Genomic DNA, 72,089 nt, shown 5'->3' with positions numbered 1-72,089 from the left:
TGATGCCATTCGCCAGGGCTGTCGTCTCTGTGATTGTGATAACCTAGGTCCCTGTCTGCCCACGACGTGCCCAGAACTTCTGTCTACCCACGACGTGCCCAGACCCCCCTGTCTACCCAGGACGTGCCCAGAGCCCACGCCGTGGCTGGGGTCCCCACCTTCCCAGAGTGTCTCGACGACTCAGGCCGCGGCTGTCCATCATTCCCTCCCTTCAACATGTATAATGAACAGTGTGAAAATGAATAATTCGAATTGCGGGTCGGCGGGTCCTTGGAGCCAGGTGTGTGTGTGGCTCTTGTGTGCTGCTACACCTCTGGCTCCCCGCCGCCCGCTTCACCAGCCACCTGACTCTTGTGTGCTGCTACACCTCTGGCTCCCCGCCGCCCGCTTCACCAGCCACCTGACTCTTGTGTGCTGCTACACCTCTGGCTCCCCGCCGCCCGCTTCACCAGCCACCTGACTCTTGTGTGCTGCTACACCTCTGGCTCCCCGCCGCCCGCTTCACCAGCCACCTGACTCTTGTGTGCTGCCACTCTCAAGGCTCCAGAACAAAGGAATCACTTTGCTGTTCCTTTAAACCAATTGAATATTCATTTATTTTCTTCCTTTCTTCCTCCAATTCTCTTACATTTCCACTTCTATCGTGATTTTCTCCCACTGCTCTTCTTTTAACTCTCTCCATCTCTCATTATTTTTTTACTCTTTCACTCTCACACTCTCTTTCCGTCGGTCTGTTTTTCTGTCTGTCTGTCTGTCTGTCTGTCTGTCTGTCTGTCTGTCTGTCTGTCTGTCTGTCTCTCTCTCTCTCTCTCTCTCTCTCTCTCTCTCTCTCTCTCTCTCCCTCTCTCTCTCTCTCTCTCTCTCTCTCTCTCTCTCTCTCTCTCTCTCTCTCTCTCTCTCTCTGTCTCTCTGTCTCTCTGTCTCTCTGTCTCTGTCTCTCTCTCTCTCTCTCTCTCTCTCTCTCTCTCTCTCTCTCTCTCTCTCTCTCTCTCTCTCTCTCTCTCTCTCTCTCTCTCTCTCTCTCTTTACATTCTCCTCCCTTCGCTATCTTTTTCACTTTCCCTCCGTTTTCCGTTCTGATCATTCTTTTGTGTTTCTTCCCTCACACAATCACCCTTCATCTCTTTTTCAATCTGATCATCCTTCCCTCCTCCCTTCATCCTTGCCTCCTCCCTTCATCCTTGCCTCCTTCCTTCATCCTTACCCCCCCCTCCCAGTCTTCATCCTTCCTCCTCCTTCTGTAGTTCTCACACTCATCTGAGTCAAGTCGTGTTATTTTCCAAGTTATCTCTGGCCATGTTCAACTAGCCCACATTACCATGGGAGAACTATGCAAGGTTGTCCCTGGTGTTCCCTAGGAATGTTCCTAACCAGCTGTAGTTGTTCATACATTCTCGTAGTAATACAACCACAAGATATCACAACATTTTTGTTATTCGATTTCCGTCTTCGTATGTTGTACTATGTATTCTTATTATTATTATTATCATTATTATTCAGAATGAAATCAAATTAATGTGATGTTAAGGTTAAAACCCTGAGTGGACTTCAGTTGTAAGCCTCAGGAATCCTAGAGGGTTCAGTGGAATCCCAGGTTGCATTACTTTTGAGCATGTCGTGGCGTGGTGGTCTAGGGTGCTAGCTTAGTGAACCCGCTCACCTGGATTCGAACCAAGTGAGCGGGTTCGAATCCTCATTGTGGCTCTTACTGATTTCCTCATTATTATTATTATTATTATTACTTTTATTAATAGAGTTGGTAATTTCAACATCACTAAGTGTATATCTTATATATTTTCTACCTACGTCTTCATACTTGTTTGGCACTGGATACCACATACTCCAGTCCTGGTTATGTGGTATCCAGTCCTCATTATGTGGTATCCAGTCCTCATTATGTGGTATCCAGTCCTCATTATGTGGTATCCAGTCCTCATTATGTGGTATCTAGTCCTCATTATGTGGTATCCAATCCTCATTATGTGGTATCCAGTCAGTCAGCTGTCCTTCGTCAGCTATAATAATCAAATAATTATTTCGTCGAAATAATCCTCTCTCTCTTATATTTGTGTGTGTTAAATTAGAGGGCGAATTGCTACGTTCTCAGTTCACAACCGGGGGATCCCGGGTTCGATCCTCGGACGAGATAGATATTGTTGGAGACGTTTCCTTTCGCGTAATTGCTCGGTTCACCGAGCAGTACATAAGTACCTGGGAGTTAGGCAATAGATGTGGGATTGCATTCTGGGATAGGTCATTAGTTCTCCCCTTGGCTGGACCTCCCTACATGCCTAAAGTATATATATATTCACAGGCTTCCTGTCCCCGACAATGGGAATTAACCCGTCGGGCTTTTGCTACGTCACCGATAACTTTGAAAGTCTTCGTGAGGGATTAGTTTACAAGCACCAAGCAACCTCCTCTGTTTACAAGCACCCAGCAACCTCCTCTGTTTACAAGCACCTAGCAACCTCCTCTGTTTACAAGCCCCCAGCAACCTCCTCTGTTTACAAGCACCAAGCAAGCTCGTCTGTTTACAAGCACCCAGCAACCTCCTCTGTTTACCAGCTCAAGTTATTACAACTATATCGATAACTGCCTCCGATAAATATCATTGTGTCAATCTGACAGTAACTGTGTTATCATTTGCTCTGTTATCTATTTATTGATGGGGTTGTGAGGTGTCAAAGGTAACTACACTCAGTGCTAAAAGGACAGCACTTGGAGGCTTCCCCCAGCCTCCCAGCTGGGAAAACTCGAGAGCACCTGCTGGCTCACCGTAAGGAAGGCTCCATGACCTAGTTGCTAACACAGGTTCGATTCCTAACCGGAGAGGATTGTCTGGCCATCAATCCTTAACTGTTACGCCTCTGTTCACCCAGCAGTAATTGGGTAACACGGTTGTTAACCGCTTGGCGGGTCGTGTTCCAGGGAAGACTAGTGGGTAAGGCTTACCATGAGTGATGGAGAGAGTAAAGCTTCCAGCCTGCTAACAAAAACAAAACAAAAACATATAGGCATGATTGGCTGTGATTATTCTCGCTCGTGATTGCGGCAGCAGAAGTCTCTGTTGCCAGACATAGAAAATATTACGCCTGGCTTCTTACTACGTCCTCGCATCCCTAATTGCCTTGTTATTTGTCTTGGCGATCGTCATTATTATTTTTTGGGTGGGTGGGGGAGGGGGGGGGAGGAGGTTGCAAACTAATCTCGTAATTATGTTGCCTATTAAAGTAATTGGCATCATTTATGCTGCTCGCTGGACTGCTAAGAAGGTCCTTAGGTGGTGTTATCAGTCATGGTCAACCAGCATGTGTATGTGCGGAGACGTGGACTAAAAGTGTTGGTGAATCAGAGTGTAGGTCCCAGGGGACCCCGTGCGAGGCAGCGTCCTGGGGGGCCACGTGCGAGGCAGCGTCATGGGGGAAACACTTGCGAGGCAGCGTCCTGGGGGAGGCCCCGTGCGAGGCAGCGTCCTGGGGAAGGCCCCATGCGAGGCAGCGTCCTGGGGAAGGCCTCATGTGAGGCAGCGTCCTGGGGGAGGCCCCATGTGAGGCAGCGTCCTGGGGGAGGCCCCATGTGAGGCTGCGTCCTGGGGGAGGCCCCATGCGAGGCAGCGTCCCGGGAGAAGCCCCGTGCGAGGCAGCGTCCTGGGGGAGGCCCCATGTGAGGCAGCGTCCTGGGGGAGGCCCCATGCGAGGCAGCGTCCTGGGGGAGGCCCCGTGCGAGGCAGCGTCCTGGGGGAGGCCCCATGTGAGGCAGCGTCCTGGGGAAGGCCCCATGCGAGGCAGCGTCCTGGGGGAGGCCCCATGTGAGGCAGCGTCCTGGGGGAGGCCCCATGCGAGGCAGCGTCCTGGGGGAGGCCCCATGCGAGGCAGCGTCCAGGAGGAGGCCCCATGCGAGGCAGCGTCCTGGGGGAGGCCCCGTGCGAGGCAGCGTCCCGGGAGAGGCCCCGTGCGAGGCAGCGTCCCGGCGGGGCCCGTGTATGGCCCCTAACGTCTACACAATGCTATCTACTAATAAACATGCTGGTAAACTCGATACATAAGTGCCAAGATAACACATTAGTGTTACCACTCCGGATAAAGTGTTACTTACAACTAGCAAATGATTTTTCAAAATCAATACTCTGCAGATAATAGGAAAAAAAAGTTTAGTTACGAGGCATTTCGCATAACTGGAATATATATAAGAAGTCTTCCCAAAAAAAAGAGATATTGAATGCGAACGAGGTTGCAATATATGCATGAGATTCGCTAAACATTTTCTCTTGCAATGTTCCGTCCAACGATTAACATAACTTGGATTGTTACTTGCCTGATTGGGAGGGTAGTTTAATCAGGCTAAGTACCTTGTTTGTGCGTAATGTTCACTTTGCTATACCGAGCCAATTTTTAGATGTTTGAAGTGTTATTGTTGTACCTCGATAAGCAATACTATTAGGGTTTTATAGTGTGCAATATTGCTCTATTTTATTGGGGAGTTGAATAGATTTTTGTACCTAAATTGGTAGCGCAATGCTCCCTATAGACTGTAATGTTATGTAATCTGCAGCGCTATAAATATCAGGCATGATTTATGCAAAATGAGTAATACAATTTGTCGGGGGAGGGTGGGTTGTATGGGGTGGGAGTGGGGTGTGTGGGTGTGGGTGTGTGTGTGTGTGTGTATGAGTGGAAGGATTGATGTATATGTGTGGGAGGAATGTGGAAGTATGTGTGTGTGGGAGGATGGAAGTATATATATGTGTGGGGGGTGGGGTGGGAGTGAGGTGTGTGTGTGAGTGTATGTGTGGGAGGATGGATGTATGTGTGTGTTTGTGTGTGTGTGTGTGTGTGTGTGGGAGAGGGGTGTGTGGGCGGAGGAGTGTGTGTATGTTGGGGGGGGGGGGAATGTGTATATAAAAGTGTGTGCATTGGGGAGTGTGAGGGGAGAGAGAGGAGGGGAGTGTGAGGTGAGAGAGAGGAGGGGAGTGTGAGGGCGTAGAGAGTATGAGGATACCTGCATGTATTTACTATTTGTGCCTGCCGCATCGAGCTGTTAGCTCTTGGACCCCGCCTCCATTACCGTCGGTGGTCTAATATACTGATTTCCAACCTGTTTTCCTATATCTACTACATATATTTCTAAAACACACACAGCAGACTCGCAGACGTGAATCTGCACACACACACACACACACACACACACACACACACACACACACACACACACACACACACACACATACCCCTCGCCCCCCCTCCCTCCCATGGCTCCATCTCATAAAAAGCTTCCGAAGACAAAATCTAAATGAGAAAACTTTATATTTCCTGACAGAGTCGTTAAAAAAAGTTGATAAAGCCGGGTAATGCGAGAGAGGAAAAAAACAACAGCACCAAACTCGGGAACAACTCACGCCAAGAACAACCATAAAGGACCAACAGAGACCAGTAAACAAAAAAGATTGAAGCACTAGGCCATAAATAGGCCATGGTTTAAAAGTGGCAATCATGCTTCCAGTTACAGGTGCACTGGAACCTGGAAACCCCATCATTTATCTCTGTGGAACCTGGTAACCCCCCTTTGTGTATCTCTGTGGAACCTGGTAACCCCCCCTTGTGTATCTCTGTGGAACCTGGTAACCCCCCCTTGTGTATCTCTGTGGAACCTGGTAACCCCCCCTTGTGTATCTCTGTGGAACCTGGTAACCCCCCTTGTGTATCTCTGTGGATCCTGGAAACCCCCCCTTGTGTATCTCTGTGGATCCTGGAAACCCCCCCTTGTGTATCTCTGTGGAACCTGGTAACCCCCCTTGTGTATCTCTGTGGAACCTGGTAACCCCCCCTTGTGTATCTCTGTGGAACCTGGTAACCCCCCCTTGTGTATCTCTGTGGAACCTGGTAACCCCCCCCTTGTGTATCTCTGTGGAACCTGGAAACCCCCCTCTTGGGTATCTCTGTGAAACCTGGTAACCCCCCTTGTGTATCTCTGTGGAACCTGGTAACCCCCCCCCTTGTGTATCTCAGTGGAACCTGGTAACCCCCCCTTGTGTATCTCTGTGGAACCTGGTAACCCCCCCCCCCCCCTTGTGTATCTCTGTGGAACCTGGTAACCCCCCTTGTGTATCTCTGTGGAACCTGGTAACCCCCCTTGTGTATCTCTGTGGAACCTGGTAACCCCCCTTGTGTATCTCTGTGGATCCTGGAAACCCCCCTTGTGTATCTCTGTGGAACCTGGTAACCCCCCCTTGTGTATCTCTGTAGAACCTGGTAACCCCCCCTTGTGTATCTCTGTGGAACCTGGTAACCCCCCCTTGTGTATCTCTGTGGAACCTGGTAACCCCCCCTTGTGTATCTCTGTGGAACCTGGTAACCCCCCTTGTGTATCTCTGTGGAACCTGGTAACCCCCCCTTGTGTATCTCTGTGGAACCTGGTAACCCCCCCCCCCCCCCTTGTGTATCTCTGTGGATCCTGGTAACCCCCCTCTTGGGTATCTCTGTGGAACCTGGTAACCCCCCTTGTGTATCTCTGTGGAACCTGGAAACCCCCCCCCTTGTGTATCTCTGTGGAACCTGGTAACCCCCCCTTGTGTATCTCTGTGGAACCTGGTAACCCCCCCTTGTGTATCTCTGTGGAACCTGGTAACCCCCCTTGTGTATCTCTGTGGAACCTGGAAACCCCATCATTTATCTCTGTGGAACCTGGTAACCCCCCCATGTGTATCTCTGTGGAACCTGGTAACCCCCCCTTGTGTATCTCTGTGGAACCTGGTAACCCCCCCTTGTGTATCTCTGTGGATCCTGGAAACCCCCCTTGTGTATCTCTGTGGAACCTGGAAACCCCCCTTGTGTATCTCTGTGGATCCTGGAAACCCCCCTTGTGTATCTCTGTGGATCCTGGAAACCCCCCCTTGTGTATCTCTGTGGATCCTGGAACCCCCCCCCCCCCCTTCATTTATCTCTGTGGAACCTAGAAAATCCTGTTCAGCTCTGTGGAGCCTGAGAATGACCCGACTCTGCTCCAGCGATTTTCTCGTTGAACATGTTCATGCACTTAGCTCCGGGTCAGGGGCCAGATTCACGAAAGCACTTACGAACCTGTACATCTTTTATCAATCTTTACCGGCTTTGTTTCCAATTATTTAACAGTTAATGAGCTCCGACGCACCAGAAGGCTGTTTATAACAATAACAACAGTTGAATAGGAATTTTTCATGTTTGTAAACTGTTTAATAAATGTAACCAAAGCCGTTAAAGATTGAGGAAAGATGTACACGTTCGTAAGTGCTTGCGTAAGTGCTTTCGTGAATCTGGCCCCAGGGCTCCTGGAATTCAATATTTATCAAGAAATGCACAGCACCAGTAGCACGAGCTCTCAGTGCTACTGAGCGCTATATAATATTATATAGCTCTCAGTGCTACTGAGCGCTATATAATATTATATAGCTCTCAGTGCTACTGAGCGCTATATAATATTATATATTATACATATACTAAAAACTACTGACCGGTCGCATTAACATAACACATAATTCAAGTTTATGGGGGAGTGATCAGGAATTCAATCTCCAGTGTTGTTGAGGACAATGAACTTAACAAACCAGGTCAACGTGGATTTATGAGCCAGAAGATAACGTCCTTCGCCATTACTCAACCACTATGACAAAATCACGGATGTATTAGAACAAAATACAAAAATGTAGATGTTGTAAACGTGGGTTTTATGAAATTTTACTTATGAAATTTATGATTTTACTTACGAAATGCAAAAGGCATTTCATAAGTGTGACACTGGAGTGATAGCTCACGAAATGTTATCAGTAGGGAGAATAGATAAAATAGGACGATGGATTTGAAATTTTCCGTGAAATAAAATAAAGTGACATAGTGAAATGTTCTTTACCTCAGGACATAGTCCTTGCACTACTGCTTTTTCTCATTCTCATATCAGATACAGACGAAAATACAAGTCTTTGTATTTTGTATTGATAGTACTTTGTACTATCTTTTTGCAGATGATACAGACATCTGTATGAAAACTACTTTAGTAGAGGACACTGAAAACCTACAAGCCGACATCAATAAAGTGCAACGGAAAATAACATGATGTTTGATAGTGATAACTTCCAGGTTCTTAGGTGTGGTGGAAATTGAGAACTTAAGTGCAATATAGGAGTACAAGACACAGTCAGACCGAGTCATAGAAGGAATATATGTAAAAGATCAGGAAGTTATGATGCCTGACGATCTGACATTTAGTGAACATAACGAGGTAAATATAGCATCAGCCAGAAAAATTATAAGATGAATTACGAGAACCTTCAAATCCAGTACACATCCAGTATGAGTACTGCTCGATACTAATTTCCCCTTCAGAGCAGGAGAGATTTCTAGTATAAGGAACGTATAGACACGATAAAGCACCTAAATTATTGAAACCGTCTCTATGTTCTCAATTTTCTTTCTGGAAAGGAGACGAGAGAGATATCACATAATATAAAAAAAATACTGGAAGGCCAGGTCCCAAATTTGCACTGTAAAATATGAAACTGATGCAAACGATGCGGTAGGAAATGCAGAACAAAACCAGAAAACACTCCGTTCTCCAAGCATAATCAGAGAGTAATGTAGGACTATTACAGGTCGACTGCTAATTTATACCCTTCCAGCAAGCATAAGAAATATTACCGGAACAAAAGGTGAACATCTTCAAGAAGCAACTAGAAAAGTTCCAGCAAGATGTGCCGAGCCAGCAGGGCTCTGGGACCCTCCGGGCTACTCCCAGCAACAGCCCGGAGTTGGCCTGATGCCGGAGTAGCTGACAAAGTCAGGTCGGGATAACTATTGAGTCCGGGCTTGGTTAGTAAACGAACTATCGGAACCCTCTCCAAGTACTGTATGTGGCGAGGTACTGGCACACGGGAACATGTGCCGGGGGGACCGGGTATATACAGCAGTATGTGCCGGGGGGACCGGGTATATACAGCAGTATACAAGTATACCACATCCTACAGGTGTATATGAAGCTCACAAGGCAAAGGCCACGAGTCCGTCTGTCATCTGGAGCTCAGGAAACACAACTGAAATAACAGCACCGTTTGTAGGTCTTCCTGTGTCAGGCATGACAACACTGTCGGCGTCTGTGTTGCCGGGGAGTGTGACGGCGTCTGTGTTGCCGGGGGGTGTGGTGGCGTCCGTGTTGCCGGGGGGTGTGGCGGCGTCCGTGTTGCCGGGGTGTGTGGCAGCGTCCGTGTTGCCGGGGTGTGTGGCGGCGTCCGTGTTGCCGGGGTGTGTGGCGGCGTCCGTGTTGCCGTGGGGTGTGGCGGCGTCCGTGTTGCCGGGGGGTGTGGTGGCGTCCGTGTTGCCGGGGGGTGTGGCGGCGTCCGTGTTGCCGGGGTGTGTGACGGCGTCTGTGTTGCCGGGGGGTGTGGCGGCGTCCGTGTTGCCGGGGGGTGTGGCGGCGTCCGTGTTGCCGGGGGGTGTAGCGTCGTCCGTGTTGCCGGGGTGTGTGGCGGCGTCCGTGTTGCCGGGGGGTGTGGCGGCGTCCGTGTTGCCGGGGTGTGTGGCGGCGTCCGTGTTGCCGGGGGGTGTGGCGGCGTCCGTGTTGCCGGGGTGTGTGGCGGCGTCCGTGTTGCCGGGGTGTGTGACGGCGTCCGTGTTGCCGGGGGGTGTGGCGGCGTCCGTGTTGCCGGGGTGTGTGGCGGCGTCCGTGTTGCCGGGGTGTGTGGCGGCGTCCGTGTTGCCGGGGGGTGTGGCGGCGTCTGTGTTGCCGGGGGGTGTGGCGGCGTCCGTGTTGCCGGGGGATGTGGCGGCGTCCGTGTTGCCGGGGGTGTGGCGGCGTCCGTGTTGCCGGGGGGTGTGGCGGCGTCCGTGTTTCCGGGGTGTGTGGCGGCGTCCGTGTTGCCGGGGTGTGTGGCGGCGTCCGTGTTGCCGGGGGATGTGGCGGCGTCCGTGTTGCCGGGGTGTGTGGCGGCGTCCGTGTTGCCGGGGGATGTGGCGGCGTCCGTGTTGCCGGGGGGGATGTGGCGGCGTCCGTGTTGCCGGGGGTGTGGCGGCGTCCGTGTTGCCGGGGTGTGTGGCGGCGTCCGTGTTGCCGGGGGGGATGTGGCGGCGTCCGTGTTGCCGGGGGTGTGGCGGCGTCCGTGTTGCCGGGGTGTGTGGCGGCGTCCGTGTTGCCGGGGGGTGTGGCCTGGCGTTATCCACGTTGCCGGGATAGGGCTCAGGTGAGGGTCTTTGGGGGAAGGAGAAGAGCGATATAAAAAAACAAAACAATGTACCTTGTCGCACCTTGAACATAAATACACAAGATAATATATAAAAAGATCGCAACTCAGGTTACAGACGATATTAATTGAGAGGTTTTGCCCGTGCCCTCGAGCAGCATCTTTGGTTTCTACACCTTTAACGTAGCGGAGGAAACCGGGAGGGTCCCGCTACCCGATGGTTTCATTTCAACAATGGTCTCTTCTCCTCCAGCTGCGACGCCCGCCTCTTCCGTGCCTCCTCCTCCTCCTCCTCCTCCTCCTCCTCCTGCTTCTAGTACCGTCCTCAGTGTCTTGTCTGTCATTTCTAAGCTTCGCCTTCGCCCTGTACTCGCCTAGATGTTACTTGCAGGCTCGGGTTCTAGCTTATCTTTCCGGATATTCGTTAGTTTAATTCCCTAACTTGGTTCCCATATTTCTTTTATAATATTTACATATAGAGTTGTATATAGAGTTATTTCCAACCATCGTCCCTCACGACTCCTGATTTCCTCATTGATACATCATGTTAATGTGATTTCTTAATGGGATTTGTGCATGTTAAAGATATCACTCGATGGCAAACCATTGTTGATTTCCTTGCCGCCTGAACAACAAGGCTTCCTCTCCCAGACATGATGCACCATATAATCAGCATCCTTCTCTGCTTGACACTTCCCGCAATAATCTCATCGACGAGATGTTACGCGCAGTCCTTCCATCTTCTTGAGGACATCAACAACAATAAAAGAGCTCGTGATCTGATATTTGTCAGGAGTATTGACGGAAGCAAATTGACGTGAAGGATCCCATGACTCGGAGACGGAGGTGTTGTGAAAAAGGATCATTATTCTTGAGAAATATATCCGGCTGCCGAGGCGCTCGGCACTACAGTCCCAAGGGTTAGGGAGCCGCAGAGAATGGAGCCACTGTTCTCAGATAAGATGTGCTGGAGTGCGCTCACTCAGCAATGACGGTTATACACGGGAACTTCTGTAGGTGTTAAAAATACTTACCAATCTGAATTGTAGAGGATCACATGGCTACCTCCATTGCTGAGGCCCTGGGAATTATCTGGGGGGAAAGCACCAAGCAATTACGACTGTATAGCACTAGGAAGGGGTCAGGATAAGGATTTGGGATGGGCCGGTGGGGAAGGAATGGTACCCAACCACTTGGATGGTCGGGGATTTAACGCCGACCTGCATGAATCGAGACCATCGCTCTACCGTCCAGCCCAAATGTTTGGGCATGAGGCTAGGACCTCCAATTGACGAGACGATAATATATAAATTTGAAACTGTGTATGGAGTCTACCTCCACCACGCTCTTATCAGCGTCCTCCACTTGTTCACTATTTTAATACTAAAAAAACCAGTAAGTTATTACGGGCTATTCATGTCCATGCCACCTCTTAGGTGGCTTAATCTTCATCAACTAAATCAATCAATAAGCTAGTGTCTCCGACGGGTAGGTTTGAGGGGCTCAATTTCCACCCATTGTCAAAGTAAGTCCAACGTTACACAATGAGACGCCTTTCCTGCATCGCTAATCCTCCTGAGAACAGGGAATTAACCTTTATATATATGTATATATATATATATATATATATATATATATATATATATATATATATATATATATATATATATATATATATATATATATATATATATATGTCGTACCTAGTAGCCAGAACGCACTTCTCAGCCTACTATTCAAGGCCCGATTTGCCTAATAAGCCAAGTTTTCATGAATTAATTGTTTTTCGACTACCTAACCTACCTAACCTAACTTTTTCGGCTACCTAACCTAACCTAACCTATAAAGATAGGTTAGGTGAGGTTAGGTAGGGTAGGTTAGGTTCAGTCAAATATCTACGTTAATTTTAACTCCAACAAAAAAAATTACCTCATACATAATAAAATGGGTAGCTTTATCATTTCATAAGAAAAAAATTCGAAAAAATTTATTAATGCAGGAAAACTTGGCTTATTAGAGGAAAGAATATATATATATATATATATATATATATATATATATATATATATATATATATATATATATATATATATATATATATATATATATATATATATTCTTTTCCTCTTTACTTCCTCCCAGTCTAATGTAAAGTGGGAAACGCGGTAATAATAGTTGTGTTTAATTATTTAACCCGGGGTTTCTCACAATAAACAACTTTTAAAGCTTTTTGTGAAACTAACACATGGCAACTTATGAGCAAGTAAATGAAATAAATTCCCACAAAGTTACGACTAACAGCCCTAGGCGCTCGTGCTGGCGGGGTTTGCAGGCCGAAAAATTCCTTCCCTTATTAAGTTGCGCGCGAGTGTTGCCATGTTGGAAAATTTGGCCGGCTCCTGTTTTATTGAAAGTTTGCTTGAAAATCAATATTCCAAGCCACAGTCTTAGCGACAACAATCTCTTTTGCATACATATATTTCTTGCGTCCAAGTGAAATATATTGGCATAAACATTGCCCTTTTTCATCGAATATTTTTTTTTTATATTATTTGCCTCGAGGTTCTTGGTGAGTGGAGTGAGTCGAGGTCCTTGGTGCGTGGAGTGAGTCGAGGTCCTTGGTGCGTGGAGTGAGTCGAGGTCCTTGGCGCGTGGAGTGAGTCGAGGTCCTTGGTGCGTGGAGTGAGTCGAGGTCCTTGGTGCGTGGAGTGAGTCGAGGTCCTTGGTGCGTGGAGTGAGTCGAGGTCCTTGGTGCGTGGAGTGAGTCGAGGTCCTTGGTGCGTGGAGTAAGTCGAAGTCCTTGGTGCGTGGAGTGAGTCGAGGTCCTTGGTGCGTGGAGTAAGTCGAAGTCCTTGGTGCGTGGAGTGAGTCGAGGTCCTTGGTGCGTGGAGTGAGTCGAGGTCCTTGGTGCGTGGAGTGAGTCGAGGTCCTTGGTGCTTGGAGTGAGTCGAGGTCCTTGGTGCGTGGTGTGAGTCGAGGTCCTTGGTGCGTGGTGTGAGTCGAGGTCCTTGGTGCATGGAGTGAGTCGAGGTCCTTGGTGAGTGGAGTGAGTCGAGGTCCTTGGCGCGTGGAGTAAGTCGAAGTCCTTGGTGCGTGGAGTGAGTCGAGGTCCTTGGTGCGTGGAGTGAGTCGAGGTCCTTGGTGCGTGGAGTGAGTCGAGGTCCTTGGTGCGTGGAGTGAGTCGAGGTCCTTGGTGCGTGGAGTGAGTCGAGGTCCTTGGTGCTTGGAGTGAGTCGAGGTCCTTGGTGCGTGGTGTGAGTCGAGGTCCTTGGTGCGTGGAGTGAGTCGAGGTCCTTGGTGCGTGGAGTGAGTCGAGGTCCTTGGCGCGTGGAGTGAGTCGAGGTCTTTGGCAAGTAGAGTATTCTGGTAGTTCTGGATTGATTGTAAAACTCTATGAAAACTGGTATTTAGTTCCTCATAAATGTCCTCAGTCATTAGTGTATGTATTGTCCTTTCCACTTTACGGAGTCTTAGTCTTGTGGTCATTCGCTTTCCTTTTTTTTTTTGTATATGTCTATACGAACTTTGTTGTTTCGTAGAATTGATTACAATGTAATTTTCTGTTTTTTTTCTGGTACACTGTTATGTTTATATATTGGTTCCTAGCTGTGCTGTAATTTTATGATTCTCTTATGTTCAGTATATTTGTCAATCGTTTTTGCTTATTGGTCAGTCCGACTTCTCGCCTGTTACTGTTGCTCTCTGACTCCCGTCTGTTAGGTAATTCTTATTTCGTGTTAATGTTTTTCAGCTTACTTCCGCCTGCCTCTCAAGTTTGTATAGTAATCTCCTATGAGGTATACGTTCTATACGTATATATACATTTTATGCGTTCCTATCATATCCCCTCTCTTCCTTCTTTTTTTTAGTGTCGTAAGGTACTGTGTCAAATGATTTTGGGCCGTCCAAAAATACGCAATCAGTCTCAGGCTTTTCTATCTTGTCTTATTTACGTTACCTTATCATAGAACTCCAGTTGTGTCGTCAGGGGCATGCTTTCCATTCCCTGAAGCCATGTTGATGTTTGCATACATACCTAATTCTCTCGACGTATGCACCTAGTCTTATCATTATTACTCTTTTTAAGTACCTTGCAAGGGATGCTTATCAGTTACGCGTGTCTGTAGTTAAATGCCTCTTCTCTATCTCACGCCCTTAAATGCCTCTAGATTGATTCAACATTTGCCTCCTTCCAACCGCTGGGCAATTTCCCCTTTGTGACTCCTTAAAGATCAGTGCTAGCGGTACATTGAGGGAATATACAGCTTCTTTTAACATCCTTCGTGATACGTTATCTGGTATAATTGGTTTAGTTCCGTCTAGTGATGTTAGCTGTTTCCTTACTTCCTCTGCTGTTACCTCGGTATTAACCTCTCGATAGAGGTCATCTCCTCGTCTAGCACTGGGAGCTGCTAAGGCTCAGTTGTGAACACTCCGTGGAAACTGGCATAGAGTTCTTCACAAATTTCCTTATTTCCTGTATATCCACCTCCGCTTCTCTGTAATGCTAGTCACTTGGCCATTCACTGTAATTTTCCTTATGTGGCTATGTATGAGTTGTGTATGTGTGTGTGTGTATGTATGTATCTATGTGTGTGTGTGTGTGTGTGTGTGTGTGTGTGTGTGTGTGTGTGTGTGTGTGTGTGTGTGTGTGTGTGTGTGTACTCACCTATTTGTGTCTGCAAGATCGAGCATTAACTCTTGGATCCCGCCTTTCGAACCATCGGTTGTTTACAGCAATGACTCCGGTCCTATTTCCCTATCATACCTAGTTTTAAAATTATGAATAGAATTTGCTTCCACAACCTTGTCCTTAAGCGCATTCTATTTTTCCACTACTCTCACACTAAAAGAAAACTTCCTAACATCTCTGTGACTCATCTGAGTTTCTAGCTTCCACCCATGTCCTCTCGTTCTGTTACTATTCCGTGTAAATATTTCGTCTATGTCTACTCCGTCAATCAGAGTAAATACTCGGATTAATGAATACTCCGAGTATTTTATACGTTTTTATACGTTTTCCCTCTCTCCCTTCTTTTTTCTAGTGTCGTAAGGCTTAGTTCCTTCAGGCGCTCTTCATACCTCATCCCTCGTAGCATTGGGACGAGTCTCTTTGCCAACTTCTGAACCTTATCCAGTTTCCTTATGTGTTTCTTCAGATGGGGACTTCATGGTGAGGTGTCATACTGTGTGTGTGTGTGTGTGTGTGTGTGTGTGTGTGTGTGTGTGTGTGTGTGTGTGTGTGTGTGTGTGTGTGTGTGTGTTCCCAGTGACGGACAATGCCTAGTGGACAAATAGGGTACTGTGGTATGGAGCCGAGAGCATCACAGGGCCAGGTGGACGGGAGAGGCAGAGTGTGTAAAGAGGCGACCATTAGCCGCACTACCTAACATGGTAAATAATTCTAGTGATGTTTGCAGGAGACGACTGTTGAAAATGAATGTCACGAGGTGGCGAGGTTTGCATTCATCTGAAAGAGAATAATCACGGAAATGTTTTATTTTGGCTCGAAGAGAGAAATGATAAATGGCAGATTAATTTGGGATTTAGTGAGCTGATAAAAGGAAATGGTAACCAAGAGAGAGAGAGAGAGAGAACGAAAGCGAGGAAGGTAACCCACTTATGAGAAAACATGGCATCGTCCTCACCAATGTAAGATCATGGGAGTGGTCCCCCCTGCATGGTAGTGGCTCCCCTGAATGGGAGTGGCCCCCAGCATGGAAGTGGCCCCCCCTGCATGGGAGTAGCCCCCCTGCATGGGAGGGCGGAGAGGTTGCTGCACGCAACAGGAGATATGCATAGTAAGTTTCTAGACCTGACTGCAACAGGCTGGAATGTGGCTCACGCAATGACGTCGTGTTTCTGTTGTTGCACAGCTGACCTCGGGCTAACTTATATGATTATTTCTCAAGCGTGTTGCAAATACCTGCATTGTTGGCATATATTGGGCATGCTTTAGTGTGGTTTGAGTGCGTTTGTGTGGTTTGAGTGCATGTAGTACCATGAGAGTGAGAGTAAGGCCAGGCGGTGCAGAGAGGCTGTTCACCTTTAATATAACACCAGATGTGTGTGTGTGTGCGTGTGTGTGTGCAGGTAGACCTTGGTGCGCTGGGCACGCTGGGCCCCTCAAGTCCCCATGGTAGTCCTGCACCCGTAGGCCACATGGCAGCATGTTACGACGTGGCTTCAAAGTATTACTCATTTAGAAGCATTCTTAGTGAAGCTCAGGAACGTTGGGCACCATAAATATTGACCAGGTCAAAAACTAGTGACCTCCAAAATGGATAACAATTGGTCTAGTGAACCTTATCGGAAATAGAACGATATGTAGTAAGGGGTCAAGATATAGGAAGTTAATCTAGAGCAACAGATTATCAGTCTAGATATAAATTTTCAGAAAAAGGTAAAAGAAAGCACAATGCCGATTTTTTTCATATGTAACGAAAAATATAAAAAAACTGAGTCATTGTAAATAGAGACATATTAGGTAAAGACATATCAGAGATAATAGGTAGTATTTTGTGCAAATACTTTGAATCTGTATTTACAAGTGAAACACCTATCATGCCGTCAGCTAAGTAAATGTATGCAAGTCGTGGAGAGGACAAGTTAACTACTTTAGTCATTACCAAGGAGTAAGGTTTGGGAAATAAGATAAGTTAAGTAAGGTTCGGCAGAGGTATGTTTAAGTAAGGTTCGGCAGGGGTATGTTTAAGTAAGGTTCGGCAGGGGTATGTTTAAGTAAGGTTCGGCAGGGGTATGTTTAAGTAAGGTTCGGCAGGGGTATGTTTAAGTAAGGTTTGACAGGGTTTGTTTAGGTTAAGCTAAGTATGGGGATAACTTTAAACCTTCGAACTTCAAATGGGATAAAGCTGAACGCTGCAAGATGATGAAACGTTGCAACATTCTTCAGTATAATACAGTGTCTTGTGACCTACAGTTACTCCTGTCTTCTCCTGAACACTGTTTAAGGTGGCCAGCTCTACCTGTACATTTAAGAAATTGAACCTTTATTAACGAAATCAATTTAGCAAAATCGCCAATATGCTCTCTCAGTATTGACTCGGAAATACGAAAAAAATGTTTACTAGTAAATTCAATAGAAAGTTCCAAACTTTGAAAAATTATTTTTTTTAAGATTCAGTGCCAACACGACTGACAAATGTCAAAATTTATTATATCTCCAGGTAGAGCGAAACGGAATTATGGCTACACTAAGCAGTCATACCGTTATCTTGAGGTTATCTTGAGGTTACAATCCTGAGATGGGCGTCCGACGAGTCAAGCTCCCTCACTCCCCTGGGTCGGGGAGAGTTCATTTATATATTCATTTGTCACGAAAGCAATACATATATTTAACTGTCTTAAAATATTGATCAACATAATATTTAGACGAGGGAGCCACACCCAATGTTTCTTCTGCCCCATCATCTTGCAACCTTGTTCTCCACGATGGTTCTGTTGTAAAGACTCTTAACTGAAGCCTTGAAAAAGAGTTTCACAAATACCTCGTTATCGTTTTCAGTTAGAATTCCCAATTGTCTCCTCGACTTGATTACATGGTCTCTTGCTGTTGTTTTCTTCCCCTCTTAGGGCTATAGAGCTTATTTTGGGTTGTCGTTAGGTTTCGCTACAACTTCGTATTCAAATTTTCTCGCTCGTTCCCTACTGACGGCTGGGTTAATTTCCGGTATTCTTTATTATCCTTTGTTGGGAGGTGGGTATTCACCTAGTTGTATTCACCTATTTGCGGGGGGTTGAGCTCTGCTCTTTCGGCTCGCGTCTCAACTGTCAATCAATTAATCTATTACTAACTACTAACTTTTTTTCCTCACACACACACACACACACACAGGAAGCAGACCGTAACAGCTGTCTAACTCGCAGGTACCTATTTACTGCTAGGTAACAGGGGCATCAGGGTGAAAGAAACTCTGCGCATTTGTCTCTGCCGTCACCGGGGATCAAACCCGGACCTTAGGATTACGAGTCCAGAGCGTTGTCCACTCAACTATCAAGCCTGTGTGTGCGTGCGTGTGTGTGTGTGTGTGTGTGTGTGTGTGTGTGTGTGTGTGTGTGTGTGTGTGTGTGTGTGGGTAAAGGTGACTGTGTATACGTGATGAGGATATCTAGTATATTTTCAGAATTACAGAGGATTACTCTTTGGTCTTAGGATTTAAACTAAAATATTTTAGACAAAAATGTTTTAACGTATTTTGTTAAATGGCGTCCTCGACAGCCTGCCCCCGTCAGCCTCTGTCAGCCCCCGTCAGCCTCTGTCAGCCCCCGTCAGTTAGAGTGACGGACGAACCTTTCATTCAGCATACAATAGCGCTTTTCTTAACGTAAAATTTGCTATTCCCGAGGTATATTTATTTATATCGTGGGTAGTTTCCTGTCCATAGGATTCTCTCGTGTTGTTCGTAGTCTCTCGGTCCTGTGCTGCTGCTGTGAGCTGCAATTATTGTGTTGCAGGAGATCAACAGATTCTTACCAGCCTCTGTTAAGAATCTGTTGATCGAATTCTTATTCGAATTCTTACCAGCCTCTCGTAAGAATCTGTTGATCGCCAGCCTATACACCAGCCTCTGCTATCAATTATCTTTAAGATTCATATGTAGACGAGTCAAGATGGAGGTCAGCATAAGATAATCCAGTTTGATTTAATTAGTATAATTTGGATTATTTTGAAAGGACCTTTTTTTTTTAAGACACGTGTCATTGAAAATGGCAGAAGGTTGAATCAGTGATTCTAGTAGGATTCTTCTTCTATATTTCTTACCTTCTTCTTCATTTTAAAAGATGTTGAAAATTCAACTCCAAAAGTTTATTTTTAAGTTTTATTGACATGACGCTAAGTGGTGCATGTCGTTGAAGCTCTGAGCTTCATCAGAGGGAGACGGGAAGTGAATAGAAATTAGCTGAAGCTACAGAGCTGTAAGCTACAACGCTGTAAGATGATGTATGGTGCTTCCCAGCGGGAGCTTCCAGAGGCCAGTGAGATGACAGCTGGTCACCGTCTTACTCTTGAAGATGGTAGAATATGTAAGCTGGCTGTCAATAGTGGAATGAGAGTGTTTGACATGTAGTGCTTCGCTTATGTCTAATCTTCCGTTGTATCTGTCGATTATTTCGGTGTAGTTGGACAGGATATCTCGAGACGAGTGTGTTCTCTGACAGACACCTTGTTGGTGCTTCATTTATCTCCATTAAACATGTTGTTTTGCTTCTATATTGAATCGTTGTGGCCGACACTCTTCAAGTAGGCGAGTGAAGGCATGAACGACGTGAGTCTCTTTCAAGGCGTTGTGTTTGGCATCGTGATGAGCTCTACATAAGCAAATTGGCGGTGTTACTGATTTTGTAGTCAATGGCGACCTGTATCTTCAAGTTAGTGTCACTCACATATACACACCTGACGTGTATGAAGGATGGGGAGGAGAGGGAGCCACTTGTGAGGGACACGGAGGAGAAGGAGCCACGTGTGAGGGACGCGGAGGAGAAGGAGCCACGTGTGAGGGACACGGAGGAGAGGGAGCCACTTGTGAGGGACGCGGAGGAGAAGGAGCCACGTGTGAGGGACACGGAGGAGAAAGTTTACTAGGAAATTCATGAATGGCTGGACAAATACTGTGTAAATCCAGCTCACCTTCACAAAAACTCACGAGCTTGGATTTTACCGCTTAATATCGGTCTCGCTTTACACACCCAGCTACCAGCCTCCCCTCATTCACCCATCTACCAGTGTCCCCTCATTCATCCAGCTACCAGTCTCCCCTCATTCATCTATCTACCAGTGTCCCCTCATTCATCCAGCTACCAGTCTCCCCTCATTCACCCATCTACCAGTCTCCCCTCATTCACCCAGCTACCAGCCTCCCCTCATTCACCCAGCTACCAGTCTTCCCTCATTCACCCAGCTACCAGTCTCTCCCTCATTCACCCAGCTACCAGTCTCCCCCTCATTCACCCATCTACCAGTCTCCCCTCATTCACTCAGCTACCAGTCTCCCCCTCATTCACCCATCTACCAGTCTCCCCCTCATTCACCCATCTACCAGTCTCCCCCTCTCCCTGGTGGTAGTCTCCCCCTCTCCCTGGTGGTAGTCTCCCCTCACCCTCGTGGTAGTCTTCCCCACTGAGAGCAATCGTCTAACGTGAAAGACCTGCCTGAGGGGAACTGTTAAGTCCACGCCGGCTCCCGGCTCCTGCCCTCAGAATTTGTTCCCACTTTTTCATCGCCGGTCGTAGTGAGGGGGAAGGGATAGAAGAGAGTGTGAAGGGAGAGGATGGGATGGAGGACGAAGAAAGAGGCTTGGATGGGAGGGGGGAAAGTGAGGCTGATAGGGTGGTAAGGGGAGAGAACGGATAGGACGGGGGATGAGGGGAGAGATTGGATAGGACAGAAGGTGAAGGGAAATGCCCCTAAAGCGATAAGATGATCAGGAATATATATGTCAAGAGAGAGAAAGGGTGATGATAAAATAGGAGAGTAAGGGGACGAGGACAGAGTAGTAGAGAGCAAAGGGACGACAACGGAGAAGTAGAGAGTAAGGAGAGATGATAAAGCAGGTATAAGAGAGAGAGTAAGGAGCAATGGGTGTGTCCCGGCCCTCTGGAGCAATTAGCCGCCTAAGCCAGGCCAGGTAATCACTGATGCCCGGGTAAATGGGTGGGTTTAGAGGTGGCTTGGGAGGCTTCTTGATTCAATTTGCTGACCCGAGAAAAACAGGAAAACATGTTCCCGATAAACTTCGCCCGAGTAACAGTTGTGCAAACATCTTAAAGTCACCATTCTTAGCAGCCGCTTTCTGGTTACTTGTGGAAAATGTCACGGGGAAGCATATAGCCATGTCTCTCCCTCTCTTTCTCTCTCTCTCTCTCTCTCTCTCTCTCTCTCTCTCTCTCTCTCTCTCTCTCTCTCTCTCTCTCTCTGTCTCTCTCTTTCTCTCTCTTTCTCTCTCTCTCTTTCTCTCTCTTTCTCTCTCTCTCTCTCTCTCTCTCTCTCTCTCTCTCTCTCTCTCTCTCTCTCTCTCTCTCTCTCTCTCTCTCTCTGGCTTCGGCAACATTGCTGGTTATTTCTTCTCATAGTAACAGCGGCTCATTTGCATAAGGCTCTTGCCTTGCTGCTGATACTCAGACATGATGACCACCTTATGACTGCCACACTCTCGTCATGTTCTTGTCTTGTACTGGTCTAGTTGTGCTTGCGAGGGTTGAGCTTCGGTTCTTTGGCCCCCGCATCTCAACTGTCAATCAACTGGTGTGCAGGTTCCTGAGCCTACTGGGCTCTTACATATCTACATATGGAACTGTGTATGGGAATTTGCCTCCACCACATCACTGCCTAATGCATTCAGTTTGTTAACTACCCTGTGTATGTGTATGTGTGTGTGTGTGTGTGTGTGTGTGTGTGGGTCACAGGAGAGGGTCATGGGAGACGGCCACGGCTGCTATCCTCCCCTTGGAATATATTAGTCCCTGCGCCAGGAACATGGGGAGAGAGGAGAAGCGATAAGAAGGGGAGTGGGAGAGAGTTAAAAGAAGGTCGGACGGGGAGAGACATCAGGATGAAAGGTGGTTGAAGTGGAAGGGGGAGTGAACCATTGACCAGTAACGGGGCAGATATAAAAGTAGAAGGTGAAGTGTAGGCTGGAGGGTGAGGTGTATTTTGGAGGGTGAGATGTATGCTGGAGGGTGAAGTGTATGCTGGAGGGTGAGGTGTATGCTGGAGGGTGAAGTGTATGCTGGAGGGTGAGATGTATGCTGGAGGGTGAAGTATAGGCTGGAGGGTGAGATGTATGCTGGAGGGTGAGGCTGGAAAGCTCTCACCTGGCACTCAAGTGTGAGAATTATAATCAACTGGGAGAACCTGTTTTTCTCCCAGTCATCTCGTGTGGGAGCATATCATAGTACCTTCAGATTGGTCCAGCTGGACACAACACAGTGGGACAAATACCATGACTGTATCAGTGGGTACAGCAGTTTGTGCCACGGTAGTCCTACGAACAATGTCCAGCTGAGGACATGAAGATTGTTCACTCTGTGTAACATGCTTTTATGAGTACATGGTTCTCAGGACCCCCTGACCCGATTTATGAGTGGGTTATACTCGCAAGTAAATGTATGATGACTGCGTTACTCACAAGTAAATGTATGATGACTAGGTTACTCATTAGTAAATGTATGATGACTAGGTTACTCATTAGTAAATGTATGATGACTAGGTTACTCATTAGTAAATGTATGATGACTAGGTTACTCACAAGTAAATGTATGATGACTGGGTTACTCACAAGTAAATGCATGATGACTGGGTTACTCATTAGTAAATGTATGATGACTAGGTCACTCACAAGTCAATGCATGATGACAAGGTCACTCACAAGTCAATGCATGATGACAAGGTCACTCACAAGTCAATGCATGATGACAAGGTCACTCACAAGTCAATGCATGATGACAAGGTCACTCACAAGTCAATGCATGATGACAAGGTCACTCACAAGTCAATGCATGATGACAAGGTCACTCACAAGTCAATGCATGATGACAAGGTCACTCACAAGTCAATGCATGATGACAAGGTCACTCACAAGTCAATGCATGATGACAAGGTCACTCACAAGTCAATGCATGATGACAAGGTCACTCACAAGTCAATGCATGATGACAAGGTCACTCACAAGTCAATGCATGATGACAAGGTCACTCACAAGTCAATGTATGATGCCTCGGATACTCGAGAGCTAATTTGCATGTATCGTTAGGCTAACATAAACATAATCTGGGAACAACATAGACAACTTACAACAACACAACACACCTACACAACACACCTACACACCTACACACCTACACAACACACCTACACACCTACACAACACACCTACACACCTACACAACACACCTACACACCTACACAACACACCTACACACCTACACAACACACCTACACACCTACACAACACACCTACACACCTACACAACACACCTACACACCTACACAACACACCTACACACCTACACAACACACCTACACACCTACACAACACACCTACACACCTACACAACACACCTACAAATCCCTGGATGTGAGCTACACACTGCCAACCGTGACTGTCTGCTGACAAATACACCCGAAGTGGAAGCACTTGTTCCAGCAACTTTAGACTAAACACGAGTAACGCCTCGTTTCGCAAGGTTCCTGTCCAACGATTAATTGGGAGGGATAATTACTCTTTACATTTCAGGTGCTTGTTTGATTACAATACGCCAGTATTACAATTATGATTATATATATATATATATATATATATATATATATATATATATATATATATATATATATATATATATATATATATATATATATATATATATATATATATATATATATTCATCCTAGGGCAGAACCCATGGCGACACCATCTACTTGCTTATGCACGTGCCTATCGGCTCTCAAGAAGGGTGCCTCTTTAGTGCAGACTTGGAGTAGCTTTCTCAGTATACTTTCTGGTATGTCAAGAGGAGTACAAGCCGGATCACGATAAACTCTGTCCACTATCATCCTGATTGCTAAAACATTACATGTACCCCCCTATTAGACTGTTTTACATGAACATCTTTTTAGACGGCTCATAAAACGGAGGAAAGTGCCCTGAAAGATATTATTAATAGGAACGTTATCCCTACAGACAAAAATCAGAAGATACAATTGATAATTTACTACAAAAAAAAGAAAACGGCCAACCTACTCATGAAAAACTCTCCAGACACCAAACAGAACGCCTTGAAAGAAACCAACGTCGTCTATGCCTTTACATGCCCACTTGGGGACTGACAGCCTCAAAGATCTTAGTATATATGCAAGACAACAACGTCTCTTTCTGGGTGATTAACAATGCACAAACAACATGGCTCCATCAAGGAACATATAATCTCCTCTCACAACCTGACCAACACCAGAGAAATCTTAAAAAGCAACACAGAAATCATCGATAGATACAGCGATAGCAGGAGACTCGACTCAGTGAGGCACTACACATCAAAAAGTCAACACAAGCAATCAACAGCCAATTAACACATAACTATATTCTACCCACTTCAAGACCACGAACCAACATAGAAGCAGCAAGAGAAAATATGGGCCAATAGGGCTTCTGTAGTTTCTTACATTCTTATGTTCTCATATGCAATATATACCCATTGATTCATGTTCTCTCTCCTCACCCAAAAACATATGTGTCATATCACCTCATCCAAAACGAATATAAGCATGATATTATATGTGTAAACCTGTCTTTGAAAATGTAAGAAGTCCTTCCGAAACGCTTTTAGGCGTCAGACCATAAATAAAAAATAGGAAAATGAACTTTGGAGAGTTAATTTTTCAATTATCCCCGACAGTGAAGAAAAACGTAAGAAATATTGAGGAGATTCGTGTTAGAATCATAACCTTACCCTTTCGGTCATATTCAACAACATATGTTTACAAGAAAGACTGCTACCAAAATATATATATATATATATATATATATATATATATATATTATATATATATATATATATATATATATATATATATATAATATATATATATATATATATATATATATATATATATACATATATATATAATATATATATATATATATATATATATAATATATATATATATATATATATATATATATGTATATATATATATATATATATATATATATATATATATATATATATATATATATATATATATGTATATATATATATATATATATATATATATATATATATATATATATATATATATATATACATATATATATATATCTTGAAATATTGAGGAAGAGATACAACTTTATATCAACAACATCTCTGTCAAGAATCGGTTCGTTTTGCTAATCATGGTTAAAGAAAACGGGTCGAGACCGTCAGCCAAATTTCAGTATTGTCATTTTATTTCAGAGGCGGAATGTAAAGTTTTAAGGTAGGACATTTGTGGCACGAGGCCATACAGCACGGCGGCAGCGGCTCCCTGCTGAAATATGCATGAGTGTCACTGTCCTCACAACACCAGCGTCAACGGGGCGCGTTTGTCAACGCTAATAAGTTAGGCCCAACCACAGCGCCCGTTTTCTGAGGTGGGAACTGTGCTGCCTTTGTTTTTGTTGGTGCGTCGTGCTTGTGTTTTTGTTGGTGCGTCGTGCTTCTGTTTTTGTTGGTACGTCGTGCTTGTGTTTTTGTTGGTACGTCGTGCTTGTGTTTTTGTTGGTGCGTCATTCTTGTGTTTTGTGCCCGGCGGTGAGAAGGGGGTTAAGGGCGTGCGAGGGGAGGTGATGGTTTACGATTGTGTGTGAGCGAGCTCGTACTCACCTTGTTTTGCTTCCAGAATCGAGCTTCAGCTCTTGGATCGTAACAGAACAGCAAAACGATGGTTATAGATGAGAACTCGAGACGCAAATGAGTCACAGGAACGTCGGAAACGACGTTTTGAGTGTCAGAGCTGTCGATAACTGAAACAGATTAGACGGAGAAGTCGTTAAAGTTAATTCGATTCAAAGATTTCAATGTAAAGGCGATAAAAACGTGTGAAATGGGTCATTACATTAATTCAAGAACGTTCGGAAGGCGGGACAAGGAGCCTATCGCCTAACTACTTGGACTGGAGGACAGAGTGACGGTCTCGCTTCGTGCAGGTCGGTGTTCAATTCCCGACTGTCCAAGTGGTTGGGAGCCATTTCTTTTCTCCCGTCCTATCCCAAATCCTTATCCTGACCCCTTCCAAATAATATATAGTCGTAACGGCATGGCGCTTTCTCCTGGTCATTTTCTCTCTCGACCCTGCAAGCACTTCTAAGTGAGTACATCTAGGTGAATACACACACACACACACACACACACACACACACACACACACACACACACACACACACACACACACACACACACACACACACACATACACTGCCAAGTAGGCTCACCAACTTTACACCAAATGTCAGGAGAAAATTACTCTAATGATCTTGACTAAAGCTTGTAACAAAAATATTTTTTATGAAAAGTCAAGTTTCTCCGCTGGGTTATACATGAAAAAAATAAGAAATTTACATGAATTTTTTACTGTTGAACTTTCACAATATTTCCACCAAATATTATTCTCTACGTTTACGCACTATTACAGAAGAAAATGTATATATATTCTGGTTAGCATTGTTAAAGTGTGGCCACGTCTGTGGTAGAAAATAATAATATTAATAAAATACTATTAATAGTTTCATTCAGTTGTAGTGCTGCATTCTTCTCTTTGTTGCCTGCTATTCTACTTTCACTCATTTCTAATCACGTTTTGACTTAATGCAGTGATTGAGTTACATGTACGCTGAAAGAGAGTGCATCTTCACTATACTCAAAAACAGCTCATAAGAGTTGTGAGATCAAAGAAGGTTTGGGAGATACGTGATAAAACCCGATCGAAAAATATTCATTGCAGCAGAAATGATGGAGTAGTTTGCTGAAGACAGTGAACTAAGATGGTTGATTACCGTCAAGGAGCATCATGGCAAAGTAACAACTATAAAGACTGTGTCTAGCGGCAGCTGCTGCAACATCTTAGCATTTACTGCAAATTATATCACCATCCAGGACCGGTACTGTCGCCGGTCGGGAGATATGTGGCAACAGATACGATTATAGCAGCAACAGTGACAACAGCAACTGAAGTATCGGCGACGGCAGAGGCAACAAAGTCAGCCGCAACAGTAGCAGCAACAGGAATAGTAGAAGCTGCAACAGCAGAAGCAGCAACAGCAGGAGTTGAAGCAGCAAGAGCAACAAAGTCAGCAGCAAAAGCAGCAACAGCAAGAAAGTTAGCAGCAACACAGCAGCAACAGTAGCAGCAACAGCAGGAGTAGAAGCAGCAACAGCAGCAGCAACAGTAGCAGCAACAGCAGGAGTAGAAGCAGCAACAGCAGGAGTAGAAGCAGCAACAGCAGCAGCAACAGTAGCAGCAACAGCAGGAGTAGAAGTAGCAACAGCAGCAGCAACAGTAGCAGCAACAGCAGGAGTAGAAGCAGCAACAGCAGGAGTAGAAGCAGCAACAGCAGCAGCAGCAGCAACAGCAGGAGTAGAAGCAGCAACAGCAGCAGCAACAGCAGCAGCAACAGCAACAGCAGCTGCAACATCAACAGCAGCATCAACAGCAGCAGCAACAGCAGCAGCAACAGCAGCGTTACTCTGGTGTTGGGCTGCACTAACTTGGCTAACTTTGACCACTTGGCAGCCTGCGGGACAGACCCCCCCCCCTCCCTCCCCCCACCTCACAACTTTCCTCAAACTTCTCGCCCACTAAGTAATGGTGTGGCGCTGCCTACTCTAACCTATTCACTTCTTGCGATTGCATGTGAGACAACTTTTTGCTTTTAAAATTTTAAGGGTGACAATGAATTTTCCCATTTGTGCCACAATAAAATCGTACGTGTCTTCACGCTCAAGACTCGTCTCCTCGTCTCCAGGTGCCTGCAAGCGTGTCGACGTTTCAGCGTGCATTTAAGCATGTATCAGGGCACCGCTGGGTTACCTCCTCTCCGCGTATTCTAGTTTATTATATGTAAGAACTCGTCTAGTGGAAAGTCTGACTCGACCGGCGGCCACAATACCACTATCACCCAACATTATATCTCTCAAGACTATGCTCGGAAGTCAGTGTTTACAAATGTACATCTTTACTTTTTCCCAGAAGTAAAAACACTGGCATCTACAATTTGGTGATTTTGCAATGTATTCTTGCGTCTTACACCGTTTATTATCGGCCAATAAGCCGATACGAGGCGTTGTGTTGTATTCTTATGTTCTCATGTACGTATATTTTAATTATTTTTGAGGATAAATATAATTTATAATTTGATTGCCAGAAGGCATGATTGTTAATTTATGTATTTTTGACGATTTGTTCTTGTTTTTTGAAAAGAAACATTCTCATAGCTCTGCACAACCGTCCGGTCGTTTTATAACTTTCGAATAATAACTTATAATTTTATAACGTGAATAATTCTGTATAAATCGTCATAAGGTGGTAGACGAGAGAGAACCTTAAGGTGAAGGCATATTCTTGTACCTCTGGTAATACAGACACAGCTATTACCCCTCTTCTTCATCGCTCAGCTTCTCCTCTGGATAGTATAGGGAGTAGCTTCTGGAAGTTCTAACTCCCCATCAACCTGCCCGGGACCAGGATTGACTTGCAAGAGCCACTACAACCCAGTTGATCCGGTATTTCTGACAGGAAACAGTTCATTTTTTTTCTTCTTAAAGTTCACTTTGGTTCCGGAAATATTTCTTATGGTTGCTGCGGGGATAGTGAAGAGCCTTGGACCTCTGATGTTCATATAGTGTTCACTGATTGTGCCTATGGCACTCTAATCTTCACTGGCTCTATTCTGAATTTATTTACATTTCGGCTCCCTTCCTGTGAATGTATTTTGAGAGCTTTGAGACGGTACAATAATTTAGGTGCTCTATCTCGTCTATGTATGTCGCATATATTCTTTGTATTCCCAATATTTTAGCAATCTCTCCTACTCTGGAAGGAGAAGTGCATGCTCAAGACGGGACAACACAAGTGATTTGAATAGGATAAGCATTGTGATGAGATCCATGGATTTTAAAGTTCTCATAATCTATCCTATTGTTGTTCTAGCTAATACTATATTTCCTTAGTTATCTTCACTAAACAAGGTCTTTAGACATAATTATTGCAAGATAATTTACAGGTCGTTTTCCTAGTATGAGGAGATCTGCTTTGGGTCTTATACTCTGTATTTCGTTTAAGTTAATTGTTTTCATTCCTAAGTGCTAGCAATTTATCCCTGTTAACCATAAATGTTATTTTTCCTTTGCCCAGTCGACAAAGTTATTAACATCGGCTTGTAGTTTTGCAATGTATTTTACAAAAGTAATTTTTCATGATAATTTTTTGTGTCATCTTCAAAAAATGACACGAAGCTGGGATTTGTATTTTTGTTTGTATCTGATATGGGAATGAGAAGCAGCATTGGCCCAAAGCTGTGCCTTGAGGCACAGAGTTTTTCACTGTATTTGGACTTGATTTTGGTCACATTGTTACTTTTTGCATTTTGTTGGTCAGAAAACTAAATATCCATCGCCTCTTTTTACCTGTTGGTCCTGTTGTTCTTATTTTATGGACTGTTCTCCATGATTATATTTATCAAATCCTACATCATCAGTTTGTTTTTGTTCTGATGCTTCGGTGATTGTCAAAGTGGCTGACTGAAAGGGAGGACTTTAGTGTTCTATATCCTCTCCTCTCCACCCGTCAGCCTCTCTTCACTGCAAGGCATCTCTTCATCGATCAACTTCTGCTCTAAACTATTAAAAAAAAAAGTTATAGAAATCTATATGGAGGTATATAGGGTTCTCAGAATCACTGGCGAAACTCTATGGGAAATGAAACCCATGTTTTGTTATAAAATGGTACTGTACTTGAATTTTTACGTTGTAATTCAGTTATTTCTGTGGTAAAACGTTGTTCATAATATGTTGTATTGTCATAATTATTTAATTAATACATATTAACATATTTTTGATATATGTTAATATTTCTCACCCAGCGCATAGATTCGAAGCTCTTGTGGATTTTATCATTGATATATATCACATTATTGTGATTTCTCTATATATTTTCACTCCATTTGTATTAATATAATGGACAGAATTAAAAATTGTATCAATTTCCACTATAACACCTTTGATTCCATTTCAACTCGCACTTCTAAGACAAGACTTGCAACTCCTTATTCCATCAAATCCCAACCAAACAAAAATATCAACTTAAGACATAGTGAACGTAACAGCACCCAACACGATCGAGGGTTTCCACTTAGGCAACGTTTAGAGCAATCATGATACACTATGAGTTCATCGTTAGGTCTTGCGTACACGCTGGTCTGAGCTCGATCACACCCTCTCTTCATCTAAACTACGGGCCAAGACAGAGACACATTAAAGATTACGGTTGAGCCCTTTCTTCTTTTGATATCACCTCTTAAGTCTCATTCCCAGCTCCTATCATAGCCACGCTCGCACACAGCCCGAAAACACAAACCTGTTCATATTTCATAGTCAAATTCAAGTCCCCGAAAAAAACTACTTTAGAGAGACTGTCTCCAACTGCTGTGAAGAGGGAAGCAGGACTTAAGGCGCTATCCTCGCCTCAAGAACCTATAAGTATGGTCTGGAGGCAGAAATAACCAGGTCTTTAGGGAGGGCCGCGAGCAAGAGCCCCAGGCAGGGAAGGCCTTCGGGTACAACTTCACCAGTCTGGACGATGGAAGGAGGAGGCCACTGGAGACCCAGCCGACCCTGAAGTGCGCCTCTTTATTGGTCGTAAAGATGCGCCATGTTGCGGTAACTCCTGCTGGTCTCCGAGGCTCTACCCTGGCTCGCTCTGTTAACATTCTTCCCCTTTTTTCGGTCGAGGGAGTTTCTTCCTTCTCGTCGGCTCATTCTTCCCCCTTTTCATATGTGCATTCTTGTTGTTATTTTCGCTTTTTATTTCTTGGCATATTTTCCTGTCGTGAGTTATTGTTTATTTTTCTTTGCCTGGTTCATTTTTGTCTATCTTCGCCTGATATACCTTTCTCAAGATATTTTATGATTTTTTTCGTATTTTATTTATATTACAGACACTTTGTTGTCCTCTTCTACACCCTAAGCTTCTGCTTCCACTTTCTCGCGTATATCTTCTGCATTCTAGCTCCTATACAGATACATCGTCTACCCTGATACCTTCTACAGATATATCGCCTACCCATATACCTTCTACAGATATATCGCCTACCCTTATACCTTCTACAGATATATCGCCTACCTTTATACCTTCTACAGATACACCGCCTACCCATATACCTTCTACAGATATATCGCCTACCCTTATACCTTCTACAGATATATCGCCTACCTTTATACCTTCTACAGATACACCGCCTACCCTTATACCTTCTACAGATACACCGCCTACCCTTATACCTTCTACAGATACATCGTCTACCCTTATACCTTCTACAGATACACCGCCTACCCTTATACCTTCTACAGATACATCGTCTACCCTTATACCTTCTACAGATACACCGCCTACCCTTATACCTTCTACAGATACACCGCCTACCCTTATACCTTCTACAGATACACCGCCTACCCTTATACCTTCTACAGATACACCGCCTACCCTTATACCTTCTACAGATACACCGCCTACCCTTATACCTTCTACAGATACACCGCCTACCTTTATACCTTCTACAGATACACCGCCTACCCTTATACCTTCTACAGATACACCGCCTACCCTTATACCTTCTACAGATACATCGTCTACCCTTATACCTTCTACAGATACACCGCCTACCCTTATACCTTCTACAGATACACCGCCTACCCTTATACCTTCTACAGATACACCGCCTACCCTTATACCTTCTACAGATACACCGCCTACCCTTATACCTTCTACAGATACATCGCCTACACTTATACCTTCTACAGATACACCGCCTACCCTTATACCTTCTACAGATACACCGCCTACCCTTATACCTTCTACAGATACACACTTTCTACCCTTATACCTTCTACAGATACATCGTCTACCCTTATACCTTCTACAGATACACCGCCTACCCTTATACCTTCTACAGATACACCGCCTACCCTTATACCTTCTACAGATACACCGCCTACCCTTATACCTTCTACAGATACACCGCCTACCCTTATACCTTCTACAGATACATCGTCTACCCTTATACCTTCTACAGATACACCGCCTACCCTTATACCTTCTACAGATACATCGCCTACCCTTATACCTTCTACAGATACACCGCCTACCCTTATACCTTCTACAGATACACCGCCTACCCTTATACCTTCTACAGATACATCGCCTACCCTTATACCTTCTACAGATACATCGCCTACACTTATACCTTCTACAGATACACCGCCTACCCTTATACCTTCTACAGATACACCGCCTACCCTTATACCTTCTACAGATACATCGCCTACCCTTATACCTTCTACAGATACACCGCCTACCCTTATACCTTCTACAGATACATCGCCTACCCTTATACCTTCTACAGATACATCGCCTACACTTATACCTTCTACCTCCATACCTTCAAACCTTGATCACTTATTTATGTTCTTCAATATATTTTTCTTCAGTTTTATCTTTGTTTTTTTTTGTGTTGATATAAGTAATTTATTTGCGGCGTATCTGTGCTGCCTTTTCTTTTTCTTCTACGTCTGCTCCTTGACTCTCCTCTTTGTTCTTTCTTCTTATTTCAGTTCTTACATTTTAAAAATTTTATCTCACTCTTTCTTTCCGTCTCAAGACATAACCTCCCAGTTATCTTAAGGAAAATTATTATTTTCCTATGTAGTTATGAAAAGTAATCCACATAACTATATAAACTCATAGAGAAAATTAGAACGAACGGAGGAAAATAACAATTCTAATAATAATAATAATGGGTTATGGTGACAACTCAACATGGACCTGCAAGACGATCCTCAGTGAGAGCAAGAACAGGAGCTGCTTGAGAATGTCGGGAGAAAACTGTTAGAAACTAAGTAAGTCTTTTCGACCTCTTGATTGTTCCACCAGGATAGTGAGGAGCTCACAAGCAAGGCGTGAAGTCCCTACACTATCAGCCACAGAACTCTTGGTACAGAAGTCAGAATACCAGAGACATCAATACCCCCATTACATCATAATATGAGTGGAAACTTTTGTGATCACTGCAGTTATTCTGGATACCAATTGACAGCACAGTGAAAATAGAGGGAAATGAAACAAAGGTTTATTAGAAACCTCACGAGTGATAACCAATATGTCAACCCTTCCAATTATTAAAGGGATTAGTTTACTTGATGAAAACAATCCGGAAACGTGACCGCAAATATTAAACAGCTCAAGTGAGTGTTTTTTTTTTAAAGCTAAAATATTATGTACCTAATATGTGAATACCTGAGTGAATATGTGAAAAATTGTATGTGAATATATACAATTTTAACTCATTCAATTGGCAAGTTTAAAAAAACAACATAGCAAGCTACTGAAGAATTTTACCCGTGATACAATTAGAGTCATAAATGCACATATTCAATGATTACAGTTATTATGTTTTGGATTAAAAAAAACTCGCAGGTAAACACAACTTTTACTTCGACATGTTCTCCTTTTATAATGAATTTGTAACTAAAATAAAAAAAAGTAGGATTTAACAAAAATACCTCTTCTTTTGACTCTGGGAATTCGTTTGTCTCTCACGGAAATCACTTTTTCCTCTCCCAAAATCCCTTTTTCTTCCGATTTTTTTTCCTGTTTCCTGATTCCTTTTCCCCTCTATTCCCTGAATCCTTTTTTGATTCCCGAATCGTTTTTATTCCACTTGCAGAAGCTCTTTTCCGCTCCCGATAAAATATTTGTTGACCCTGTTAAATGAAACAAAATATAATTTACATATATGTATTATATATCTTTACGTGATATTAAAGTTATAGCAAGATTTAATTGTAACATATTTCTGACTGCTGATCCTTATCAAGCATGATACAATTGTCCTCAGGATACGTCTCACTATTAACCAATTGGCAGTTATGCTTATCCATATCCCTCGTTAGTCATATCCTTTATTATACTAGAATAGTAATCCCAACGCGAAACTTGCTGTAGTCTCTGAGCGTTAATTTATTAATGTTACAACCGAAGCAAGAGATTCTTCTCTTGTTATACCAATAAGAATTTAGAATACTTGAAATGTGTCTGACTTTGTCATAACAGATATGAATACCACACTTCCCGAGCCTAATAGTTACGAGTTGTTAGGGATGTTCTAACTATGTTTGCCACTATATTCAGGGCTATCAAACGGATATCCCCTGAATACAGTCGAATTTTCCAAAATTACTTCGTTGACCTAGCGACATGTCCTTCATATGGGCACTAATAAATGCTCCTCGACATATAAATATGATCTAGTTATACCACTAAAATCATCACTTCCACAACCGTTCTCAGTACTTATATATTGTGAAATGAAAACGCTTAATATTTTCAATAATCGCCTCTTAGCCTATGGTTTTGTAGCAACATTCTGTACTTTTCCTCGATAAGTAATTTATGTATTATCTTATCTTCTCTCTCTCTCTCTCCCATTGAAGTTCACATTGTTCACTTTGTCTACCAATTACCAACTTTTCCAAACTGATCACTGAGCATGTAATTTGAACACTAAATTGTGAATGACCCAATTATGGTCCTAAAGGCAGAATAACCGAAAGATGGTTGGCTGCGTCCCTAGATTTCACAACCATTTGCTACTGTGATGACCAAATAATTTGCTTTGCTCTCTTCCCTCGACGAGCAGCTGAGCTCTCCATTATCCTGCAACTTAGGAGTTGGTCACATTATTTGTATCATGCCTGGTGACGTAGCCACATCTCCTAACGTGAAAGCAAGCTTCCTGGAGTCACCTAAATCAGGCAAAATCGCGTTTATTCTTAAAATCGCTCTTCCCTTTGTGTGTATAAGACAAGTTTACGACTGTATTCACCGGACACACCGCTGTGTAGCATAGTTTAACTTCCACATTTGCTCCTGGATAAGTATGTGTTATATATGTTCCTCTGGGTACACCTTTCATGAGAAATATTTCTCTCTTTTGGTACACTGAGATATCGTGATTGCTGGGGAAGGCGCACCAGCCTTAACATGTACACAAGTTTTGTAAGACCTTTATAATCAACAACAATACTTATGTAAAATTATCGTCAGAACCTGAAACTTAAGATTTATGGAATACAAGTCAGGAATAGAATGGCCTCTCAACATAAATAAATATTGCTTGACTTATCTCATGGGTAAAAATTATCAATTATTAGGAAAAAGCATAGAGCCAGTATGAAGATAGAGTCTACGAAGTTTAATTTCCGAGACTCTAACCTCCAGGATTCTATTATACTTACAGCGCATACACAATTATACGACTCAATAATTCTCTTGATCGCGTTCGTATTGTTAAAATGTATTTGCTACATCGTGTCCCCAGGCTCGATGCCTTTTTGTGGATAATTACTTACTCTACCGACACATTCCTTAAGGGAATCAAGGCGCATCACGTCAAATCTAGACCTCATGGAGCCCAGACCTCGCCAAGCTGGGGCGAATACATAATTCATTTTTATATGGCCGTCTGAAAAGTTCTTGCCACACTTTGGAATATAAGAGTGACTTGAAACACGCAATTCAGTTCTTGGCACGCTCGACGTTGAATATTCACGCCAACAATTAGAGCAGCACTACGTGGGTGTGAAATGAAATGATTTACACTCTTAATGGGGCTTAAAATTGAATTAATTTTCTGGTGAGTGAGCGCTCCAATCTGTATGTCCTATAGCGAATCCTAATATAAATTATATAATGCTTGTGTTTGTATTTACTATTTGGGCCTGCAGGATTGAGTTGTTAGCTCCTAGTCACCGCCTTTCTACCCGTTTAACGTACTTTCCACTTAGTTTTCTTTATCATATCTATATCTAACACACACACACACACACACACACACACACACACACACACACAAACACACACACACACACACACACACACACACACACAATAAAAGAAGCCGCCCACATCAAAACAATAACATCAGCGTCGTATGCAAGGTTGGCTAACATCAGAATGGCTTTCAAAAACCTGTATAAGGAATCCTTTAGAACCTTGTATTCCACATATGTAAGACCAATCATGGAGTATGCGGCACCAGCGTGGAGCCCGTACCTTGTCAAGCACAAGACGAAGCTGGAAAAAGTTCAAAGGTATGCTAGTCCCAGAACTAAGAGGCATGAGTTACGAGGAAAGGCTGCGTGAACTGCACCTGACGTCGCTGGAAGACAGAAGAGTTCGGGAAGACAGGATCACCACATACAAAATTCTCAGGGGAATTTACAGGGTAGACCAGGATGGATTATTTAACACGGATGGTACGCGAACAAGGGGACACAGGTGTAAACTTAATACCCAAAATGAACCACAGGAACGGTAGAAAAAACTTTTTCAGTGCCAGAGTAGTTAACAAATAGTGTATTAGTCAGTGGTGTGGTGGAGGCTGACTCCATACACAATTTCAAATGTAGATATGATACAGCCCAATAGGCTCAGGAATCTGTACACCAGTTGATTGACGGTTGAGAGGCGGGACCAAAGAGCCAGAGCTCAACCCCCCCACAGTGAAACAAGCAGGCAAACAATTAAGATATTTCACTATGAGCAAGTCAAGTGCTCAGAAAAATGGGTCAGGGATGAGCAGTAGTAATGAAATGCTCATCAAGTTCAAAGGCCTTCATCAGATTGCCAAACACAGTGCTCCTGCATGAATGACACGGCTGACTGTCAGCGTGTGTGACACGGCTGACTGTCAGCGTGTGTGACACGGCTGACTGTCAGCGTGTGTGACACGGCTGACTGTCAGCGTGTGTGACACGGCTGACTGTCAGCGTGTGTAACACGGCTGACAGTCCTCCAGAGAGCCTTGACGTCTCATCAACACAGTTCTTGGTGCAAGTATTTCTTGAATTTTTGTGTCAGTTTCTTGATCTTTTGATGAGTTTGTTCATAAGGGATAACATTCAGTATTTCAATGTTGATTATTCCGTGTTGATTATTTTCGTGTTTAGGGCTTCTATCCCCCTGCCTAGTGCTTGCTTGCGTCTTGGGCTTTATCTAATATACAAGTGTTTTTATTCAATATTTCTCTTGCTAGGGTGATGTCATGGGCTTCTCTGATGTGATTTTTAAGGGCACGTGATTCAAGATAACAGGTCAAACGCCTCGTGAGCTTGGTTGACGTCATACCAATGTTCTAAGATTAAAGGTTACATCCTTTATGGGGGCAGGTGTATATATATTCCACGTTCATCTGTTGCTAAGGTTCATCTGTTGCTAAGATGTGAGAGAACTGCAACGTTTGTGTGAGAGAACTACAATGATTGTATGGGAGAGCTACAACGTTTGTGTGGTGGAAGTTAGTGAGAGAACTTCGTGCCAGATGAGTACAAACTATACTGTAAGGTGAAGTAGGACTTCCAATGAGAAGTGGAACTTCGTGGACCTAATGAATCTTCGAGCTGTATAGAGAGCTATACATCGTCTGAGTGAAGCGTTTGGAGAGAGCTTCACTGACATTAAAGGAGGACTTCATTGTAGCTGATTGGTGGTGCTGCAGGAGTGCCTTCCATACTTTGAGGACCCAGATGATGATTGTAGTAGGGGATCTCGAGTAATGGAATAAAGGATCATAAGGACCTCGATATCTAATGGAGTGTTTTATTGCGTTTTTGGCGTGAATGGCGCAGTGCAAGGTGAGAGATTGATGCTTTTGTAGAGTAGGAAATATATGAATATTATACGGGTCATGTATTTGTGTCGCATTCCGTGTATTGGGAGTCCTGTATCCCTGCTAAGTCACACAGGATGTGAGGTAGAATTTCCTTAACCAGGTCATCTGATGCTGAGCAATTTGGGTGGCTTTGCGGACACCCAAGCCGCCGAGTCTGACAGGAAGAATGGCTTGTTTCCACTGGCATTCGTTGAGGGAAAAGTTAACAACTTTTTCTAGCATGGTCTTCATATATATACATTATATTGCCCTACAAGGCTTCCCGGAGGCTACATATCCTCTTCTTCGAGGCCACGGGTCCCTTCAAACGCAACTATCTCTGAGTATCTGGCGAATTTTTAAATTCTCTTCTCACTAAAATAACATATTGTCCAGGCAGGTGGTTGGAATTTTCTAACGATTGGCCTGGAGCAGGTCGTGCCTCACGCCCTCACTAACAGCGGACTGCCACCAGTTTGCTCAAGGAAACTGCCGCCAGGCTCTTATTCCATTAGTAAGTCAGAGGACGGACGGAACAGCAGGACAACAGCTTTTGTTGCGACAGGTGAAGGCGCTCAGCCAGGCCCACCTCTCGTTGTTATTTCTGCTTCAGAGGGTAGGTGATGTAAGGCGTCTTAATGCGACTGTTGTCGATGTCTGTAAAGGTGAGCACCTGAATCTCTCTCTCTCGATGTTCGTATAGGTGAGCAGCCACAGCTCTCCTGTTGTAGATGATGTATGTGAACAGTTAACTTTCTTCACATCATCTTTGTAGATGTAAAGAAAGTTACTTCTTCACATCAACTTTGAAGATGTAAAAAAGTAATCAGTTCACATTCACATCAACTTTGTAGATGTGAATGTGAACTTTCTTGTGGTTGTTAAGAGTGAAGGCGAGCAGCCAATTGTTGTCTCAAGACCACACTATATTGTTGTCTCAAGACCACACTATTTTAGGTGAAGGTGATTCTTCTTCCGCTGGATGTGAATGATGGTTGCCGAGCCACGACGGTAAAATACCTGCTGTTATATACCTGTCTGATACATTAGTGTGCTCCGTCTTCCATATTTACGGAAGGAGTCCTTCGCTTAGTCAGGACACGGAGAGAGGTCGTTCGTCTGATGTACCATGACGGATCAGATCACTCTGATCTCAAGGTAATCCAACTCATATTTTGTCGACCAGACCACACACTAGAAGGTGAAGGGACGACGACGTTTCGGTCCGTCCTGGACCATTCTCAAGTCGATTCGACTTGAGAATGGTTCAAAATATGAGAATGATATTCCATTCTCATATTTTGTATTCCTCCGTTCCCCTCAAATTATCACACTAAATGTCGTTCTTTCATACCAACAGTTATCAAAATACATTTTTGGGAGGAGGTTTAATAATGTCTAAAACAATATTGAGTGTTGACAGCCAGAGAATATTGGGATAAATCTGAGTTGAGGGATTTTATGTATTATGTCTCTCGGGGCTGATGGAAGGTTTAATATATGTTTAATTAAAAGGCGAGATTTGCTAAACTTGTTACATTAATTTAAAGACGATTTTAAGAAACTCGCGTTGCTGAATAAAACCTTCTTGTGATGTGCGCGCGTTTGTGTGTGTGTGTGTGTGTGTGTGTGTGTGTGTATTTAGCAGTTCCTGACACATACACTATTACATACTATAACATAGTGCCACCACCCTCTTACGTACAATGTATAGAACCACCATTCTGTGCTACAGTAATTAAAGTCATTATAAACAGCTGACTTCCGGGTATTTACAGCACAAATGAAAATATATTTCGGAGAGAGAGAGAAAATTGTTCATCTGATTCCCATTAGTGTCAACATTTGTCGGGCGATCTATCGTCTGCTTCCCATCTCACTTCTCCGCCTACACAACACTTTTCCATAGTGATTTTATAATGCCATCTCTCTCCCCCCTTCTCTTCCACTGCGTGTCATCAAGTTATCATGTTTTCTCACGATGTTGAGTGGAACTAAAACAGTCCATGTCCACTCTTCCCTCCGCCGTGTGTATGGCTTTACTCAGTAAGCATAATACCCTCAAAGAGATCAGACGGAGGTCCTACTTCTATATACATATGTATAATGCCATCGTGTATAAACGGTATTAACCGAACGTCCAATTTGTTGTGTTTAGACTTGGGTAAATAACTGTCAGGTTGGACGTCGCGTCGTACACTGTTCTGTCAGTTGAGACGTCGGCGTTCCTCTCATCCGGATATTCTCACTTGAATGTGCCTCTAAGGTTGAGACTTAGCTCCTGAGCCCCGTCTGGGACTACATTTACATGTGTACTCACCTAATTGTGCTTGCGGGGGTTGAGCTCTGGCTCTTTAGTCCCGCCTCTCAACCGTCAATCAACTGTTGAACAGATTCCTGAGTCTGAAATACACAAATATGTATTTGTGTTCGTATGTGAGAGTGGTAAACTTACGCTACTCCCCCCCCCCCCCCTGCAGTGCACCACTCTGCTCTCGGCCTCTCCCGCGTAAACACGGGAATAACACGTTGTTTATCCTTCCAGAATAGCACCATTGGCTGCGTCGTGCTGTCGGAAGTGGCCCGTGAGTGTCAATACTGGGGGGCCAGGGGGTGGCACTCCCTGATCGATCCCAGCCCTCTGTGCGCGGGCTGGGCTAAGAACCTTGATATACTTAATTAATGAAGGCATTAGACCAGCTCCTGTTGGTCGTCGTGTCTGGCGGGTGAAGTGACAGCTGCGTCAAGCAACGACGTGCTGGAGCTTCCAGCGGTCGCCGTAAGATGTGGAATATGAGGTCGCTTCAGGGTCTTTTTTGGGGGGAGTTTCTTGCGGGGGCTATTTACATATAAACAAGATGTATGCACAAAACTTTTAATTAGCGTAGGAGGTGTAGGACAAAGAATGGCTGGAAAGACTGGAATCAATAGCTGGGACGTGTGCCCTGCACCCTGTGTGTGGCGTGGAGAGTGTCCTGCATCCTGTGTGTGGCGTGGAGTGTGCCCGGCACCATGTGTGGGGCGTGGAGTGTGCCCTGCACCCTGTGTGTGGCGTGGAGAGTGTCCTGCATCCTGTGTGTGGCGTGGAGAGTGTCCTGCATCCTGTGTTTGGCGTGGAGAGTGTCCTGCATCCTGTGTGTGGCGTGGAGAGTGTCCTGCATCCTGTGTGTGGCGTGGAGAGTGTCCTGCATCCTGTGTGTGGCGTGGAGAGTGTCCTGCATCCTGTGTGTGGCGTGGAGAGTGTCCTGCATCCTGTGTGTGGCGTGGAGAGTGTCCTGCATCCTGTGTGTGGCGTGGAGAGTGTCCTGCATCATGTGTGTGGCGTGGAGTGTGCCCGGCACCCTGTGTGTGGCGTGGAGTATGCCCGGCACCCTGTGTGTGGCGTGGAGTATGCCCGGCACCCTGTGTGTGGCGTGGAGTATGCCCGACACCCTGTGAGGGGCGTGGAGTGTGCCCGGCACCCTTTGTGTGGCGTGGAGTATGCCCGGCACCCTGTGTGTGGCGTGGAGTATGCCCGGCACCCTGTGTGTGGCGTGGAGTATGCCCGGCACCCTGTGTGTGGCGTGGAGTATGCCCGGCACCCTGTGTGTGGCGTGGAGTATGCCCGGCACATTGGTATACCATGATTTATTTGCTTTGTATTCGAATAGAAAGGAAGCAGACAGGTTGCTGCCACTGCATGACGAACCAGAGACAGCAGACTGGTTGGCTGCAACAACTCGTCTAGAGACAGCCGCTGGAGGAGCAGCGGCGGAGCAGCTCTAAACACATTAACCAGCCACGTTATTTGCCGTCGCTCTTGTGTTTATCGTTTGTCAATACTCCAACCTTCATGCTAACCTCTCCTCGTTGTCTCTTACGAAGACGTGCTGGCGCTGCTCTTGGGCTTTACCTTCGCCTTTTCCTGAGCTCAGAGGCAATTCCTGCTTCAATTCTGAATCAGATTTTAGTAAATGCTTCGAAAAAAGGTTCAGTGAAAATTCTCTACAAAAATTTTGAAAAAAGGCATATGTTCCTTATATTAAAAACAAAAGGAATAATGTATTTAGATTTATGGAATCTTCCTGACAGAAAACGAATTTCTAAGAAAATAATTTCTCTGTTAAAACAGAGAAATTTGGTAGAATCTTATTGGGATAATTCAGGTGATTGTCACGGTTGTAACACTAAGTTTGTCTAGTGTTCTACTGGCGGTGTTCATCACAGCTGTTCCCCCAGACACATTACCTGCCTGGCTGCTGCTACATATATATATATATATATATATATATATATATATATATATATATATATATATATATATATATATATATATATATATATATTATTAAATATGACCGAAAAAGTAAGATTAATAATTCTAACACGAATTTTCTCAATCTTTCGTACATTACGCTTCACTGTTGGAGGTAAATAAAAAATCACTTCTCCAAAATTCATTTTTATTTCTAGTCTGACGCGACACGGGCGCGTTTCGTAAAACTTATTACATTTTCAAAGACTTCACAAATACACAACTGATTAGAACTTACGTCTCTCTGATATTATATCTACATTTGAGTGAGGTGGGAAGGATGATGTGGCATTAACACAAGACAGAACAGGGGATATTAATAGGGTATTAAAAGTATCAACACAAGACAGAACAGAAAACAATGGGTATTGAATAGAAGTGTTTGTAGAAAGCCTATTGGTCCATATTTCTTGATGCTTCTATATTGGAGCGGAGTCTTGAGGTGGGTAGAATATAGTTGTGCAATAATTGGCTGTTGATTGCTGGTGTTGACTTCTTGATGTGTAGTGCCTCGCAAACGTCAAGCCGCCTGCTATCGCTGAATCTATCGATGATTTCTGTGTTGTTTACTAGGATTTCTCTGGCGATGGTTTGGTTATGGGAAGAGATTATATGTTCCTTAATGGAGCCCTGTTGCTTATGCATCGTTAAACGCCTAGAAAGAGATGTTGTTGTCTTGCCTATATACTGGGTTTTTTGGAGCTTACAGTCCCCAAGTGGGCATTTGAAGGCATAGACGACGTTAGTCTCTTTTAAAGCGTTCTGTTTTGTGTCTGGAGAGTTTCTCATGAGTAGGCTGGCCGTTTTTCTGGTTTTATAGTAAATAGTCAGTTGTATCCTCTGATTTTTCTCTGTAGGGATAACGTTTCTATTAACAATATCTTTCAGGACCCTTTCCTCCGTTTTATGAGCTGTGGAAAAGAAGTTCCTGTAAAATAGTCTAATAGGGGGTATAGGTGTTGTGTTAGTTGTCTCTTCAGAGGTTGCATGGCTTTTCACTTTCCTTCTTATGATGTCTTCGATGAAACCATTGGAGAAGCCGTTATTGACTAGAACCTGCCTTACCCTACAGAGTTCTTCGTCGACTTGCTTCCATTCTGAGCTGTGGCTGAGAGCACGGTCGACGTATGCGTTAACAACACTCCTCTTGTACCTGTCGGGGCAGTCGCTGTTGGCATTTAGGCACATTCCTATGTTTGTTTCCTTAGTGTAGACTGCAGTGTGGAAACCTCCGCCCTTTTCCATGACTGTTACATCTAGAAAAGGCAGCTTCCCATCCTTTTCCGTCTCGTAAGTGAAACGCAGCACGGAACTCTGCTCAAATGCCTCCTTCAGCTCCTGCAGATGTCTGACATCAGGTACCTGTGTAAAAATGTCGTCAACATACCTGCAGTATATGGCCGGTTTCAAGTTCATGTCGACTAAGACTTTTTGCTCGATGGTACCCATGTAGAAGTTTGCAAACAGGACACCTAGGGGAGAACCCATGGCGACCCCATCTACTTGCTTATACATGTGCCCATCCGGGCTCAAGAAGGGTGCCTCTTTAGTACAAGCTTGGAGTAGTTTCCTCAGAATACTTTCTGGCATGTCAAGAGGAGTACAGGCTGGATCACGATACACTCTGTCGGCTATCATTCCGATTGTCTCGTCCACAGGATACTCTGTCGGCTATCGGAATGATAGCCGACAGAGTGTATCGTGATCCAGCCTGTACTCCTCTTGACATGCCAGAAAGTATTCTGAGGAAACTACTCCAAGCTTGTACTAAAGAGGCACCCTTCTTGAGCCCGGATGGGCACATGTATAAGCAAGTAGATGGGGTCGCCATGGGTTCTCCCCTAGGTGTCCTGTTTGCAAACTTCTACATGGGTACCATCGAGCAAAAAGTCTTAGTCGACATGAACTTGAAACCAGCCATATACTGCAGGTATGTTGACGACATTTTTACACAGGTACCTGATGTCAGACATCTGCAGGAGCTGAAGGAGGCATTTGAGCAGAGTTCCGTGCTGCGTTTCACTTACGAGACGGAAAAGGATGGGAAGCTGCCTTTTCTAGATGTAACAGTCATGGAAAAGGGCGGAGGTTTCCACACTGCAGTCTACACTAAGGAAACAAACATAGGAATGTGCCTAAATGCCAACAGCGACTGCCCCGACAGGTACAAGAGGAGTGTTGTTAACGCATACGTCGACCGTGCTCTCAGCCACAGCTCAGAATGGAAGCAAGTCGACGAAGAACTCTGTAGGGTAAGGCAGGTTCTAGTCAATAACGGCTTCTCCAATGGTTTCATCGAAGACATCATAAGAAGGAAAGTGAAAAGCCATGCAACCTCTGAAGAGACAACTAACACAACACCTACACCCCCTATTAGACTATTTTACAGGAACTTCTTTTCCACAGCTCATAAAACGGAGGAAAGGGTCCTGAAAGATATTGTTAATAGAAACGTTATCCCTACAGACAAAAATCAGAGGATACAACTGACTATTTACTATAAAACCAGAAAAACGGCCAGCCTACTCATGAGAAACTCTCCAGACACAAAACAGAACGCTTTAAAAGAGACTAACGTCGTCTATGCCTTCAAATGCCCACTTGGGGACTGTAAGCTCCAAAAAACCCAGTATATAGGCAAGACAACAACATCTCTTTCTAGGCGTTTAACGATGCATAAGCAACAGGGCTCCATTAAGGAACATATAATCTCTTCCCATAACCAAACCATCGCGAGAGAAATCCTAGTAAACAACACAGAAATCATCGATAGATACAGCGATAGCAGGCGGCTTGACGTTTGCGAGGCACTACACATCAAGAAGTCAACACCAGCAATCAACAGCCAATTATTGCACAACTATATTCTACCCACCTCAAGACTCCGCTCCAATATAGAAGCATCAAGAAATATGGACCAATAGGCTTTCTACAAACACTTCTATTCAATACCCATTGTTTTCTGTTCTGTCTTGTGTTGATACTTTTAATACCCTATTAATATCCCCTGTTCTGTCTTGTGTTAATGCCACATCATCCTTCCCACCTCACTCAAATGTAGATATAATATCAGAGAGACGTAAGTTCTAATCAGTTGTGTATTTGTGAAGTCTTTGAAAATGTAATAAGTTTTACGAAACGCGCCCGTGTCGCGTCAGACTAGAAATAAAAATGAATTTTGGAGAAGTGATTTTTGATTTACCTCCAACAGTGAAGCGTAATGTACGAAAGATTGAGAAAATTCGTGTTAGAATTATTAATCTTACTTTTTCGGTCATATTTAATAATATATGTCTACAGGAAAGACTGCTACCAAAATATACTAATATATATATATATATATATATATATATATATATATATATATATATATATATATATATATATATATATATACCTCCCTCACGTTATAACTGTTTTCGTTTTGTTAATAAAGCGTTAACTGTATTAACATTAACTGTAATCTAACATGGGTTACAGAACAATAACCACGATAAACGCAGCTACAAGGGTGAGCTACAATAATAAAATATAATAACAAAAGGAGCTACACGTCGTAAAATACCACCCGGCCATATCCACCCATGTTGGGCACCTATCCCACAGTAATCACTGTGCAAAGTTATGTAAAGGTAACTAACGTCTGATCAAAAACCTCGGACAGACATTCCTTTTTATATATAGATAAATGCCGTGTTGTATCTGACTTCACGGTAAAAATATATATCAAAGCATATATCACTAAGCTTGGCAGAAGACGACGGGCTCACCATAGCCCGTGCTACTTGGAGCTTTTTGTTCCAACAACATTGGCAGAGGATTGATGCAGTGTTAGACCCAGTGAAAGGACACCTCGAGCCCACAGGGAAGCTGCAAAACATCCCAGTAACAGTGTCCTGCATGATCTACAGCTACGATTATCCCTTTGGGGGGGGGAGTTTGGTCATTATCTCTGTCAACGACGCCATCTGCACTGTTGGCACTGGACGTGGCGACAGGAATATGGCAATGGTCCATTTGATATGTGGCACCATTGACAACACCCCCCACCCACTCACCCCTAAGGCCGCCAGGGACATAAATGAGCCGTGTACAGTCGGAAAATACTGGCTAGTGACGATGATTTGATATGGTGGTGATGATGACGGGATGATTGGTTATAATAATTCACGATGATGATGATGGTGATGGTGGTGATGATGATGATTTAGGATGATGGCGGTACCATGGATATAAGACTATGAAGCAATGGCTTCTCGACACACACACACGTCTATATCTTCAGACGTACTAGAAACCAAATGTGAAATTGCTTCTACTGCCTCCCACCCCAGTACCCTTCAGTACCCCCCAGTACCCTCCAGTACCCTCCAGTACCCTTCCCCTGCCCATTATCCTCCCCCAGCCCATTATCCTCCCCCAGTACCCTACACCTACCCACTCCCTTCCCCCAGTGCACTCCCTTCATGTCCTGGATCGTCTGACCCTTTGCTCCACCCTATCCTGCTCCATCCACATCAAACAGTGTGTCCCTTTTCGGTCCGTCAATGCCGTTGAGTAACTTATATGTTGTGATCATGTCCTCTAGACTCCTCAAGAGTTCTTCAAGGTACGGGTTCGAGCCCCGGTACTGCGTCGCGAGATGTCTTAAACTGGGTCGTAAGGAATAACAAGTACTGATATACTACGCATATCAACGGTATACTTTGCAAATATAAGTCTTGTTAAGTGTTAGCAAATGGTTAAGTGTTAAATGTTGTTAAGTGTTAACTGATTTTAATACTTTTTTCCCCTTAAGAAAAGTTTATATTTCTGCAGGTAAAGTATTAAGTAAAAGAGCCATTACTTTTTGAGACGCTGGAACCAATCGTAACAACTTAGCAACTTAGTAGATAATAAGTTGATCAAGTTTGGATCAACTTGATCAACTTGTATTAATATAAGAAATTATATTAAGACTCGGAAATTATATTAAGACATCATTCATTGTCTGTCATGATTTTGTATCGTTTCAAATTAATGTAAGTTATAAAGTAATTTGATTGTTTTTTTAATTAATACTTTTTGTGATGAAGTGTATGAGCGAGGTCATACTTATGATACTATAAGTATAGCCGACTTGTAAAGATTTTGGCACTGTCATTGTGTGTGTGTGTGGCACTGTCATGGTCTGAAGGGTACTCGGTGGTGGCCTGTTCTGTGTTTCTCTCCCTCCTCCTCTCCCTACCTCCCGTTCTCTATCTCTCAGTGCACAAAACGTGTTCGAACAACGTTGACACAACGACGTCGACTCCATCCACCCTATTACACTCCCCATACAATCACTATTCACCATGCAAAGTTGTGGCTAACTAATCACAATCGTCTGACCTCCAACCATAAACAGACAGACATTGATTGTTGTTTAATAGATGTAGCTGTCAGACGGTTTCAGACTAGACACAAGAATATAGTCGTGAGGATATGTGATCTTGCTGAACTGGATTGCGGGAAAACATGGTTTAAAAACCTCGTTTTAAGGCTATTTGTCCAGCAATCTAAGTTCTCGCTTTGTTAATTCATCTTCGTGTTTCCATTGTGGTCTCACGTACGTTGTGGAGTGTTCTGTATTGTTCCGTGTTTAGAGTCTGTAAAGCTGTTATTATATTTGTCCAAGTTACCGTTTGCCGCCGATATTATCAAGTTTGTGAGCTTCAGCGATGAGTCCGATGTGTCGTCCAATTTTTACTCGCATTCCGTTTTCTATTCAGGAATATATTACCCTCTCAAGTAATGCTGTTGGTGTGGTGGTGTTGGTCTGATGCTGGCTTAGGTATACTGCTCTGGGAAGTAGTGTGGAAGGTGTGTGTGTGTGTGTGTGTGTGTGTGTGTGTGTGTGTGTGTGTGTGTGTGTGTGTGTGTGTGTGTGTGTGTGTGTGCGCGTGTGTGTGTAGCACTATCTGAGCGCGTCAGAAACCGTCACACAACTCGGGGACAGGGAACCCGGTGGATTCGCGATTAAGTTTGTCAGGTATGATCAATGTTGTCTGGAGTGTTGATGCGTGTGCCACCTTACTCAGAGGCACCCCACTTGCTCACCACCACCACCACCACCAGCTCACCACCACCACCACCAGCTCACCACCACCACCCCCAGCTCACCACCACCACCACCAGCTCACCACCACCACCACCCCAACTCACCACCCCAACTCACCACCACCACCACCAGCTCACCACCACCACCACCAGCTCACCACCACCACCCCCAGCTCACCACCACCACCACCCCAACTCACCACCACCACCACCAGCTCACCACCACCACCACCCCAACTCACCACCACCACCACCAGCTCACCACCACCACCCGAACTCACCACCACCACCACCAGCTCACCACCACCACCACCACCAGCTCACCACCACCACCACCACCAGCTCACCACCACCACCCGAACTCACCACCACCACCACCAGCTCACCACCACCACCACCACCACCACCAGCTCACCACCACCACCACCAGCTCACCACCACCACCACCACCACCAACTCACCACCACCACCACCAGCTCACCACCACCACCACCACCACCAACTCACCACCACCACCACCAGCTCACCACCACCACCCCCCGCTCACCACCACCACCACCAGCTCACCACCACCACCCCCCGCTCACCACCACCACCACCAGCTCACCACCACCACCACCCTCCCCCCCCCCAGCTCACCACCACCACCTCCGTCTCCACACAAACTAACAAGACTCCCTATAATAAGCAAATGAATAGTGTCATCAGCGAGGAAGAGCGCAGGGGGGGGGGGGACACTAAACTTGTGAGGCAAGTTACAGGCATGGAGACACTGGTGAGTGGACGGAGGTAAAGGGACAGGCAGACAGACAAACAGACAGGAGGACAGACAGACAGACAGACAGACAGACAGACAGGAGGACAGACAGACAGACAGACAGACAGACAGACAGACAGACAGACAGACAGACAGACAGACAGACAGACAGACAGGACGACAGACAGGTACATATATTAGTTCTCATAAACAAGTATGGAAGGAAGAGATCTCTATATTCCCTCGCGACTTGAACACACTGTAAGATCACACTTCACTCAACCAAGCAGGAGAGAGTAAGTAGAGGAGACATGATCGCAACATATAAATACTAAGGAGAATTGACTATGTGGACAAAGACAAACTCTAACATGAGTGAAAATAGGACGAGAGGATGCAAGTGGAAACTCGAAACGCAGATTTCTTACAAATATTACAAAATCTTCGTACCCTCCATGTGTGGTCAACAAATACTGAAAGAAGAGGTTGTGGAAGCCACCTCCATTCACAACTTTAAGGCCAAATTCGACGTAAATTATAATTCTACAGGAGTTAAATTATAACCCAGAGTACAACATGGCTAGCAGGCTAGACCTGCTAGTTATAAGGTAGCAGGCTATTGGTACTAAATCCCACATCCCATGCTGATAGGTTAGTACTGTTAGGTAAGTATTTGACACGCTCCAAGGTCAGACCTCACACACGCTCCAAGGTCAGACCTCACACACGCTCCAAGGTCAAACCTCACACACGCTCCAAGGTCAAACCTCACACACGCTCCAAGGTCAGACCTCACACACGCTCCAAGGTCAGACCTCACACACGCTCCAAGGTCAGACCTCACACACGCTCCAAGGTCAGACCTCACACGCTCCAAGGTCAGCCCTCACACATGCTCCAAGGTCAGCCCTCACACGCTCCAAGGTCAAACCACACACGCTCCAAGGTCAGCCCTCTCACGCTCCAAGGTCAGTCCTCTCACACGCTCCAAGGTCAGCCCTCTCACGCTCCAAGGTCAGACCTCACACACGCTCCAAGGTCAGCCCTCTCACGCTCCAAGGTCAGACCTCACACACGCTCCAAGGTCAGCCCTCTCATGCTCCAAGGTCAAACCTTAGGCTCTGGATTTCCCACGTGCCTAAACATTTTGCGGTAATCAAGAGGCAAGAGCTTTAATTACGTTCGTCCAACGTCAAAATTATAAGAGATTACCTGACAACAGTCCGCCATGCATGGGACCTAATCCAGTCATGGACCTGACTTCGGTGGCATGCAGATTTAATTTGATGATATCGCGTCATCCAGGTCAGCAGCGCTTGTCACCCCTGGCCGAGCAGGAATGGTGGCTAACGAGTGGGGTGGTGGGGCACTGTGCCATAGTGGTGTATGGTGTCAGGACTCACTATCACACTCGTTAGTGTCTGGTCCTCATTCATACTGACACACACTCATCTCGTTACCCCCTCTCTCACAGGGTCGCACTCTCACTGCCAGTGTCGCACTCTCACTTAGTACCACTCACAGTACTTCCCTCAGTACCACACTTACAGTACCTCCCTCAGTACCACACTCACAGTACCTCCCTCAGTACCACACTCACAGTACCTCCCTCAGTACCACACTCACAGTACCTCCCTCAGTACCACACTCATAGTACCTCACGCAATAAATTCAGTATCTCACCCATTCCATTCACTTGGGCTGTAGGAAACTCGAACCCTGGACCCCACGCCTGAGAGGCCGAAGCTCAATCGACTGAGCTATGAGTAGTCTTCTTAATAAGAAAAGTTTCCAGAAGCAGCATCTGCCAAACTGGAATTTTCGACATTTCCCCTGACTACTACTACTGAGGCCCAGAGGAAATACTGACCCATGTCTACGTCAGCCTCACACACCTGGCGTCCATGGTTCGAGACCCTTACAGCCCAGGTGAACAGTGTGTTTAACGAAAGTGTGGGTGGCAATTTATATCTCACCCACTTGCAGAAAAATAAATGGCAAATTGCTCTGAATTATTGAAAATGACTATTCAAATTTATCATGACAGATAGTTCGTTTAAAAAGGAAATATCCGGTATATATATATAGCTCCTCCAGTGTCCTGTATTGTTGCCATGACCGAATATTCATGACATGCAAATTTCCAAGAAAGCTATTTGTTAGAGCATTATCTTGAAGATTCCAAATTTCACATCTTCAAGAAACTGTCCCATCTCAGAAACAGAGTGAGGAGGGAAGGAAGTTAAGAGAGGTCAGTGTGAGGGGGAAGGAGGAGAGAGAGAGAGAGGGGCTAGTGTGAGGGGCAAGGAGGAGAGAGAGAGAGAGAGAGAGAGAGAGAGAGAGAGAGAGAGAGAGAGAGAGAGAGAGAGAGAGAGAGAGAGAGGGAGTTAGTATGATGAAGAGGTTGGAAAGATGAGGACCTGCAGTGTGAGTGGTGAGGTATTACGCTATTGTTTACCTCTCCCGAGCTACGTGTGCTAGTGAGGGAAGAAGAGCAGGTGAGGGAAGATATTTAGCGTGTAGGGTGAAGGACGGATACAGGCAGGAAGTCTACGCAAGATGCTGGGGAAAGGTGAAGAGTAGGGAGGAGAGAGAGAGAGAGAGAGAGAGAGAGAGAGAGAGAGAGAGAGAGAGAGAGAGAGAGAGAGAGAGAGAGAGAGCAAATGGGAAGAGAGAATGAAAAGGATGAGAAGGTGTGTATGAGAATGTAGAGTAACGGTACAGGAGCTTCTGTCACAGCGAGAGAAGGATAGAGGAAGCCTAAGAAGGAAATAAGGATGAAGATGTAAGAACCAAAGAAAGGAAAATAATTATGCGACTGTATACCAATCTTAAGGTGTGTGGACTTGGGTACATAACGACCCACGTGGACCTGTCAGTATGGCGTGTAGGGAAGCAGCTCGTCCTCCTTACCTTTCCCAACGTCAAGAAACTGTCGTACTAAAGTACCCCTTATCCTAACCTACCAGAGAACCCACTAATATAAAACGGGACATATGTCAATTTCGCGAACCGTTCCCATTTTCTTGCACGACAGCTTTTGGTCTTAACTAAAATATACGTCAAAATGCGTCGTGGTATTAAGAGAACGGGTTGCTTAAACACGAAGGGAGACTTAACTATCGGACACCAAATCTCTCCACTTTTTCCGTCTCGAATAGTAAATTAAAATTTAACATCCTCGTGTCTAGCCCACGAGTCCTTTGATCTAAATGGCGCCGCATTTAGTTATTCCTTATTATAATACACTTGTTAAACATTCGACTTGAATCCCACGATTTATAAATGTGGGATTTTGTCTGGAACCATTGCTCGTTACTAGACACTTTTGAGAATAACTAATATCTATGTTTTCGCATTCATAGGAAGCCAGCGATGGAAAATAGTTCTGTTCCAATTTGGCAGCGATTCACAGCTATCAACGTGGAGGCCAGCCCCCTCCCCTGCGTGATAGTTCCAATGAACAACATAATTCCTATAGTCTTTGAAGTCGTTTAATTATGTGGGGAAAAATAGGCACTGCCCCGCCTCGCAGCAGGGGCGGACGGGGGCGGTAATTGATGGCTCCCCGGATAGTCGTAACTTTCTGCTATAATCCCGGCCCTGTGACTACTGACTGATGGCTTCAGTGTTGTTTATACGCCCTTACGCTGAACCTTCCTCATACACCCAATCATGTTGTACCTTCCTGATGCACGCAATCATGTTGTACTTTTCTGATGCACGCAATCATGTTGTACCTTCCTGATGCACGCAATCATGTTGTACTTTTCTGATGCACGCAATCATGTTGTACCTTCCTGATGCACGCAATCATGTTGTGCCTTCCTGATGCGCGCAATCATGTTGTGCCTTTCTGATGCACGCAATCATGTTGTATCTTCTTGTTTCACGCAATCATGTTGTACCTTCCTGATGCACGCAATCATCTTGTGCCTTCCTGATGCACGCAATCATGTTGTATCTTCCTGATGCACGCAATCATGTTGTACCTTCCTGATGCACGCAATCATGTTGTATCTTCTTGTTTCACGCAATCATGTTGTACCTTCCTGATGCACGTAATCACGTTGTAAATTCCTGATGCACGCAATCATGTTGTATCTTCTTGTTTCACGCAATCACGTTGTAAATTCCTGATGCACGCAATCATGTTGTGCCTTCTTGTTTCACGCAATCACGTTGTGCCTTTCTGATGCACGCAATCATGTTGTACCTTCCTGACGCACGCAATCACGTTGTACCTTCCTGATGCACGCAATCGTGTTGTATCTTTCTGATGCACGCAATCATGTACCTTCCTGATGCACGCAATCATGTTGTACCTTCCTGATGCACGCAATCATGTTCTTTCTTCCTGATGCACGCAATCATGTTGTACCTTCCTGACGCACGCAATCACGTTGTACCTTCCTGATGCACGCAATCGTGTTGTATCTTTCTGATGCACGCAATCATGTTGTACCTTCCTGATGCACGCAATCATGTTGTACCTTCCTGATGCACGCAATCATGTTCTTTCTTCCTGATGCATGCAATCATGTTGTACCTTTTTGATTCACGCAATCACGTTGTACCTTCCTGGCTCAAATTTGACTGGGCCCAAATCTATAACTTTTCACCCCTGTTCATCCAGCTGTGACCGTGGCCTGGTTGTAAATCGATTGATGGGTCGTGTGCCTGGGAAAATTAGTAAAATAAGGCTTACTATGAGCAGTGGGAAGGAAAAGTTTTAAGCCTGCTAACAGATGTCAAGAATCCTGTGCTCCTGAACCCGCCTGCGCAGAAAAAAATATCAAGTAATGGCAATATTTTGGATCTTGATAAACACAAATAAATTTAAAATTTACATCTTGTCGTGGATACATGTGTGATTAAAGTACATATTGAACCTGTGGCTGTGTTCAGTATATATCCCCAGGGCCTGGTGGTGTCCCCGGGGCTGTCTTCACTATGTATCTCAAGCAGTGTATGGGACCTGTTCTCTCTCCCACCCCTCCAGAGAGTCTCTCTCTCTCTCTCTCTCTCTCTCTCTCTCTCTCTCTCTCTCTCTCTCTCTCTCTCTCTCTCTCTCTCTCTCTCTCTCTCTCTCTCTCTCTCTCTCTCCCGCCCTTCCTGTGTGTGTGTGTCTATCACCCACATGATTCGCTGCTACATAAAAACCTTATATATAAAGATTTGTGGCAACCGATGTGCAGTATGAGAGGAGACGTCAGCGAGGAAATGACCCCAACAAGTTTCTTATTCTTGAGGAGCTGGAGGCGTGAGAGACGGTCTCTCTCTTTCCCTGGGAGTCTGAAGCTTATATAAGGTGTGATGAGAGGGTCCTTGTTCAATACCCTTCTTGTACCCCTGGGGGGATGCTCAAGCTTTATCCTTGCATTACCCTGTGTCACATATATTGCCGCGAGAGCCTCGGGGAACGAGAAAGCTGTCCCATCTGAGGAGATGATGGAATGGAAGGGACGGGGGATGGGGTTGGGGCGGCCTGGTGCGGGGTTACCTGTAAGACGTTCCGGACATATTCATACACGTTCTTCGTTCACGTCGTCACGGTCATGGAAAAGCCTGAGGTGTTGTGTGTAGATGTGAGGACGGTGGTGACTCAAGCAGAAGGTGACTAGGACGGTGGTGACTCAAGCAGAAGGTGACTAGGACGGTGGTGACTCAAGCAGAAGGTGACTAGGATGGTGGGTGAGAGAGTTATTTCAAACAATCTGAATATTTGTTTTGTTTAGCACACACACACACACACACACACACACACACACACACACACACACACACACACACACACACACACACACACACACACACACATACACACACACACACACACACACACACACACACACACACACACACACACTTTTAGAACTGGTGAATTGATTGCGCAATTGGATATGATTTTGCAAAATTTCTGTTCCGGGAAGTGGCGATGGAAGTCTATTGTGGTGTATTAGTGGAGCTTCGGCAGCGGAAGGTGCCCCATCACGCCAGCGGACGGCATTCAGCACCAGTGATGCCGAATAAAGGTGGAATTGAAAGGGGCTTTGAAATTGCAGAATATTCCCATTTTAATTATTCTAAATTTAATGATTAATCCATAAGTTAAGACTGCAGTTTTGTAGTTGTAGGTTACATCTACATGTCAGTTTAGTGTGTAATTGGACTCGTTTCCCTAGTGCTGAACATCACTGTGATGTAATAGGACCCCCTGTCACCAGTGCTGAACATCACTGTGGTGTAATGGGACCCCCTGTCACCAGTGCTGAACATCACTGTGGTGTAATGGGACCCCCTGTCACCAGTGCTGAACATCACTGTGGTGTAATGGGACCCCCTGTCACCAGTGCTGAACATCACTGTGGTGTAATAGGACCCCCTGTCACCAGTGCTGAACATCACTGTGATGTAATGGGACCCCCTGTCACCAGTGCTGAACATCACTGTGGTGTAATAGGACCCCCTGTCACCAGTGCTGAACATCACTGTGGTGTAATAGGACCCCCTGTCACCAGTGCTGAACATCACTGTGGTGTAATGGGACCCCCTTTCACCAGTGCTGAACATCACTGTGGTGTAATGGGACCCCCTGTCACCAGTGCTGAACATCACTGTGATGTAATGGGACCCCCTTTCACCAGTGCTGAACATCACTGTGGTGTAATAGGACCCCCTGTCACCAGTGCTGAACATCACTGTGGTGTAATAGGACCCCCTGTCACCAGTGCTGAACATCACTGTGGTGTAATGGGACCCCCTGTCACCAGTGCTGAACATCACTGTGGTGTAATGGGACCCCCTGTCACCAGTGCTGAACATCACTGTGGTGTAATGGGACCCCCTGTCACCAGTGCTGAACATCACTGTGGTGTAATAGGACCCCCTGTCACCAGTGCTGAACATCACTGTGATGTAATGGGACCCCCTGTCACCAGTGCTGAACATCACTGTGGTGTAATAGGACCCCCTGTCACCAGTGCTGAACATCACTGTGATGTAATAGGACCCCCTGTCACCAGTGCTGAACATCACTGTGGTGTAATGGGACCCCCTGTCACCAGTGCTGAACATCACTGTGGTGTAATAGGACCCCCTGTCACCAGTGCTGAACATCACTGTGGTGTAATAGGACCCCCTGTCACCAGTGCTGAACATCACTGTGGTGTAATGGGACCCCCTTTCACCAGTGCTGAACATCACTGTGGTGTAATGGGACCCCCTGTCACCAGTGCTGAACATCACTGTGATGTAATGGGACCCCCTTTCACCAGTGCTGAACATCACTGTGGTGTAATGGGACCCCCTGTCACCAGTGCTGAACATCACTGTGATGTATCAGAGGACCGCCACCGCCGGCGCATATGACGTGAATCAACATAGTTGCTGGAACCAGAAAAAAGAACCAAATCAAGACTTTGTTAATATAGCTGAGAAGTCCAAGAAAAAGTCCACACAAGCAGTAATCTATTCCTTGTTCACGATAACACTTTTCACGATTTTGCTCTTCAAGACCAACTCTCGGGATAAGATGGAATGAACGAATAAAAATCTAAATCCTGAATCTAAACTCATAAGAGTGTCTGAAGGATTAATGTGGATTAAAGAAGTTGTTTGGAACGGGTGAGAGGTTCCAGACTCTCTATGTTTGTTGAGACAGATTATTACGAAACATTTAAGATTGAAGATAGTCTTCACTGTGGACTGACGAGGTAAACACGACAAATGGCTGAAACAACTTTTAATTTGTTTTACAAGACAACAATTTTTTGTTTAAGCTCCGGTTCACGAGGATGAATTTTCATACAAAATAAATAGGTCACCAAAATAAAGCCTAACCAAAAAGGTCTGAATTTATAGAAAAACACATAAATTAGAGGGACGAAAATGTGTCTGGAAAACGTAAGCTTTGTACCGTGTAATAACAGAGGCACTTTGCATGATGAATTTTATTTGTGCCAGGGATAATGGCACTGGCATTCAGGCGACGCCGTGAATGCCGACACATTAATCCATTGCAGCGAGCCTGCCAAGGACCTCGTTCTTGAAAATGCAACAGCGAACAAAGGCAGTTTACCCCCCCTCTTTAAACTGTCCCACGGTCCAATTATAGCCACTAAGAAAAATGTTATTTCAAAATTCAAAATACAGTAATTGTTGTTTTTGGTTTATTTTTTCTTTGCACGTCAGGAAAAATCTTGGCTTCACTGTAATGGTGTCGGATGGGAGGTGTTTAATTCCTACTGTGGTAAATAAGCCGTAAGCATATCCTCTCTGCGCGTTGTATGACCTAACATTAGACCTATACAACATTATAACCTATACATTACCTAGTAAAGGTTGGGATCTGCAACCCGAGATATCAATAATCAACTCTGGCACAGCGGCTATCAATCATCACCCAAAATGTCCTCCTGGAAGAAAAAGAACCGTCGCTGACACGTTTTGCGCAAGTGTCCGAGGCAGCTTAGTCAAGCAGGAGCATTATGGATAAAGCTTGTTCAATGTTAGGAGCAAATCTAGCATGCAGTAGCATTCCGCATGAAGCAAGCCCTGAGCGTCAGCGGGACACTTGGACAAATAGGTTCAAGTGGATCAGACAAGCTTTGTGCGAGGATCAGCGACCACTTGGAGCAGGAGGTGGACCTCGACGAGCGTGCTGGATCACACCGGCACACGCGCTAAGCCCGAGAGAGCGTGAGAGCCGCCGAGGAGCGGCCCCTCTACATGCTATCAATACTGCAGAGGAAGAGAATAGCTTCAAGGACCAGTTCGTGCCGGCGCCACGGGTGACAGACCGTCTTCAGAAATAAAGACCAAGTGCTCGTTAAGCCAACTGTCAAATTCCTTGTCTGTACATTTTGTCTGTACATTTTACGCTCGACTCACAACTTGCCTGAGGCCAAGCTCGTCACAGTGTTGGCCGGCTCCCCATGACGCATTTATCACATCATATTGTGTATTCAAAATAGGGTTGAACCTATTCAAATAGGTTCAAAATAGGTACAGGGAATACCTCCACACACAAATAGAGTGTGTGGAGGTATTCCCTGTAAAACAACATAACCCTCTACTATTTTTTTTACCCCACCGGAGCTCGCGTGAACAGACTCCAAAAAAAAATAAGAGATTTTCATTGAACGGAGCATTTTTTTACGTGGACTTTTTTATCCCCCTCCGGCTAAACATGCTAAACTTTTTTAATGCTCTCAGAAATTTAAAAGTAACTATTTACTTCCACCATGTTTAGTATCCACCTAAAGCTTGGATTTTATAGGGGCAAGAGCAAAATAATAAGGTCGATTCACATTTTCCATAGTAGTATTTTTTGGATTTTTTTTTTCAAATCCGAAACTGGTTCATGGATTTTCATGACAGAAACATTTTGTAAAAACCTTTCGTTTCTTACTCTCCTGAATAGAGACTTCGATGAGGTTTGATGAGTTTGATGAGGTTTGATGAGTTTGGTTATTATCCTCATTAATCCAAATTAGTAATCCAAATTTTGGGATTTCGTTCTGTGGCTGATCAAGTGGATTTAGTTATCTTAAATAGACCTGTCCAACATCATTTCCTATTTCTGCGTGCATCTTAATTGATGCTGCCGAATTATTCGTCTTCTTGAATTATTCTCTTAATTATCAAGATTGATCCACTTGCCTTATCGTCACTGGCTGATTCAGACACTTTTAATTATGTAATCAGGAACAAAATATTTTTAATTAGGAGCGATGTTCTTGTAATTGGAAGTGATATTTTTTCTATTTCTGAATTGAATCGCAATAATTCCTGGTTGCAAGGGCGCATCCATCTATTACTTAGATTTTTAGTACACGTTCAGGCACACTTCAGTACACTTATGTACACTTAAGTGCATTATTTAGGGGCAATGAGATGAACCTATTACATGGTTTAAGTATACCGTACTTGGTGCATTTGAAGAGAAGCGTTGGGGGTAGAACTCCTTGACCGCCTGCCAGAGTGCAGGCGGGCGATGAGTGAAGCCCTGACTAGGTTTCAGTGGAAGCCTCAGGTGACCTAGAGGGTTAAGTGAAGCCTCAGGTCAGCTAGAGGGTTCAGTGAAAGCCTCAGGTCAGCTAGAGGGTTCAGTGAAGCCTCAGATCACCTAGAGGGTTCACACGAAGCCTCAGGTCCCCTAGAAGGGTTCAGTCAATTCCCAGGTTACACTATTTTTAAGCATATCGTTACTTATGACGAGTGCTTGGCAGTGTCCAGTGGGCAGGTTCGAATCCTCTTTAATACTGATTTTCTTTAGAACATGCTATAATGACAGTACACATTACATGATATTAGTGCATGGCTTAGTAGCAGTGTGCTATGGTGCATGACTGAAGAACAGTACACTGTAGTTTATGCAGTACGCTCAGTGCAATTAGCACAGGTTGTAGCCTCCTTGAGTCACTATACACCACCTTCTCTCTCTCTCACATTCCACAGAGCCTAACACGTTTTCATTACTTGTCACAAACCGGTAACCTACTAAAAATTATTTCAATATGAGTCACTGTTACAGTAAGTTATACTGGACAAACTAATCCTTAGAGTGTGTATAAAATGAGTGGACTTCAAATTGCAGCCTGTGTACACTTTCTGACAATTGTTGTTCAGAGGAGCGCAAGGTAAAGCAGGCACTCATTATATATTCATGGTCCTCGTTACGTGGGTGCCATGGTCCTCACGAAGGTGCCATGGTCCCCGTCACGCAAGTGCCATGGACCATGAGAGTCCAATGTCCCTTAAGCCAGTATTGATCGTTTTTTGTGATGTCACTCACACCTACTGCACCAGACCACCAATGAAAATGTTAGCTAACACCACACCATCACCAGACAACCAATGAGAACGTCAGCTAACACCACACTATCAACAGACAACCAATGGGAATGTGGTCTTCTCTACTGACAGGAGGTTAACACACACAGCTCTATTAACACACTCGCATGGTAATATATATTACTGTATATATAATATAAAAAAATATAAATATATTAATTTTTCTCGTGTATTGCTGTATTTATCCCTTTGTAGTTTATATTTGCTTCTGAGGCTGCTAAGTTCTATCTTAGTCATACATGTTAGGGTCTTTATAAGTATAAAATTTGCATTGTTGTGGTAATTAAAGTGAAAACCCCAAGGAAATACAGAGATTTAGGCTAGACTCATTTATCTAACCCACCTATTAATATTCGGTAATGTCTGCAAGAACGACGCTTCCCAAAATAAACTAATATATAAATAGATTAATAATTATTCCTAATTAATCTTCATTATTAACAGTAGGTTTAACACTACTGCTTTCCTTTCATTCGCACGCGTGCGTGTAATTACCTAAGTGTAGTTACCGGATGAGAGCTACGCTCGTGGTGTCCCGTCTTCCCAGCACTCTTTGTCATATAACGCTTTGAAACTACTGACGGTCTTGGCCTCCACCACCTTCTCACTTAACTTGTTCCAACCGTCTACCACTCTATTTGCGTGCGTGCGTGTGCGTGCGTGTGCGTGCATTATGGAATTAGCGAGAGCGGGAGTCTCCCGGCGGGTGTGTGGAGAACAGGTTCCCCGGGAGGAGGCAGGAGGCAGCGGCCGGTGTAACAAAATAGGTGATAAAGTCTGCTTTACGCAGCCCATAAACCCTGGCCGAAGAGTCCACACAACATAAACCTGGCACCGGGACCCGCTGCTTCACTCATCCTTCCCGCAAATTTATGTCCCGAGATAAATATGTAATGTGGCTAAATTTTTCCTCCCACACCACAACAATTTTTCCGATGTATGCCGGCGCTAACATTTTTAATATTGAGTAGTGCGTATATTTTTGCTGCTTGCTGCGCTCCTGTTGATTGCGTGTAATCTTTGTAAATATTAAATCTTTGTGTCAAAACTTTATTATTTAAACTTTTAAGTCATATGGTGAAGTACGGGCTTTTGAGCATATAAACGTATATAGGTAAATCCATCTAGTATTCCTGGTAGAATACTAGTATTCTAGAATACTAATAATCCAGGTAGCTAGTAATCCCTTCCCCATACCACACCATCAAGTAACCTGCCAGTGCTACAATCAGTGCTCCTCCCATTAGCAGGGAGCTGACTTTAACGAGGGCAAAAACAAACAGATCCTTAAAATCCGGTAATAATGCTGAGTGAATGTCAAATAAAGCAGCACTCACATAAAGGACTGAGGCCACAAACCTGATGTAATAGCAATATTAGAAACAAAAATAACGGGAATGATCACAAATGCAATATTCCTGCAGAGAATATCAAATAATAAGAAACATAACAGAGGGAGGAGAGAGATGAGTGGCACTTCTGGCCATAAGAAACAAGATTTGTAAACAGATCATTACTGAGGAGAACAAATAATTATGCAGACTACATCATGGGAATTAGTTCAGTGGAAGAGAGGAGGTGGTTGTGTCAGTGGTCAACCGCTCCCCAGAAAATCACAGAATCACAGAATATTTTATTTTAATAATAAAAAATTACATCCAGAGCTTGCATCGTATTTACTAGTAGCAAACCTACAAAAGGAACAGGTTTGTGTCCTATACAGAAACCTATAAAAGGAAGTCTTTGAAAATGTAATAAGTTATTACGAAACGCGTTTAAGCGTCGCGTCAGACTAGAAATAAAAATGAATTTTGCAGAATTGGTTTTTCAATTACCATCGACAGTAAAAAGAAACATAAGAAATATTGAGAAAATTCGTGTTAGAATTATTAATCTTACGTTTTTCGGTCATATTTAACAACATATATATATATATATATATATATATATATATATATATATATATATATATATATATATATATATATATATATATATATATATATAATATGAAAACGTTGTACTGAACGGGGCGAGAATAGCTTGAGCTACCTCATCCCTTTGTGCATATTTATTCCTTAATAAACTTACTTCAATTGCAATTGCAATTTTATTGCTATATAATTATTTCCTGTCGTGTAGATTTCCCAACAAATTATTTTGATACGTTTTACACTGTTATTGACTCACTGAATGTGTGCCGAGAGCCGAAGAGCCGAATTGTGTTAGTGTGATGCAGTAGTTAGCATGTGATACACAGGTTCGAGCCCTGAGCAGAGTGAGGACGATTGGGCACCGTTTTTCCCTTCACTGTTCATGCACGTGCGCCCCAGCAGAATTCAGAAACCTTGTTGCAAAGCGATAAGTGAAACGTGTTTTGGGGATTAAATAAGTAAGAAAAATAGTTAAGGTTGAGCTAAGGGGGAAAAAGAGAGAGAGAGAGAGAGAGAGAGAGAGAGAGAGAGAGAGAGAGGGAGAGAGAGATTTTAGCCAGCAAACAGGAGTCAGAATACCTCTGCAGCAATTTCTAAAAAAAATCAAACCAAAGAGTTTCATTACAGTTGTGAGGGAGAGCTACGATAAGAAGGACTAAGTTATGGCGGACGTAAATATGGCGAGCCAACATTTCCTTTACCCCATAACTTTCACCTTTTACGAGAAACTTAACCACCAAGGAGGCTTTATGGCAATTAATAACTACTAATTCGGAAAGTGTCAAGATTGTGGCGGAAGCTTTAGGAGTAGCTAAGGTGGCTGCGAGTGGGTTCTTGAAGCTGAGACTGGGAGCTGCTGGGGAAGCTGAGACTGGGAGCTGCTGAGGAAGCTGAGACTGGGAGCTGCTGGGGAAGCTGAGACTGGGAGCTGCTGGGGAAGCTGAGACTGGGAGCTGCTGGGGAAGCTGAGACTGGGAGCTGCTGGGGAAGCTGAGACTGGGAGCTGCTGGGGAAGCTGAGACTGGGAGCTGCTGGGGAAGCTGAGACTGGGAGCTGCTGGGGAAGCTGAGACTGGGAGCTGCTGAGGAAGCTGAGACTGGGAGCTGCTGAGGAAGCTGAGACTGGGAGCTGCTGGGGAAGCTGAGACTGGGAGCTGCTGGGGAAGCTGAGACTGGGAGCTGATGGGGAAGCTGAGACTAGGAGCTGCTGGGGAAGCTGAGACTGGGAGCTGCTGAGGAAGCTGAGACTGGGAGCTGCTGGGGAAGCTGAGACTGGGAGCTGCTGAGGAAGCTGAGACTGGGAGCTGCTGAGGAAGCTGAGACTGGGAGCTGCTGAGGAAGCTGAGACTGGGAGCTGCTGGGGAAGCTGAGACTGGGAGCTGCTGGGGAAGCTGAGACTGGGAGCTGCTGAGGAAGCTGAGACTGGGAGCTGCTGGGGAAGCTGAGACTGGGAGCTGCTGAGGAAGCTGAGACTGGGAGCTGCTGGGGAAGCTGAGACTGGGAGCTGCTGGGGAAGCTGAGACTGGGAGCTGCTGAGGAAGCTGAGACTGGGAGCTGCTGAGGAAGCTGAGACTGGGAGCTGCTGGGGAAGCTGAGACTAGGAGCTGCTGAGGAAGCTGAGACTAGGAGCTGCTGGGGAAGCTGAGACTAGGAGCTGCTGAGGAAGCTGAGACTGGGAGCTGCTGGGGAAGCTGAGACTGGGAGCTGCTGGGGAAGCTGAGACTAGGAGCTGCTGAGGAAGCTGAGACTGCGTACTTCCTTTCAAGTGCTCACTTCCAAGTACTTGCAGACTCTAGCGATGAGTCTAAGCTCAGTTTTTTTACATACAAATCAGTGCAATTGATGCAATGGCCTCCTTCCCTGATATTTGCATTTTCTTATGAAAGAATGCACTGAGGTTCCCTCAATACGTCTAATTCTAACCCATGTGTTCCTTATTTTGAATACTTCAAAGCATTATACAGATTTCAAAGAAATGCAATTAGCAACAGACCTTGTGACCCAAACTTTGGCTGTGTATGAAACGTTTCTGGAGGTACAAAGAGTGTAAAGCTTGGCTTCAAGGGAAAATAATTGTCAATTTTATATTTTAATGATACACTATATTACACACTTTGGTAAGCTGCTCCATGTGCTTACTGCTCGATTAAAGACAATGCATTTTGCTTAGTTTGACTGAAAACTTAAATTAATATTAAAGCCGTTGTTTAAGGTGATATTAGACAATGTAGAATACAAGTAATGATCATAAATGCTTAAATCGCTTCTTATTCTTTCGCTTCCAAGACTGAATAAATTTAGCTCATTTAATCGGTACTCGTCTGATTTATTTCTAATTCTCCGTACTTTTTTTTTTTTTGCCTGACGCCTGTCAAGACGCTCCTGTCACGTGTCACACCACTGTCAGACTGCCAGGGAGGGTCCATTGGCTCCCCAGACATGATGTCTCGTCTGTGAGCCCAGTATACCATTACGGGACTGTTTTCTAAATGTTCAGTCATCTCATTTCTGTTCATCCTTCTAGGTACAGTAACATTAGCCTGTTGTTCAGCAGCTCGTGTTTTCTCAACTGTTTTCTCAACTCCCCCTGGTCTAGAGGGGGAGAAGGGGAGGCGACCTAGGTTTATGTTTGGTGGAGGAGCTGAGAATTAGTGTGTGCTGGAGGAGCCGAGACTGTGTTTATGTTTGTAGAGGAGCTGAGACTGGTTCATGCTGGAGGAGGAGCTGCGACTGTGGTGGCGGTTGAAGGGAAGCTGAGCTAGTGAGACCAATGGGGGGTGAGTTTCTCATGGACACCTTCTGAGAGTCACATCAGTGACGCCAGATTAAGACGAAATTCAGATCCCAGAAGTTTACTACAGTCCAGTACAAGAATATCGACATGAGAAGCACGAAATAAAAACAGCATTGATGTGGCTGTAATGGCCCAGGGACAAAGATAACTCAAAAGTTTAGTATGGAGTTACTCCTTAATAACGTCAGGAAACAACCTCAGTTGAACAATACCTGTGTGTGTGAATGTGTTAACTGAAGATGCCAGAAACACACCGAGACTCGCCATTTTCTGGCGAATATCGGCAGAAAAATGGCTCCCACACAGACACATATTGGTTGGATGAGGCTCGCTGAAACAAAAGCAAAAAGACGCAGGTAATTAACCAGGATTCAGAGGGATGCAAACACACAACATTTCATGCCATATTTTTACGTACACTCCTGCCAGTTCTACTGAGCAGCCTATAATTTTACATTCCCCTTTACGCACGCACGAACAAATTTATAGATGTTTACAAATGTGTAAACGTAAGAGGAGCATCAGAAAATTATGAAAATGACAGTGATCAAAATTACTCCCCAGCCGTATAAGAAGGAATATGAGTGTAGCAAAAGATGTACGTACGCATGTTGGCTCATTGTTGAGCCAACATGCGTACATACATCTCCTCTTCTACCACTCCTCCTCTCCTACCACTGCTAACTTTTTGTTGGTAGTGGTAGGAGAGGAGGTGACCCAAGACCACATACTCACAGGTATTGAGGTAACGGCGAAGGCAGCAACGGGACAACGGGCGCCACAACGTGAAACGGGTACCGTTGGATCAATGTATGACCATGTTTGTCAAAACCTGTACAGGCCATCGGCATGCCTCTGATCTTTAATGACTAGCGATAGGAGACTTACCCACCCGTTGAAGGGAGAGTTGTTCACCCATTCACGGGAGAGTTGTTCACCCGTTGAAGGGAGAGTTTTCACCCGTTGAAGGGAGAGTTGTTCATCCATTAACGGGAGAGTTGATCACCCGTTGAAGCGAGAGTTGTTCACCCATTAACGGGAGAGTTGTTCACTCGTTGAAGGCAGAGTTGTTCACCCATTAACGGGTGAGTTGTTACCCGTTGAAGGGAGGGTTTCGCACATGCTGAATAGGTGTAGTGGCAGAGAATGGTGGAGTTGGTGTTGCATGAACAGGGATAGTGAAATTATATCTACTGCATCTGTTACTATTGACAAACTATTTGCAATTAATAGACTACTTATAGTCTGGACGAATGGGATGTGACTCTTCCCGGAAAGTCAGCAATGGCGAGTACAAGTTAACCTTTTCCTTCGTCTGTGGTGGGCGGCTACTGAGCCACTGGTCCTGTGACGGCGCCCTGGCAACGTAAGGCAGGGAACGCAACTGACGGAATGGTGAACGCAGTTGTCAAGTGAGTGGTAGGAGAGGCTGGCCTCCGTCATTTTTGTGATTTCCTAAAATGTCCCGTCTGTTGGACAGGACATTTCGGGAAATCGCAACATGAGCGTCTCCGCAATGTACATGTTCTTGATGCTGTGCAAGGCATTTCCGGAAATGGTATTGCCCTAGCAAATGCTGCATTTTCCTTACAGTAAGAGTTCATTTCCGTATACAGATGTCATATATAAAAAACACACAACACTGAGCAGGAAGTGCTTCCCCTTCGTTATTGGAGTTGATGTTGGTGATACGCACAAGCACCTGAAGCCATTGTTTGTTTTGGGTTGCTTGATCAGATGACCCGAACATCAACTTGAGTTTTGGCCGCTGGTTGTTTTCTTTAATGGTGACTTTGGCCGAAATAACAGTCAAGGTTGGGTTTAAGTCGTTGACGCTCTCAACAGTCTAAGTGATAGGCTCGTCTGCTATCCAGAACTGATGCGTAGGACAAAGATGGTCCTTTCAGCCTGGAAACGCCTTGGAGGAAGTAGCAAGAGGCTGGCCTCTTGCAATTGAGGGCTGAATTGCAGAGTCAATAAGTTTCTGAATGGCCTCTTCATTGGAGGAAATGGGTGAACCGTCGCTACCATCATCTAAGATGTCGAAAGATGTCATGTCGTCGGTGATGTCACCGAGAATGTGGAGTATGTCACTCCGGTTGAAATGGTGGGACCCCCGAAATCGAGCTTTGATCTTGCAGATCCTCGTGGTCCCAATAGATGAGTACCACAAGGTACTCATACGTAAACAAATCCACAAGGGCCGTGACGAGGATTACTCATACGTGCAGGGTTTTCACCTGTTAACGTCTCAATGGCCCCGAATTAACGATGTGAGAACACTGGCTGTGATGCCGGCTTCTACTCACTATGATTACAAAAAAACAGTATTCCTTGCAAGTGGGTTTCCAGTCACGACTCTCCTCGTCAGCACCTCCTCCAGGAGCCCCGTCATTACACCGGGAAGAGGTGAGAGGAAGTTAAGCGCCAAGACTGGTTCTTGCGGAGCAATAAAAGTGAGCGTGACTGAGGTGAGAGTCGGGTCCGCCCTCACTCTCCCCAACCCCCCCTCACTTCCCACAGCGGTGACCTGCTTGCTCCGACCTTGTTAAGGTGACCTCGCTGTTCTGAAGCTCTCGCTCGCTAATCTCCCTTAATACTCCCCTCTTTTCCTTTTGAGAATATGGTTCGCTGACTGTTGCTGATTTTCCCTGTCTAGCCTGCCTGGCCTGCCTGGCCTGCCTGGCCTGCCTGGTCTGCCTGGCCTGCCTGGTCTGTCTGGCCTGCCTGGCCTGCCTGGTCTGTCTGGCCTGCCTGGCCTGCCTGGCCTGCCTGGTCTGCCTGGCCTGCCTGGCCTGCCTGGCCTGCCTGGCCTGCCTGGCCTGCCTGGTCTGTCTGGCCTGCCTGGCCTGCCTGGCCTGCCTGGTCTGCCTGGCCTGCCTGGCCTGCCTGGCCTGCCTGGTCTGTCTGGCGTGCCTGGCCTGCCTGGCCTGCCTGGTCTGCCTGGCCTGCCTGGCCTGCCTGACCTGCCTGGCCACTTAGCGGCCGTCTTGTCAAAATGTTTGGTCTTTATCGTAGAAAATATGTTTGTTTGTTTTTTGGTATTACTTATTGCATTTGTATTCTTCTTTAATCATTGTGATTATTATCGCACAATGAACTCACATTAACGGAATGTATTAACGAGGAAAGCTGCAGGAGCTGTGAAGGAGGGATTCGAACTGGCTCATTTGCTTCTCCATGTCGTGGCGTGGTAGTCTAGGACGCTAGCTTGGGAGTACCAAGTAACCGGGTTCGAGTCCCCCTCATCGCTCCAATTGATTTTCTGTTGATTATTATTATTATTAGTGATTACAATATTCTTTACTTGGGAAATGTCTCAAAAACTACGAAGATGCTCCACACGCCTCAAAAATGTTATCTTCATCAAATCTTTTTAAAAATATATATAAAAATATTATCTTGTCAAGTAATGTCCGTCGACACGATAATAACAACATTGTTCACCGGAGCAGACACCGGCTGGTCCTCGTTCGGAGCTTTATAATCAGGTTCGCTTTAATAAAGATTGCTCGTTATCCGTTAGGAATAACGAGCAATTCCGAGAGTACGAGAGTACGTTCCCGTATCTGGAACGTACGGGACACGTTGTGCTGCTGAATGTCTTGTTTCTGACGTGAACGTCACGTGTTGTTCTTGTGGCTGGTCCTTGGGATCGGGAACATCCACAGTGGTCAAGTCTGGGGGCGCCGCCCTCGACCGTGTCGGGTGTTCTTCACCGTCATCTGAAATACACGTGGTTCCCCCCTTTCACTTCCGTCTGGAACATGGGTAGTAGTGCCCTTCTCGTGGGCCTCGAATTGTTTTGAATAAAATTACTTTCATAATAGACAAAACTCAGGAAGTAGGAAGATTACAAATTCTTGAAGCCTTTCATATCAAAGCCGAACAACCCGCCATAAATACCCAAATAACGGAATTATTCACTCTCCCAACAACTATTCTGCCCGAAACGCTGCGCGTACTAGTGGCTTTACAAGATTGTAATTACTATACTATGTATCCTTACAATCCTAATGTACCTTCTTGTATATAAATAAATAAATAAATAAATAAAGAAATAAATAAATAAATGAGAGAACAAGACTGGAACGTGAAGATGCCAACGTTGACGATACTGCTCAAAACACCAGATTATAAGTACTGAAGAGTACTGAAGACTACTGAAGAGTACTGAAGTGTGAGGGAGAATACCGCACGAGAATGAAATAGTATGCAAATGGCCAAGGATTAAACTGAAAATGGAGGAGTATGACAAGTGGAGCCTCAAGTCCCATAATCTTCCTAACATTTGTACATGATGTAGACTCATTGTGTCACTGTTCACAGATGACACAAAGCTGACCAGAAAAGTGTGGAGGTCAACTTGTGACCTCCACACTTAAATGTTCTTCTCCACACTTGTGGAGGTCAAAGCTGACCTCCACAAGTGATAATTACAAAAAGCTTCAGGAATATCTAGATAGATTAAATGTGTCCAACAAGTTGTTGATTGACTTCAACCTCAAAAAAAATGCAATTTTATGAGGTTGTGAACATGCGGATGGATGCTGAAGGAACCATACATAATGATAGTGAGAGGAAGAGACCTGAGAGCAGGTTTATGACACCGAACCTATCACTCGAGGCACACAAACATTTACATCAATGGACGGAAGGTTGTGGAGTATCAGGCAGACTTCTGGAATCAAGATAAGGATGGTTTACGATCGCAGTCTTCTTCAAGTGTCCGACCAGCGCAGGAATATTCATTTCCGGCAACGGGTCCACTCCTCCAAATGCATAAATCGAAAACCAAATAATAATAATAATAATTTTTATTTAGGTAAGGTACATACATAAAGAGATTTTACAAAGTTTGTTGGGTTAATAGATAGAGCTAGTACATACAACGCCTAAAGCCACTATTACGCAAAGCGTTTCGGGCAGGAAACAGTGCTGAATAGTGGCTGAATTGACTGGGCTGAGCCAGGAGCACAGACTAAGGTTATTGAACCTCACGTAGCATGAAAAATAAATAGCTAGAGGGGAGGAAATGATCCGGACATAAAAAAATACCCGGGTCCGGGTAGTACAGTCGAATTCGTTCTCAAATCACAATCGAGAATTCCGGGTTCGAATCCAGGGCGGGACAGAAATGGTTGGGTGCAATTTCCTATCGCCTAATGCACCAGTTCACCTAACAGTAAGTTAGGTGAACTTTGTGAACCCAGGAATTATTGAGCTTGTTGTGAGGCTGCATGCTGGACGGGGTCAGTAATTCGACCTTGGAGGGGGGAGGGAGAGGGGAGGGGGGGAAGAGACATTAACATAATCAATGGTAAAGTAAACAATGGTAATGAACTAGAAGGGGAAAATGCACAGGATAACATCCTTCAGAATATTAATTAAAATAAGATATTGCATGAAATATTCGTTAACTCGTTACATTAGAAGATAGCTCGAATGGCGGAGCCCTGGAGTTGAAGCTCAACACTTCAGTACATACGAATATAAATATAATGCTAATTTGAGGAAGGACATTGTCTTATACTCGCGCCCACGTGTCGAAAGCTCGGGCATTTTTTGGGCAAAAATAAATGACAAGGAAAAGTTAAGTAGCTGCCCAAGTGGTCAGGCCATCGAATTGTTGTAAATATCTCCAGGGAGAGAGGGAGGGTGTTTTGTGCTAGAGTGGCGGCTCTAGTGGTCACTGGGATGGTCCAGAGGTGGTCACTGGATGGTCCAGAGGTGGTCACTGGGATGGTCCAGAGGTGGTCACTGGGATGGTCCAGAGGTGATCTCTGGGATGGTCCAGAGGTGATCACTGGGATGGTCCAGAGGTAGTCACTGGGATGGTCCAGAGGTAGTCACTGGGATGGTCCAGAGGTGGTCATTGGGATGGTCCAGAGGTGGTCACTGGGATGGTCCAAGGCTGGTCACTGGATGGTCCAGAGGTGGTCACTGTGATGGTCCAGGGCAGGTCACTGGATGGTCCAAGGGGGGAGGTGGAAAATTGTTTTTGTTTTTCAATCATGTTGTGGCAGCATTAAATATGGTTTAATTATGATGAAATTTTGTGTGTTCTGTTCTTTAACAACTTATAACACAATGAGGGGGTTATCTTGAGGTTATCTTGAGATGATTTCGGGGCTTTTAAGTGTCCCCGCGGCCCGGTCCTCGACCAGGCCTCCACCCCCAGGAAGCAGCCCGTGACAGCTGACTAACACCCAGGTACCTATTTACTGCTAGGTATCAGGGGCATTCAGGGTGAAAGAAACTTTGCCCATTTGTTTCCGCCTCGTGCGGGAATCGAACCCGCGCCACAGAATTACGAGTCCTGCGCGCTATCCACCAGGCTACGAGGCCCCGCAAACCAATTAAACACAAATTTGCTCCATTCTAATAGACCGGCCTAAAAAAACACATAATTTTGAAAACTGATTATCATACCGTCTCATTATGTTATAAATCACATATAATCCAACACAAAATTTCAGCCAAATTTAACTACATTTAATGCCGCCGCCAGATAATTAAAATTTCTACAACATTTTTTTTTACCTAATCACATACCATAATAGAAGTTGATTAGATGTTGATCAGATACTAAGATCATTCTGCTGCGTTCATCGATTTGCTCATCCTCTTGATTGAGCAATTCTCCTGATAATTTCACTCCGTTTGAAAATATATTTTTAAGTATTCTTTCATCTGTCTTATACTGTGAGCTCATGGTGGATTTTTAGTAGAGTTTTACGGGAAGGATTGTTTGCTGTTGCTGTTATCTTGAGGTTATCTTGAGATGATTTCGGGGCTTTTAGTGTCCCCGCGGCCCGGTCCTCGACCAGGCCTCCACCCCCAGGAAGCAGCCCGTGACAGCTGACTAACACCCAGGTACCTATTTTACTGCTAGGTAACAGGGGCATAGGGTGAAAGAAACTCTGCCCATTGTTTCTCGCCGGCGCCTGAGATCGAACCCAGGACCACAGGATCACAAGTCCAGCGTGCTGTCCGCTCGGCCGACAGGCTCCTCTGTTGTTGTTCTCTGTTGTCCCATTTGTCTAAATGCCTTCTGATATGGGTCTTGACTTCTCTATTCGTGTACACGTTGTTTATCAATACTTGAAGGCTCCTGTCCAATTCTGGATGTATGTTATGCCAGTCAGAACAATGTGTAGGAGTTCTGCGGATATATGAGTTGATCACAGATATAAGACCAGTGTGTCTTTCTCGCTCACAATCATCACTCACTTTCCCCGTCCGTTCCAATCCCAGTGTTGTAGAGTCGTAATGTTGTTGTTGTTGTTGTGGAGTTGCTTTCTCCCGATGACTTCCCTCTCCTTGGCGCCATCTCCAACCTGCACCACCTTTGGCGCTCTCGTCAGCCACTATAATTAAATGTCTATACACGAAAACATTCTCCTACTTTCACTGCAGGTTAATCCTGACCCCTCAAACCGAACTGTCAGGCTGTGACTTTAGAAGCTTCTCCCTTCACTGGAGAAATACAGTGGCCCTATTCATAGGCTACCACTACCAATACTGCAATCACACTAACATTGTCTCGGTCCTGCACTCTTTACCTTCTGCAGCAGATCCTCGCTTGACCAGGGCTGTTCGCTCGATGTTAGTCGAGAGCTTCAGGCTTGCTTGTGAGAATAACAATTTCCCCACCCGTCTTCACGGAAGTTCTATTCAGTCTGGATGCAGAGAAAAGAGG

General features: G+C 44.7%; 3 protein-coding genes across 3 annotated transcripts; 1 reads left to right on the top strand and 2 right to left on the bottom strand.

Annotated features, from left to right (window-relative positions):
* Positions 1-9,008: 9,008 nt before the first annotated feature.
* Positions 9,009-13,690, bottom strand: LOC138351815 (uncharacterized). Its single transcript, XM_069303824.1, has 2 exons — positions 12,761-13,690; positions 9,009-10,268 (listed from the first exon to the last, which is right to left on the bottom strand). Exons 1-2 carry the CDS (start codon positions 13,688-13,690, stop codon positions 9,009-9,011), a joined length of 2,190 nt encoding a protein of 729 aa, XP_069159925.1.
* A 16,923-nt stretch (positions 13,691-30,613) lies between these two features.
* LOC138351814 (adhesive plaque matrix protein-like) lies at positions 30,614-33,427 on the top strand. The gene is made up of 3 exons (XM_069303823.1): positions 30,614-30,628; positions 30,978-32,431; positions 33,409-33,427. The coding sequence occupies exons 1-3, from the start codon at positions 30,614-30,616 to the stop codon at positions 33,425-33,427; spliced, it is 1,488 nt and encodes a 495-aa protein (XP_069159924.1).
* A 28,978-nt stretch (positions 33,428-62,405) lies between these two features.
* LOC138351813 (uncharacterized) lies at positions 62,406-66,443 on the bottom strand. The gene is made up of 2 exons (XM_069303822.1): positions 66,339-66,443; positions 62,406-63,200 (listed from the first exon to the last, which is right to left on the bottom strand). The coding sequence occupies exons 1-2, from the start codon at positions 66,441-66,443 to the stop codon at positions 62,406-62,408; spliced, it is 900 nt and encodes a 299-aa protein (XP_069159923.1).
* Between the last annotated feature and the right edge of the window lie 5,646 nt (positions 66,444-72,089).

Source organism: Procambarus clarkii, chromosome 51 (assembly GCF_040958095.1).
Source record: "Procambarus clarkii isolate CNS0578487 chromosome 51, FALCON_Pclarkii_2.0, whole genome shotgun sequence".
In the NCBI taxonomy this organism is placed as follows: Eukaryota; Metazoa; Arthropoda; class Malacostraca; order Decapoda; family Cambaridae; genus Procambarus; species Procambarus clarkii.
This window is presented reverse-complemented; position numbering and strand designations above follow the sequence as displayed.

What these genes read in the sequence shown, in the direction of transcription:
- LOC138351815 (XM_069303824.1), bottom strand. Translation starts at nt 13,690, where the DNA reads ATGACCACAAGACTAAGACTCCGTAAAGTGGAAAGGACAATACATACA. An exon ending in CACTCACCAAGAACCTCGAG is followed by an intron (nt 10,269 to 12,760) that starts GCAAATAATATA and finishes TTTATGTTCAAG; the next exon opens with GTGCGACAAGGTACATTGTT.
- LOC138351813 (XM_069303822.1), bottom strand. Translation starts at nt 66,443, where the DNA reads ATGACATCTTTCGACATCTTAGATGATGGTAGCGACGGTTCACCCATT. An exon ending in CTGCAATTCAGCCCTCAATT is followed by an intron (nt 63,201 to 66,338) that starts GCAAGAGGCCAG and finishes CAGCTTCCTCAG; the next exon opens with CAGCTCCTAGTCTCAGCTTC.